This window comes from Lithobates pipiens, unplaced genomic scaffold, assembly GCF_037356315.1.
Source record: "Lithobates pipiens isolate NorthernLeopardFrog02 unplaced genomic scaffold, aLitPip1_a1.2 Scaffold_8, whole genome shotgun sequence".
Classification (NCBI taxonomy): domain Eukaryota; kingdom Metazoa; phylum Chordata; class Amphibia; order Anura; family Ranidae; genus Lithobates; species Lithobates pipiens.
The window spans coordinates 295,268,759-295,340,847 of NW_027507903.1; positions in this window are offsets into that span (position 1 = coordinate 295,268,759).

Consider the following 72,089-nt stretch of genomic DNA (forward strand, 5'->3'; position numbering starts at 1 on the left):
AACGGACTCGCCCACACACGCGGAGGAAAGTCCGCTCATTTCGAGCGCGTCTCCAGGTAGGCGGGGCCCGCGAAGGAGACGTCGCTGACCCCGCCGCCTGGTATGGACTTAAAGGGGAACCCCAACGCCGAAAAAAATTGGCGTGGGGGTCCCCCCCAAGTCCACAACAGACCCTTTTCCGAGCACGCTACCCGGCCGGCCAGGAAAGGGGGGCGAGCGAGCGCCCCCCCTCCTAAACCGTACCAGGCCGCGTGCCCTCAACATGGGGGGGTGCCTTGGGGAAGGGGGGGCCGCGCGCCCCCCCACCCCAAAGCACCTTGTCCCCATGTTGATGAGGACAAGGGCCTCTTCCCGACAACCCTGGCCGTTGGTTGTCGGGGTCTGCGGGCGGGGGGCTTATCGGAATCCGGGGGGCCCCTTTAATAAGGGGGCCTCCGGATACCGGCCCCCCACCCTATGTGAATGAGTATGGGGTACAATGTACCCCTACCCATTCACCTGTAAAATAAAAGTACCAAAAAAAACACAACACACGAGATAAAATACTTTATTGCACAGCTCCGGGGGTCTTCCGTCTTCGGGGGTCTTCTCGCCGGACTCCTCCGCTATCTTCTTGTAGCTCTTTTGCTAGCGGAGGAGTCCGGCTTTCTTCGAGGCAACATCTCCTGGAGAAGAAGAAGAAGAAGAAGAACGGAAGGCGGCGGCCGCCTGTAAAAGAGCTATAAGAAGGCGCGGTGGCCCGGCAGAAGAACCGAAGAGGGGGACAAGACCCCCGAAGTCGGGAGAAGAGGCCGGCGGCGAGGAAGGAAGCCGGACTCCTCCGCTAGCAAAAGAGCTACAAGAAGATAGCGGAGGAGTCCGGCGAGAAGACCCCCGAAGACGGAAGACCCCCGGAGCTGTGCAATAAAGTATTTTATCTCGTGTGTTGTGTTTTTTTTGGTACTTTTATTTTACAGGTGAATGGGTAGGGGTACATTGTACCCCATACTCATTTACATAGGGTGGGGGGCCGGTATCCGGGGGCCCCCTTATTATGGTACGGTTTAGGAGGGGGGGGCTCGCTCGCCCCCCTTTCCTGGCCGGCCGGGTAGCGTGCTCGGACAAGCGTCTGTTGTGGACTTGGGGGGGACCCCCACGCCGATTTTTTTCGGCGTTGGGGTTCCCCTTTAAGTCCATACCAGGCGGCGGGGCCAGCGACGTCTCCTTCGCGGGCCCCGCCTACCTGGATACCCGCTCGAAATGAGCGGACTTTTCTCCGGGTGGGAAAAGTCCGCTCATTTCAAAAGTACGGCGGACTGGCATACACACGGGCGGATTGTCCGCCGAAATGCGAGTACGACGGACAGTATTTCGAACATTCCGAAATACTTAGTCCGCCGTACTGCACGCTGAAAAAGTCAGCTGAAGCCCACACACGAGCGGACTGTCCGCTGAAATGTGTTTTGGCGGACTAAGTAGGCCATACAGTCCGCCCGTGTGTACGCGGCATAAGGGTGTACATTTTTGATTTTACTCCTCACTACCTATCGCAGTTTTGAAGGCCATAAAATGCCAAGATGGCACAAACCCCCCCCCCCCCCCCCGCCAAATGACCCCATTTTGGAAAGTAGACACCCCTAAATTTAGGGGTACACCATCTGTATGGCTGAACTCGAATCGCACAGAGATCGGATGTGATTTGCACTGCAGTGCGGTGCGAATCACATCCGTTCTCATAAACCGCTGCAATGTGAACCCAGCCTTAGTGACACTGGCGACGGGGGGTAATCACGGGGTTAAACCTTTATTGGGGGGGTTAGGGGGGTACCTTAGAACTAAAGGGGGCTAACCCTAACTGCCCTAACAGTTATTACAGTCACAAATGACACCAATGCAAAAAAAAAATGCAATTGGTGTCACTGTGACTGGGGGTGCAGGGGTGAATGGGGGGGTGATCGGGGGGGTGAAGGGGGGGTGAGAGTGTGCCTGGCATGTTCTACTGTGTAGTGTCGTGTTGGTGCAACTCACCGATCCTCTCTCCTCGGTGCCGGAACGAAAAATACTGACACGGAGGAGAGATCACATCACTTCCTCTGCCTGTGTTTACATTACAGGAGAGGAAGTGATGTCATGCTGCACTTCCATTTGTCAGGAGCGATCGTGAGGGGGTGGCCATGAATGAATGGCCGCCCCCTCATCCCAGGTCGCTCCTGAACGGATTCCGACCGCCGCTGGCACCGGGGGGGGGGCCCGATCGGGCCCCCCACCCGCGGGAAGGCAGGGACGTACAGGTACGCCCATATGCCTGCCCGTGCCATTCTGTCGACGTACATCGTCGTGCGGCGGTCGGCAACTGGTTAACAATGCCTATCGTAATATGAGAAATGGGTCTTATATAGACCCCACCGTAAGAGTAAATCAAAATATACAAAACAAATGATCCTTTGGTCCGTATTTTTGAGAATCATACCAAAACTAACGAGAGCCAATGCAAAGAATGTGAAGAACCTGACTATTAGGCCGCGTACACACGGGCGGACTGTTCGCCCAACCTTGTTCGGCAAACAGTTTCATCAAACAGTCCGCTCAAAATTTGCATGAGCGGACTTGCCCACACACGAGCGGACTGTTTGACGAACAAGGTTGGGCAAACAGTTCGCTCAACTTTTGAAATGAACGGACTCGCCCACGTAAGGCGGAGGCAAATCCGCCCATTTCGAGCGCGTGTACAGGTAGGCGGGGCCCGCGAAGGAGACGTCGCGGGCTCCGCCGCCTGGAATGGGCTTAAAGGGGAACCCCAACGCCGAAAAAAATCGGCGTGGGGGTTCCCCCCAAGTCCACACCAGACCCTTGTCCGAGCACGCTACCCGGCCGGCCAGGAAAGGGGGGCGAGCGAGCGCGCCCCCCCTCCTGAGCCGTACCAGGCCGCGTGCCCTCAACATGGGGGGTGCCTTGGGGAAGGGGGGGCCGCGCGGCCCCCCCACCCCAAAGCACCTTGTCCCCATGTTGATGAGGACAAGGGCCTCTTCCCGACAACCCTGGCCGTTGGTTGTCGGGGTCTGCGGGCGGGGGGCTTATCGGAATCCGGGAGCCCCCTTTAAGAAGGGGGCCCCCGGATACCGGCCCCCCACCCTATGTGAATGAGTATGGGGTACAATGTACCCCTACCCATTCACCTGTGAAATAAAGTACAATAAAAAACACAACACAGAGAAAAAATATTTTATTGCACAGCTCCGGGGGTCTTCCGTCTTCGGGGGTCTTCTCGCCGGACTCCTCCGCTATGTGTGTGTAGCTCTTTTGCTAGCGGAGGAGTCCGGCTTTCTTCCTCCCCGCCGCCGGCCTCTTCTCCCGACTTCGGGGGTCTTGTCCCCCTCTTCGGTTCTTCTGCCGGGCCACCGCGCCTGGTCCGGTGGCCCGGTCTTCTGTCGCCGTCTTCCGTTCTTCTGTCGCCGCCTTCGGTTCTTCTGCCGGGCCACCGCGCCTTCTTGTAGCTCTTTTACAGGCGGTGGCCCGGTCTTCTGTCGCCGCCGCCGCCTTCCGTTCTTGTTCTTCTTCTTGTTCTTCTTCTTCTCCTGGAGATGTTGACTCGACGAGCTCTCCGGCCGGAATGCCAGGGACACGCTCCGCTGCCACTTATATAGTGACAATGGGGCGGTGTCACATGGTATATGTCACATGGGTTGGTCACATGGGTTGATGTCACATGGGGACTATGACATCGTAAGGGGGCGGGGTCACCATGTGACCAACCCATGTGACATATACCATGTGACACCGCCCCATTGTCACTATATAAGTGACCGCACAGCGCGGCTCTGGCATTCCGGCCGGAGAGCTCGTCGAGTCAACATCTCCAGGAGAAGAAGAAGAACAAGAAGAAGAACAAGAACGGAAGGCGGCGGCGGCGACAGAAGACCGGGCCACCGCCTGTAAAAGAGCTACAAGAAGGCGCGGTGGCCCGACAGAAGAACCGAAGGCGGCGACAGAAGAACGGAAGACGGCGACAGAAGACCGGGCCACCGGACCAGGCGCGGTGGCCCGGCAGAAGAACCGAAGAGGGGGACAAGACCCCCGAAGTCGGGAGAAGAGGCCGGCGGCGGGGAGGAAGAAAGCCGGACTCCTCCGCTAGCAAAAGAGCTACACACACATAGCGGAGGAGTCCGGCGAGAAGACCCCCGAAGACGGAAGACCCCCGGAGCTGTGCAATAAAATATTTTTTCTCTGTGTTGTGTTTTTTATTGTACTTTATTTCACAGGTGAATGGGTAGGGGTACATTGTACCCCATACTCATTCACATAGGGTGGGGGGCCGGTATCCGGGGGCCCCCTTCTTAAAGGGGGCTCCCGGATTCCGATAAGCCCCCCGCCCGCAGACCCCGACAACCAACGGCCAGGGTTGTCGGGAAGAGGCCCTTGTCCTCATCAACATGGGGACAAGGTGCTTTGGGGTGGGGGGGCCGCGCGGCCCCCCCTTCCCCAAGGCACCCCCCATGTTGAGGGCACGCGGCCTGGTACGGCTCAGGAGGGGGGGCGCGCTCGCTCGCCCCCCTTTCCTGGCCGGCCGGGTAGCGTGCTCGGACAAGGGTCTGGTGTGGACTTGGGGGGAACCCCCACGCCGATTTTTTTCGGCGTTGGGGTTCCCCTTTAAGCCCATTCCAGGCGGCGGAGCCCGCGACGTCTCCTTCGCGGGCCCCGCCTACCTGTACACGCGCTCGAAATGGGCGGACTTTCCGAGCGGGAACAGTCCGCTCATTTCGAAAGTACAGCGGACAAGCCCACACACGGGCGGACTGTTCGCTCAAACACAGTTTCAGCGGACAGTTTTTCGGAATTTCCGAAAGACTTTGTCCGTCCAACTGTCCGCTGAAACTGTCCGCTGAAAGCCCACACACGAGCGGACTGTCCGCCCAAACACTGTTCAGCGGACAAGGTTGGGCGAACAGTCCGCCCGTGTGTACGCGGCCTTATGAATAGCCAGCTCAGGTCCTTCTCAGTTCTGCTATTTATCTATTGATTATATTTCTCGCACAATTCTCCCATCATTGATTAGAAATTCGTTAATTTAGTTCCAACATGCCCAATCACTCAAATTCTATGGCCGCACAAAAATTGACCGTTGTTGCAGCCCACTAATGGTGTGAAATTTAAAAGGAAAATTCTTGGTTATGACTTTCGAAAGAAGATTTGTATAGAATTCGACCCATGTATGGCTGGCTTTACTGGCCAGCCGAACTGCGTGAGCAATCAAGAACTGGCATCAGTTACACCTGCTCCACCTTCTTCTTCCTTTCCCTTCCTTTGCCAAAAAGATTGATTGACCCACTCAAATCCAAAATTTGGAAGAACGCTCTGTGTGCCTTCCGTTTCAACATTTGGCCCCTCCTTGCTTTGTGTTTAACTACATTTAAACCTGTAGTTGTTGTTTTAAAAATGTGGTGACAGTGGCCAATTTTGTCAAGACTTGAGATTAGGGTTGCCACCCGTCCGGGATTCACCCGGACAGTACGGGTTTTGAATCCTATGTCCGGGGATCAGTCCACCTGAGCCCCGGACACATTGCTGAGGAGTCTCCTATTATTACTCTATAATGGGATTCCCCTTGCAGGTGTCTCCCTCCCTGCCTGCACTGCCCGGCGCTCTGGCCGAGTCTCCGGCGCTGTGTTTGTGACACATTGCACGGAGTGGACACTGGCACGTCTCTCCCCCCTCACAGCCGCCCTGCAGACACACAGCCTCGGCTCTTCCCCTCTGACAGCCGATCATGTGACCTGTCCAGAAAACGAGAGGAACAGACACAGAGAGCCTGCCGAGCGAGATAAGGGGACACAGACAGAATGCTGGGTGAGTGCAGAGCTGAGGGTCTTCACTTTCCTGCAGTTCAGTCTGGTCTTTCCAGGGACATTCCAGGGCTGCTGGTTGAAGATTGCAGTCTAGTTCTTCCTGCAGTACCATCTCATCCTGGCATAAGTACTTAATTGTGCAGTGCCCACTCAGTAGCCATTGTCTAATATCTTTTCTTCTCTATTTGTGCATATGTTTGATTTTTTATTTTTTTTTGGTAAGTCCACTGCCCCACTGACACCGCACTCTGCCCCACTGACACCATCCACTGACACCGCACTCGGCCCCACTGACACCGCACTCTGCCCCACTGACACATCCATTGCCACCACACTCTGCCCCACTGACACCATCCAGTGACACCGCACTCTGCCCCACTGACACCATCCACTGACACCGCACTCTGCCCCACTGACACCGTCCACTGCCACCACACTCTGCCCCACTGACACCATCCAGTGACACCGCACTCTGCCCCACTGACACCGTCCACTGACACCACACTTTGCCCCACTGACACCGCACTCTGCCCCACTGACACCATCCACTGACACCGCACTTTGCCCCACTGACACCGCACTCTGCCCACTGACACTGCACTCGGCCCCACTCACACCGCACTCGGCCCCACTGACATGGCCCCACTGACACCGCACTCTACCCCACTGACACATCCACTCACACCGCACTCTGCCCCACTGACATCGCACTCGGCCCCACTGACACGGCCCCACTGACACCGCACTCTGCCCCACTGACACATCCACTGACACCGCACTCTGCCCCACTGACACATCCACTGACACCGCACTCTCCCCCACTGACACATCCACTGACACCGCACTCGGCCACACTGACAGGGCCCCACTGACACCACACTCGGCCCCATTGACATGGCCCCACTGACACCGCACTCTGCTCCACTGACACATCCACTGCCACCGCACTGTGCCCCACTGACACCGCACTTGGCCCCACTGACACCGCACTCGGCCCCACTGACACCGCACTCGGCCCCACTGACACTGCACTTGGCACCACTGACATGGCCCCACTGACACCGCACTCTGCCCCACTGACACATCCACTGCCACCACACTCTGCCCCACTGACACCGCACTCGGCCCCACTGATACTGCACTCGGCCCCACTGACACCGTCCACTGACACCACACTCGGCCCCACTGACACCTCACTCGGCCCCACTGACACGGCCCCACTGACACTGCACTCGGCCCCACTGACACTGCACTCGGCCCCACTGACACGGCCCCACTCACACTGCACTCTGCCCCACTGACACAACCACTGCCACCGCACTCTGCCCCACTGACACCATCCACTGACACCGCACTCTGCCCCACTGACACATCCACTGCCACGCACTCTGCCCCGCTGACACCATCCACTGAGACTGAACTCTGCCCCACTGACACATCCACTGCCACCACACTCTGCCCCACTGACACCATCCAGTGACATCGCACTCTGCCCCACTGACACCATCCAGTGACACCGCACTCTGCCCACTGACACCGTTCACTGACACCGCACTCTGCCCACTGACACCACACTCTGCCCACTGACACCGCAGTCTGCCCACTGACACCATCCTCTGCCCTACTGACTGACAGTGTCCACTTTTAAGGTAGGCTAGGTTCATATTTTAACTGTGACATCTCTTTTATTAATCTAATCATATTTTATAGTCACACAAATGAGTTTGTTTTATTTAACCATACCCCTTTAAGTCCACCCCCCTCCACTGTTAACACAATTTGGCCACAGCCACTGTTCGCAGCAGCTATGCGCGCCTCCTTACTACTCCTTACTACTCCTTACTACTCCTTACTACTCTCCTAGGGTAACTCAAAGGTATCCCAAGTCTACTACAATCCTATAGCATGTACTACAAAACAAATTGCAGTGCGCCGCTAAAGTGTTCGGGTTTGGCTTGGCGAAAAGGTGGCAACCCTACTTGAGATGCAGAGTCTAAGAAGCTGCCTGGTATTCACCAGTGCACCCTGAAAGGAGTGATGGACTTTGCTGTAGAATGGGTACAGGGTTGCGGCTCCCGTGAACACTCAGGATGGCATCTTTTCTACAAGTTTAAAAAAAAAAGAAATTGCTGACATAAAAAGCTGACTTGTGTTTCAAGCAGCTTGCGCACAGCCATACCTTTATATTTTTTTTACAAGTGTATTTGATATATTTTGTAGTGTTGCTTTTACGTTTAATGTAACAAAACACCTGCTTATGTCTAAGCTTTTTCCATCTTTAGTCTGCACACATAATTGCCATGCTGCTGGTAATTTTTTTTCTTAAAGTGAAATGTAACTGTATCTGAGTTTCATAAACAGAAAATGCTATTTAATTCATTTTCAATATTCATAGAAAATCCATCTATCCTTTCATCCATGTCTACATGCTTTATTTTGTTGCGAAATCACTTTGAAAAACACCCCCTAGCATTTCTAGCTGTGGCCATTTTGAGTAAGGGCAAATGATTCATGTAGCATTTACTTTCTGGAATCCATCTACCCTTAAGCCACTGGCTGAACAAAACAAGAAAAAATGTGCATGTATACTATGCTTTAGGTCAGGCATGCAGGCAGGGAAGGGCACGCTTACCTGAGAAAAGCCCTGCTCTTCTCCTTCATATGAGGGTGAAAAAATGCCCATTATGTATGGTATATATGACATCATTTTGGCCTAGGCCAAAAACCAGGAAGCAGCTGAAGAAATGTAAAAATTATATATATAAAACAAGTAAATGTAATTATACCTTTTATTTACCAAGGATAGCAGCATACAGATTAAAAATTGTTAATGTTGATCGAGAAAGTAAAGTTCCACTTTAAGCGTCTCTGAGATTATACTGTACACTTGTAACAAAACATCTGCCTGGTGGTTTAGACATTAATGGCTGTGTGTTGAGTAGGGATGAGCTTCGTGTTCGAGTCGAACATACGTTCGACTCGAACATTGGCTGTTCGCCCGTTCGGCGAATTCCGAACGTTAAGGGCCGTTCGCACCAAATTCGTGTGGCGCTCACGGCCCAAAATGCACTGCGATGGCGCAGTGCATTGCTGGCTCATGATTGGCCAAGCATGCACTGTGACCCCGCATGCTTGGCCAATCACAGCGCCGGCAGCGAGGAGAGCCATGATTGGCCACAGGCAGGATGCCTGTGGCCAATCATAGCTCAGGCTGTGTAGTACACGCCCCACACTATATAAGGCCGCCAGCGCGGCGGCCTTGTGTAGTGTGTTGGCATCTGTAGCAGTTAATGGGTGTTCTGTGTACCTTCAACACAGTATACACCGATCGTTATCGGCCGATTTTTCGTTCTTGCTCTTCTGTAGTGGTTGTTGTCTGCGTGCCCTGACCACAGTATACACCGCTATATTCACCTATATATCTAGTGATATATCTATCTTTTATAATAGAGCTGTCAGTCAGTGTTAGGAGATTGTGCGTGCTGTCTGCGCGCTCTGAACGCAGTATACACCGCTATATCCACCTATCTAGCTAAATATCTTGCTCGTTTTAACTAGAGCTCTCAGTCAGTGTTAGGAGATTGTGCATGCTGTCTGCGTGCTCTGAACGCAGTATACACCGCTATATCCACCTACCTAGCTAAATATCTTGCTCGTTTTAAATAGAGCTCTCAGTCAGTGTTAGGAGATTGTGCATGCTGTCTGCGTGCTCTGAACGCAGTATACACCGCTATATCCACCTATCTAGCTAAATATCTTGCTCGTTTTAAATAGAGCTCTCAGTCAGTGTTAGGAGATTGTGCATGCTGTCTGCGTGCTCTGAACGCAGTATACACCGCTATATCCACCTATCTAGCTAAATATCTTGCTCGTTTTAAATAGAGTCCTCAGTCAGTGTTAGGAGATTGTGCGTGCTGTCTGCGTGCTCTGAAAAAGACGGACGGCAAAACAAATTATACAGGGGTGATAACCCTTCCCTATGTTTTCCAAAAAGCTTAAAAATAGTTTTTTTGACTGGAGCTACACTTTAAAAATGTACCAGTTGAAAATTACAAACCGATTCAACTTAACACAACAAACCTACACAGTCCCTGTCTTGTTTGCACCACCTGTATACTGCTGTTCTGAGTATATAGGGCCTGGGGGCCACACGTATTTCCTTTTTTTAATATGGGTACGGGGTTCCCCTTAATATGTGTACAAGACCCAAAGGGGCTGGTAATGGGCAGGGAGGGCTACCCATGCCATTTTTCTCAATGATTTTCAACCATATTGCCGGAACCAGATATAACATTAAAACCGCAAGCAGCTTTAAATGACGTTATTTCCATTAAATGTCATTTTGTGCAGGGACTGTTCTAAACACCGGAAACACGTGGCACTTCACAGGCATACTACAGACACCCCCCAGGCACCATATTTAAAGGAATATTTCACTTTTTTTTTCATTTTAATCGTCATTAAAATCAGTGCTCCCGCCAAAACGGCCGTTTTTAAAAGTTTTTTTTGCAGTGACCCATGTCCCCTGGGGCAGGAGTCAGGTCCCCAAACCCTTTTTAGGACAGTATCTTGCATATTAGCCGTTAAAATTAACACTTTTAATTTTGAACGTTCGAATCCCATAGACTTCAATGGGGTTCTAACGTTCGTACGAATTTGGGGTCCGTTCGAAAGTTCTGGTGCGAACTGAACCGGGGGGTGTTCGGCTCATCCCTAGTGTTGAGTTATTTTGAGGGAACAGCAAATTTACACTGTTATACAAGCTGTACACTCACTACCTTACATTGTAGCAAAGTGTAATTTCTTCAGTTTTGTCACATGAACAGATATAATAAAATATTTACAAAAATGTGAGGGGTGTACTCACTTTTGTGAGATACTGTACATGTTAAGAGTAAAGACTGGGCATCCATCATGTAAATCCATTTTATTAAATTAAAAACAAATGACAAGTAGCTAGTCACGTATAAAATTATCATTCCTGAGTTACAAGCACTTCAATTCAAACAATATGATATGATACAGAACCACCAGGATGGAAGTGACATCAGCAAGCTCTGGCGTAATCAGGAGCAGTACCATGTTGACCATAGCATGTAGGAAGAGCCATGCGGCGGCTCTAATCTAGATGCAGGGAAGACCAAGAATGTAGCTCATCTTTTTGTAGCAAAAGCAGGAAACAAACTGTAGCCCCCAGTGGCGTAACTAGAACCTTCAGGGCCCCGATGCAAGAAACCATGAAGGGCCCCCCTGAACCCCAGCCAGGGCCCTTCCTTCCGAGTCCGGCGGTGGAACTCCAGGGTGTGGTCACAGGTATGACCTTTGTGAGCCCTGTAGTTCCACCACTGGTATCAGTAGTTTTTTTTTATTATTTTATTTTTTTTATTTTTAGGTGCCCCATTGGGGGACTGTCCCTAAGCAGGATGGGGTCCCCGTCCCCAGAAGAGATAAGGTCCTTTTCTCCAGGGCAGATGAAGTTACTGCCCCCAGGTAAGAAGGAGTCCCTGTCCCCAGGGGAGGTGGGGTCCCTGTCCCCACGTGAGAAGGGGTCCCTGTCCCCAGGGGGAGATGGAGGGGGTATGTAATGGTGTGTGGGGGATGGGGTCCTCTCACTCACCATGACAAAGCTGTAGGCCGCACACTCATCCATGTTGGCCTGGGCTCCATCCAGTGTGCTGGACGGGCGATCAGCATATCTCCCAGAAAGACCTTTCAACATCTGTGTATGACGGGGGAGGAGGAGGGCTGGCAGACAAGCCTGCAGTTTCCCCCCGGTGAGCCAGCTCTCATAGGGCTGCACTGCATCTGTGTGCTTAAAGTTTGTTTACCCGGGAGAAGTATGCAGTGCAGAGTGGGGTGGACTCGGGGGGGGGGGGGGACTATGGCTGGGGAGCCGGCTGAGGACACAGGTCATGCGGGGAATGCACAACTAAAGAGCAGCCAGTGCGATAGTCAAGCATGGAGCTCTGCTAGTCACCCTCCACCTCCAGCCACCCGTGTGCATGGTGCACTGGTACCCCTAGCTGCCTATGCTGCTGCCGGCCATATGTAGAGGGGGCTGCATGGGCCCCCTGCATCACAGGGCCCGGTTGCGGTCGCGACTGCTGCACCCCCTATAGTTACGCCCCTGGTAGCCCCCATGGAATATATGTTGTATCAATAAAGCTATATAATTTTTATTAGAAAACTGCATTTTGTGGTACCTTAAGTCCTGCCTCCAAAAAAATCTTTATCTATATTCAGTGTTAATCAAGATTACAAACATTCCAGACCTTTCCAGAGATTTCACTGATTTTGGTAATGACCTGCAACTGCATTAAATATCCAGCAATGCTGGGTCATTGCCGACAAGTTAACACAGCAATCCTCACATGCAGTGCACAGTTTTGCATATGCGTTTACATAAAGTGTAATTCATTTGTGACACATTTGCAGTGGGTATTTTTCTTTGTGCATTTGCAGGACGTTTTAGGCATTATTTATTTATTTATTTACTGCGCTGTCTTGCGTATGCGTTTGACTAGATCAAATACTTTTTTTTAGGTGAAAAGGCCAATGTATTGTCAGATAGAAATCTTTAAATATCCAGTTTACATAAATTTCTTATAATGCTGCAGTTACACTAAGGACTTTTGAAAGGCTTCTTGAATGTTGTCATTCAGGAAAACTGCTACAAATGGTGGTCATGGTGGTACAGGACACCAACATTTTTTTTTTAAATTGTAATTTTTATTGAGAGAATTTTTTACAGAGAATGAAAAGATACAGAACTGACAATATTCAAAGAAAATCTGGAGCATACCTTATTGGAGAGACTGATATAACCTCATGGTGACTACAGATATACAGTAGCAATGGAAGGATAAAAAATAAAAATAAAAAAAATAACTAAAAGAAAACAAAGCAAAATAAAATGCAGAAAGGAAATAAACAACAGAAAAGTATTACGTAAAACCTTATGAAAATAAAAAGGCTGAGAGACAACACATATCGTAAAGCAGAGGTTGGGGTCTTGAGCAGGTGCTTCAATAACGTGACTAATATCTGACAAAAGAGGGCTACATACCACTATAAATTTCCTCAGGAGGTAAGGTAAGCTTCAAATGGCCGTTGGGCCAGCAGAAACAGACTTGAAGTACCGACAAAATACAAAACATCAGGGAGCCAGAAGGTCAGGGAACACTAGGGGACGGGCACCAACCGGGTGGCTAGGGGTACCAAGGGCTCCCGTGGGAGCCCAAAAATCGAGGCATCCCATGGGGCCCAGATCACGCCAAACCGGTCAATCCCATCTTCCACCATAGCCGTCAAATGTTCCATCCTGCGTATGTCCCCGACGGTTTGTATCAGCTGAGTCTGGGTTGGGGGCTGAGTAGACAACCAATTAGAGGGGATAGCTCTTTTAGCAGCAAGCAGCACATAGGAAGCTAATTTATTAGCTGCCTTCCCCAACTCCGGGAAGGGAAGGCCTAGGAGAAGGTGGACAGGATCCAATGGAATGGGGGTGTCAAAAATTTGCTGGAGCATGTGAGATACCATGGACCAGAAAGGAGTAATTAAAGCGCATTGCCAAAAGATATGATAATGCGTACCCTTGGTCCTCCCACACCTCCAGCACATGGGAGAAAGAGAGGCGTCATACCGATGAATAACCTCGGGGGTCCTATACCAGAACAGTAGGACTTTATATGCTGTCTCTCTCTGTGCCACACATCTGGAAATTTTAGAGGTGGAGGACCAAATTCTGGACCATTGTGGGAGAGTGATTTGTTGATTAAGGAGCTGCGTCCATTTGCCCATGTAGGAGTGGGATAGGGCAGTGGGAGAGGACCTCTGCTGGAGTATATGGTAAATACTAGAGATAAGCTTTGCTTGGTAGGGGCCCTGGGAGCAGAGCAGCTCAAAAGGCGTCGGTGTGGAGAGGGAGAGAGAGGGGGAAAGAGTTGAAAAGTCAGGACACCAACATTACTGCACAAAATCTCCCAGACAAACTCCAACCTGTGTTGCGGCTGTGAAAAAAAAAGGAGGGATCTTTATTCCACATATGGTGCTCATTATCGGCAATTCAACCTTTCTAGGAAAAAGGTATATGACACAGTGGTGGTGGTCTCCACACTCTCAATGAAGTTCTCAAAATATCTCCTCCAATTCTCTATCATAAATCCCTAGCAAAGTATTTGGTCTATGAGGCTAGGGTGTGTATCCCAGTCCATTGGCAGTCTAAAAGTACTCCCACAATGAAAGAATGGTTAACAAGGGTCATCCACATTACAGGGATGGAAGAACTAATATGCATCTCACAGGACAGTGTCTAATTACTTAAAAGCATGGGCCTGTTGAAAGAACCGACTTATGACCCCTACATCAAAAAGCCTCCTATCAGATATTGAGTGACTAAAATACTGCAGACCCAAGATGGTAAGGGGTCTCAGATAGGCACATCCCGCAGGACTGTATGGCCCTTTGAGATAAGCTTAAGCAGAGGAAGAATTATTGAAACGCATCCTGTTGTGATCTGGATCCTTTGTTGGTTTCATCAGGGTGGTCAACCTTTTTGGCACTGGGGCATTAGGTGGCAGCTCAGTGCCTAGGAAGAGCTGGCACATTCTCTGCAATCTGGATGCTGGGTTATGAACTGATTCCCTGTGTGGCTCAGGACATTGCACAGGCAGCAATGCATAGTTTTACTCTTAATTGCTCCCGATGCATCTACCTTTCTGACTAGGATCTTTTTACATTGTTTTAATAAAGCCTTTCATTGACATACTACACCAGAGTAGTGGCATTGTCTGTCCCTTCTCCATCTTTTGAGGTGGAAATCTTCCTCCATGGTTGACAGCAACATGCTTTAATGTCAGTTTGTTAGGCCTCATGTACACTGCTGCTGCTAAACAGACATTTAGAAGCAATTGGGCATTTTTTTCAACTGCTCCTGAACTCTCCGCTGTGTTATCTTATCAGTACATATACACAGACTCATTTATAGTCATTTCTAGGTAGTTGAGTTTAGAGGCTTTTTTTGGAACCCAAAAAAATATGTTCAGAAGCTGAGTTTAGAGGCATTTCAAGCGCCAAGCTAAACGCGGTAACTCATGTTTTGGCCGCATTTCATTTACAGGAGTTTTTCATTTTTGACTATTTAAAAAAAAAAAAAAAAAACTATTTACAAAAATAAAAATAAAAATTCTAAACGCAAATGTGGCAAAACCCCACTAAACGCGGCATGTAAATGCAGAAAACGGACGTTTTAAATGCGGATTACTATCTGTCAAGTTAAGAGAGAAGAGGTTGTAAAAACATCCTGTTTACATGAAGCCTTAGACTCCATTCACACAGGGGCAACTTTGGATCCGACTTCAAGTCACCCCATGTCGCCCCTAGTCGCCTCAAGTCACGCTACATGTAAAAATCAATGTAAGTGAATGAGAGCCGTCTTAATGCACACTACTGAAGTCGCTCCGACTTCAGAAAAGGTTCCTGTACTACTTCAATCCGACTTCTAGGTGACTTGTACCCATTGATTTTAATAGAAGTCACCTCCAAGTCGGATCTCCATCTATATTGAAGCGGCAATGTCGCCTCTAACACAGAATAATCAGCTCAGAGGGGGAACTCCATGCCAAATTTTAAATAAAAAACCGGCATGAGTTCCCCCTCCAGGAGCATACCAGGCCTTTAGCTATGGTATGGATTTTAAGCGAATCCCTCACGCCAAAAAAACGGCGTGGGGGTCCTCCCAAAATCTACACCAGACCCTTATCCAAACACACACCCTGGCCGGTCAGGAAAGGGGGCGTGGGCGAGCGAGCGTCCCCCCTCCTGAACCGTACCAGGCCGCATGCCCTCAATATGGGGGAGTGGGTGCTTTGGGGAAGGGGGCACCCTGTGCCCCCCCCCCACCCTAAAGCACCTTGTCCCCATGTTGCTGAGGACAAGGGCCTCTTCCCAACAACCCTGGTCGTTGGTTGTCGGGGGCTGCGGGCGGAGGGCTTATCGGAATCCGGGAGCCCCCTTTAATAAGGGGTCCCCCAGATCCCGGCCCCCCACCCTATGTGAATGAGTATGGGGTACATCGTACCCCTACCCATTCACCTGGGGAAAAATTGTCAATAAAAAAAACACAACACAGGTTTTTAAAGTAATTTATTAATCAGCTTCTTCCAACTTCAGAGGTCTTCTTCTGACTTCTCCGCTCTGTTCGGCCTCTTCTCCCGGTGTCCGGCCTCTTCTCCCGCGTCGTCTCCCACTCTTCTGCCGGCTCCTCCGCTATCTTCTTGCAGCTCTTTTACTAGCGGAGGTCTCCTCTGTCCTTCTTCCTTCTTCTCTCTTCTGTCTTCTTCCGATGTTGACACAACGCTCTCTTCCTCTGTGATGGCTTGGGCGACGTGCGCGGCAACTTATATAGGTATGGGGCATGGTCACCGGGTGATGTCACACGGTGACCCCGCCCCTTATGACGTCACAGTCCCAGCATTTGTTTTGATTTTTTGGGATATTTTGTTTCTCTCTTTTTTCCTTTTCTAGTGAAACACATACATTGATCTTTTTCCCATTTCTTTTACTGTCTTTAGAGAAAGCATTGCTGAGAGTCGAGTGATGTGCACTGAACAAAAAAGCCCATTCCAGACGTTGAGGTCTATGATATGCAGACAGAAGGAACCCAAGAAAAACTGTGGAGCCTACCCAGTAAACTCCTCAAACCCATCAAGACCCACTGGGGTTTTTTTTTTCTGAAGAACTTGTCCGGGCTTGTCAGCTACAAATATCTCTGTCACCAGAGGTTTATTAGTGTTTGCCTCCTGATCTTTCACTATTATCCAAGACTCCCAGGAGAAGCCATGGCTCCTAACAAATCTACACAGCCCAATTTTCACCCAGCTCAGGTTCATGCTCCTGCTGCAGAGGCTCCTGAACAGCCATCCACCGATACGCTTAAAAACAAAGATGCCTTGCTTTTTACCCTGGTAGATGGACCCAAAAGGTGCTCACAGAGACTACTTTTCAGGATAAATTTGAATGGTCTGCAGGCTTGCCAGTGGAAGCGAGTTCAAGTGGGGTGGAGTGTAGTGGAGTGCCCGTTTACTCATCATGTCCAGATGCAGGTGCAGGCCTCTTTAACTCACTTAACCACAACTCGCTGGTCTTGGGGACACACCCAGAGAAGATAAGTTCCTCAGCTTTCTTCCTTCAGCAGCCCAGAATGACCACCTGATGAGGCAGATGTAGCTGAACAAGGGATCTTCGGCTAGATTAGCATACCTTCACTGTCATAACTGGCATGCAAGCAATTGGGTAAGGGTTTAATAGGATGCCACTTCTCCAGATACTCAGCCACCGTGGGAAACCCCTCCACATATGCTACCAGAGTGCTACAGATGCAGCTACATGTTAAACCAGTGGTTTCCAAACTGGGGCCTGATAGCTGGATGCAGCCCTCTGCTTGCCTTTATCTAGCCCTTGGGGCACTTTTTCCTTTCACTGATACTGCTTTAGTGGGGCACTATTTCTTTTCACTGACACCAACGATGGGGCACTATTTCTTTCCACTGACACCAATGATGGGACACTATGCCTCCCACTGAGACCATCGATGGGGCACTATTCCTCCCACTGACACAAACGATGGAGCACTATTCTTCCCACTGACACTAATGATGGGGCACTAGTCCTCCTCCTAATACCAATGATGGGGCACTATTACTCCCCCTAATACCGAAGATGCATTGTTTACTTCCACTGACACCAAATTTTCTACTCCCAATAACCACAGTCTGGCCTCACTAAGGTCTGAAGGACAGTAAACTGGTCCTTTGTTCAGAAAGTTTGGAGACCCCCCTGTGGTACATTAACTGAGCCACAGAGACATTGCTTTGTAGAAACCATGTTTGTGCAGTTTCATGATCTGTTTTGTATTAATCTTCAGTGTATGCATGCTCTTTGACATCCTGAATCTGTTTTTCATTATTGCTTCTAACTTTGCACATGTTTAGTAAACTGCAAGTTACAGTTACTCCCTGCCTGATCGTTTAGTTTATTACTTATTTTGTTAAAGTGGTTGTAAACTTCAGACATGAAATACGAACAATGTACAATCTTCTATACTGTGTACTTGCCTCTTTTTAAAGCACTGAGTGTGATTTCTCTCTGCTGCCTTGTTCCTCTATTATCTGCATGAGCCACTTTTGACAGCTTTTCCTGACTCCAAGAAATAATTGATGATGGGGGAGGAGAGCTCCAGCATACTGCCTGTGATTGGCAGCCACAGCTGTGCATGTTCCTGTAATGTGAGGCGAGGGTGTGCCCCTCTCTCCAGTCTGGGCTCTGAGCTCTCCTCACTGGACTCTGCAGTGTGAGACTTCAGATCTCTGCCCCCTGCTTTTCAAAGCTGAGAAATACTGTGTAAAATGCATGTTTTGGAAGGTTGTAGAGTAAAGAGGGCCGCAGATAAACAGTTACAGCATATGTAGGAGGATTTGTTTAATATCTGTGTATCATCTAAGGTCAGTCATTTCACTAGGTATATGTAAGAGTATTAAACTGCTTTAATCACTTGTGGACCACCCAACTGCAATGTACCGTGAATGGACGACCTACACAGGCAAAGCAACATACCCAAGAAAAACAGAAATGGAAGGCGCGCACACTTAGTTCATTACCAGAGATAATGATGATAAAAAAAAAAAATTTTTTTGGCTCGTGAAAATCATTTACATCCCAGGCAAGCTTCCTTCATTGTGCATTCCATCGAATACACCCTCACACACTTTGTGTTTCAGGATGTGTATTACAGACAAACCAAGGGCACAGCCATGGGGGCCAGGTTCGCTCCAAGTTATGCCAATCTCTTTATGGGGTATTGGGAGCAGTTTCACATCTGGTCTAATAATCCCTTTGGGCTTGGTATATTGAGGATATCCTGATCATGATCTTGGAATGGCGATGATAGCCAGTTGGAAGCATTTTTGGCCCATTGTCCAAATAATCTCTTTGGAATTGAGTACACCTATGTGCTGGATAGCCAGAAGTTGGTATTTTTTGACCTTGAACTGATGGTGGATGATGAATCATATATTTTTTCTCGTACCCATTTCAAACCATCAGAAGGTAATTCATACCTTCATGCCCGGCCACCATTGAAGATGCACACACCAAATCTAGGCTGAAATACCTTGAGTTCGCTGGGAAGGTTAATTCCCAGCATGAAGTGGGGTGTACCAAATATGATGGGAATGGCTCAGTCAAAGAAAATACTGGTACTTGCAGCCATTCTTATGTGACTTTTAACACTCGGTACACAAACAAGGCCTTCCCTATTAAGCGGATCATATAAAAATATTGGGGTATTCTCCACCGAGATCCTTGTTTGACCAATGTTATTCCAGAACGCCCGAATGTAATTTTCCGTAGACCCAAGAACTTAAGGAAAAATATTTCTCCAAGCAGAGTCCGTAAACCCAAAACTGTGGCCAACCAATGTTGGAGCAGTTTATTTGACCAAAAGGGTAGCTTTAAGTGTGGTATCCCCAACTGTGGAGCATGTCAATACATGTGGCATAGGAAGAAGCAGGTTACAGGGAGTGATGGCCAAACATATGCCATTCGACAATTAATCAATTGTGGTTCACAATTTGTAGTATATTGTATGATATGGCCCCTGTGGCCTTCTTTACGTGGGCCTTACCATCCAGGGGTTTACGCACACGGTTTGGGGAGCTTAAAAGGAATATACTCAAAAGTGTGGACAACCATTCACTACCATTGCAATTTTTGCATCAACATGATCATAATCCACCTTGTCTTCGGTTACTTGGTTTGGAAGTTATGGGTCAGGAGGATGCCGATACTGGCAGGCGCTTTAGGAGACTTTGTAGAAGAGAATTCTTTTGTATACATCACTTAGGAGCCTTATCGCCTAGGGGCCTGAATGTGGGGTTGAATGTTCAGACTTTTGTGTGACCCCCCCGGTCCCCTTCCCCCTTCTGTTTTTATTCTGTTTTTGCCTTCATGTGGGTGTCCTTCCAGGAGCTCATTATACCAACATGTCCTGTTTCTTTGGCTTCTTATTTCTCCCTTTTCATCCAAGTATTTGTGTACCTTTTTATCTTTAGCTTTATTTAAAATTTTCTTTATTTTCATATTTATATTTATATATTATTGTATTAACAAACTTAAATAACTTTAATATTTTTTTTGTAGGGTTGGCTTTCAAGTACTCCAGGGCCCAGCGCTTTTCATGAATTGTTAAACATTGGGAAAAAATAAATAAAATAAAATGTTAAAAAGTTTTTTTTTCTTTCCATCTATCTTTGTCCATTCATGTCCATGGGGACACAGTGGTACTGCTACCACCCCGGAAGTGATGTCACTTGTTGTCATAAGGCGTCTTTCTGAGTTTCCAGCAAGTGGGCAAGTGGATTCCCCCTGGCACTGAACTGGTTCTCTGGGGTCAGGTAAGGTGCCTGTGAGACATAGGGTGTTCCCCGATTGGCACACTAAAGCGGAGATGATCCTGCTGGTGTCTGTTGGGGTTTTCCTCCCGTTCCTGGCAATTCTGAAGCTTCCGGTCGGGTGATCCTAGTGTGTGTTTTTTGGACACCTCTAAGTGTCCAACCCCCCCCCACAGCTACTTTAGGCATGTAGAGGTGAGACATGGATTTACACATATATTAATCCGGCATCCTTTTTTTGCTCATGTGTTCCTACACCTGTATTCATATAATATAAATGAATGTGCAATATATAATGGATTTGAATGAATTATCATTATTTATTTGTTTATTTATGACTGACCTTTTTGTTTTGGATATAGGTTTTTGGTATGGATTCTGTCATTTTTACATCAGTGCAACTATTACATATATATATTTCTTCTTTTCTTTCTTCTTTTTTTTCTGCCCCTTTCAGGGCATGGCTCGTTTTGACACACAATTTTCAATTCCACCTTTCCCTATAAAAGCGATTGTCCATGGTGTACGAGAATAGCCTAGCTATGAGGAAGGGGGTGTGCCCTGTACGCACACTGTACCCGTGATCTGTGCATGTCAGTGCACTGTGTTTATGGCCTTTTGTCAGTTGCATTTTGTGATTACCCCCTTTTATACAAACATTTCTTATTAAATTATCTCTGGTAATGCACTAGGTGTACGTGCCTTCCATTTCTGTTTTTCTTGTAGTTCTTACCCCATCTGAGGAAGGCAGCATCCACCTAGTTTTGGGATATCATAGATACCTTTCACACCACCATTTTATCTGACATCTGTTACTCCACACTTTGAAAGACCTATTAGCGCTGGAAGTGACTGTGTTTTTTGTAAATCAACATACCCATACGCTGCTGCCTGCTTCCGGGTTTAGGCTGCAAGCAAGCACGTTCCCCTGCTGGCACCCACTGTGATTGTACACAGTGAGAGCCTTTCAGCATGTCCTGCCCAATTATTCATGGCCAAGACTTGCTGATCGACTGTGTACAATCACAGCCCAGAGCTCTATATCGACAATCAACACAAAGCTCTGGACAGAGAGAACGATCTCTCTGTTTCTCATCCCTGAAAAGTAGAATGAGAAATGTAGAGATATAGTAGTAAAATAACCACCCTTTACATGCATTACACATAGTTATGCACATACTTAACCCCTTAATTACCCTAGATGTTAAGACCTTCCCCGCCAGTGTCATTAGTACAGTGACATAGTATAATATTATTGCTGATCACTAGGGATGAACCAAATGCGAACGCGCAAACACTGTTAAAGTCTGTGGGACACAAACGTGAAAAATCAAAAGTGCTAATTTTGTAGGTTTATATGCAAGTTATTGCCATCAAAAGTGTTTGGGGACCGGGGTCCTGCCCCAGGGTACATGTATCAATGCTAAAAGAAGTTTTAAAAAGGGCCATTTTTTCAGGAGCAGTGATTTTAATAAAGTGAAACAATAAAAATTAAATATTCCTTTAACTATCGTGCCTGGGGGTGTCCTTGGTATGCCTGTAAAGTAGCGCATCTTTCCCATGTTTATAACAGTGCCACAGCAAAATTACATTTCTAAAGGAAAAAATTTCATCAAAAACTGCTTGCGGCTATTATGTATTATGGGATCCTGGCAATAAAAAATATAAAAATACCAAAAATACCCAAAAAATGGCAGGGATGCCCCCCAAAATCCATACCAGGCCCTTCAGGTCTGGTATGGATATTAAGGTGAACCCCGCACCCAAATGTTTTAAATGACGTGGGGTTCCCCGAGGCACTATATACCCTGAACAACAGTAAATATACTATACAGCCTACCCTATATAATCTGCAGAAAATTGGACCTGGTGGTACCAAAACATTGTAAGCCCTCACAGTTACTCTTGTTGGGTGCAGGAACAGGCCCTGCTGTGAAATATTATATCAATAATTGTAATTATATGCCCCTGTTAAAAATTGGGCCTTGGGTGGTGGTGGTAACCCCTCACAGATACTAGTGTTGGGCACTGGAAGGGGCCCTGCTGTGAAATATTATATCAAAAGTTGTAATTACACGCCCCTGTTAAACAGGGGCAGAAAAAATGGGCCTTGGGTGGTGATGCCACAACACTGTGACCCCTCACAGATACTCTTGTTGGGCACAGGAATGGGCCCTGCAATGAAACATGACTGCCAGTTTCTTGTCCTTCTGTGGCACCCCCTCTCTCTAGACTCACGTTACTCCCTTCCTCAACCTGGGATCCAACATCTGAGCCTTCAAATCACTGCGCATCTTCCAGCAGTATATAACCGACACTGTGGTAAATAATACTGGGGACTCCTCCGGGCATGATGGTGGGGTTACAGAAGGAGTGACTGTGGACAAGGAGTCGGTGAAATAGGCTGCTTTGGCAGCTGCGTTGGAAGGCAAAGTTATCCACTCCACCACCTCTTGTGCATGTTGTGGCTCAATAACACAGCCAGCAGCAGCAAAAAAGGACACGCGTGCCCCATGGCCACCTGCAGAGGGTGCACCATGTCCACGACTACCATTGTGCACTGTAGACACAGAGGCTGCTTGCCTTTTAGTGGCCTATGAGCATCTGCCTTTCCTTGATGGCCTTCTGGACATGATGTATGTTTTGTTTTGAACACCACACTACACTGTATTTGATACTGTGTACACCACCAGAAGTGTATTAGAAAGTGTACCATGGCTGCACTGTATTGTATACTGTGTACACTGCCTGAAATGTATTAGAAACAGTACACCCCAAAATGCACTGTAGATATAGGCTACACTGAATGCAGAGCATATGTATATATATCTATATAGATATATATCTATATAGATATATATATATATATATACACACCGTATATATATATATTATTTATAGATAGATAGATATATATTATTTTTTTAATACACCGCCTGAAGTGTATTAGGAACAGTACACCACAGAATACACTGTAGATACAGGCTCCACTGGATGCAGAGTATATATATATATATATATATATATATATATATACATACACACATATACACAAGACTGTATGTATGTATGTATATATATTTCTTTTTTAATACACTGCCTGCACTGACTGAATATCGAGTAAACACAGAAGAATATATAGTCTATGCTAAATGTAGAGTGTGTATATATATATATATATATATATATATATATATATATATATATATATCAAATACACTGCCACTAACTGAATAACCTGACTGCTTAATCTAACTCAAGCTATCTCTCTGTCCATGCCAACAACACTACACACAGCTGCTATGTAAGCAGCCTTATATAGTGTTGGGCGTGGACTTAGTCCTCCTGAGCCATGATTGGCCAAAGGCTTGACCCTGCCTTTGGCCAATTATGGCTTTCTCAGCAGAACGTGCTGTGATTGGCCAAATCATGCCGGTCAGATGCATGCTTTGGCCAATCATCGTACAGCAATGGACTGCGATCTCGCAGTGCATTATGGGGCGTTCCGCAGCGCTCAAATTCTCCACAAATGCCCCATATGTTCGGTTCATTTTAGAACAAATGAACACCTTATGTTTGACTCGAACTGTGGGTTCATCCCTACTGATCACTTACACTGTATTAATGTCGCTGGTGATGTCAGTGGCAGTAACTCAGTCAGTCTCCCCCCCCCTAGCGTTAGTGTCATATTGCCTGCTGCACTATCACAGTTTGTAAGTTCACCACCATTAGTAGTATAAAAAAAATTCCAGTACATATACCATAGTTTATAGGCACCATAACTTTAAAGCAAACCAATCAATTTTTTTTTTTTACCAAAGACATGTAGCAGAATAAACTTTGGCCAAAATTTATGAAGAAATTAATTATTTTTTTTGGATATGTGTTTTTTAGGAGAAAATAGAAAATCATTTTTGTTTTTCTTTTTCAAGATTTTCGCAGTTTTTTTATTTATATTGCAAAAAAAATGTAAAACCCAGTGGTTATCAAATACCACCAAAGAAAGCTCTTTTTGTGTGAAAAAAAATTATATTCATTTTGTTTGGGTAAAACGTTGCATGACCACACAATCACCAGTTAAAATAGTGCAGTGCCAAACTGCAAAAAAATGGCCTGGTCATGAAGGGGGTTAAATCTTTCAAAGCTCAAGTGGTTAACATAATAGAAGCAGCTGAAGCAACAGTATTAGTAACAGCATTGCAGTTGGCTCCGTTCACACCTAGGTGTTTTTGGACGATTTTCTGCTCTAAGCCCCTGTACACACGGTCGGACATTCTGCCAACCAAATCCGTTGGATTTTGTCCGACGGATTGTGTCCGAAACTGTTGCATACACACGGTCGGACCAAGTTGTTGGAAAATCCGATCATTCAGAACTTGATGACGTTATTTCGTTACGACGGGACTACGTTCAGGCTAGTAGCCAATAGCTTTGGTGTAGGAATTTGATCTGAGCATGCGTGGCACTTTGTCCGAATTCTCTACACATGATCGGAGTATGTCCGATCGGACCAGTTTGTCGGAAAATATTTCCAACAAGTTGGAAAATTGGGTCAGACGGATATTCCGACGGAATCAGTCCAATGCATACCACACACAGTCAGATTATCTAACAACACGGTCCGATAGGACACATTCCGACGGATTCTCAGACCGTGTGTACAAGGGCTAAGCCTCAGCTCTAACAACGCCCAGCAAGACAGTCCATTCATTTCAATGGCCTCTGTTCACATCTGAGCGTTCTGTAGCCTTAAGCAAAATGCCTGTCTCTCAAAAAAGTACATGAGCTTCTTGGCAGATTACAGGCGGTTTACTGTTTTTCATTGATCACTTGTCAACTCAAAACGCCCGCACAAAAATACTCCACAGACGCTGCAAAAACGCCAGAAAAAAGACCTAAAAACACCTGTAAAAATAGCAACGCCTAGATGTGAACGGCACCTAATGCGTTTTCTATTTTAGTTTAACTTTTGATCACGCTTTTGTTAGCAGCAAACAAAAGTTTTAGGCCTCTGCAGGAAACCTGTCACTGAAGCCAGCCATACACGATTCAAATCTCGACAGGTTCACCGGCTGAAATTAGAATCGTTAATGGGCAGGCTGAATGTACCAATGTACCAAGTTGATCGATCAATCAACTTGGGTACAACCAGTCTGCTGGATTCTCTTGCGATTATCGCTAGCAGCTCCTATAGCCACTAGCAATAATAACTATCTTCATTACCCGCTCCCAACCAGGAGAAGACAATTACTGATTCCCCTGTCAGCACTGTCTGTGTTGATGGGGGGGATCATGCAACTTTGTTTCCATGGTTGCAGGAAAGAAGTTCGCACCGTGTATGGCCCGTCTAAGACCCCTTTCACACTGGGGCGTTTTTCATGCGTTTTTCAGATGCTTTAGCGTTAAAAAAAGCGCATGTAAAGCGCTTGAAAGAAGCCTCATCTGCAGTCCCAATGTGAAAGCCCAAGTGCTTTAAGAACCCTTTCACAATGTCAGCGCCCGAAAAACGCTCGTAAAGCGCCGCTTAAACTAGCAGCGCTTTACCAGCGTTTTTCGAGCGTTATTGGGGCGCTTTTAACCCCTGCTAGTGGCCAAATAAAGGGTTAAAAGCGCCCACAAAACGCTGCTGCCAATAGCGTTTTTCAGGCGTTTTTCAGGCGCTTCCCATTGATTTCAATGGGAAGGGGCGCTTTATTCACCGCTCCAAAAGCGCTGCAAAGAAGCTGCTTGCAGGACTTTTTTTGACGCCCTGCCAGCGCAGCGCCTTGGTGTGAAAGCACTCGGGCGTTTACATTGGGATTGCAGTTGCAGCTTCTTTCAGGCGTATTTTTTTAACGCTGAAGCGCCTGAAAAACGCCTCAGTATGAAAGGGATCTCGGTGTGAAAGCACTCGGGCTTTTACATTGGGATTGCAGTTGCGGCTTCTTTCAGGCGTATTTTTTAACGCTAAAGCGCATGAAAAACGCCTGAAAAACGCCCCAGTGTGAAAGGGGTCTAAGAATGCAAGCATTCGAACGTGCAAACACACAAACCACCATAACTTGGACCATAAGGATGAGCTCAGGCTTGCCCGCGCCTGCCAGGAAGCTGACACTGCACATCGCTAATCACAGGTATTGAGACATTTCTTGATCTGCACAGATTGGAAAATGTCTCACTACCTGTGATTAGCGCTGCAGAGTGTCAGCTTCTTGGTGGATGTGGGCACATAGAGTTGCAAACATGCCTGAGCTCATCTTTAATGGACAGTGGGCTTGTGATTTGAGACTATACAAGCCATGGCTAGGGTTGCCACCTCATCCCTTTAAAACTGAACACATATGAATTACACAGGTTCTGAGGCCAATTTAATGCAGATAAGGCACCAAGTGAGTTTAATTATCACCTCAGTTACCCACAAAACCTGTGTAATTCATATGTGTTCGGTTTTAAAGGGATGCGGTGGCAACCCTAGTCATGGCACTGGAACTTTGCACAAAATATGACCACGGGGAAGTATGGTACACATCTACCCCCCATTAAAGCCTCATACACACAATCCAATTGTTGGCCAACAAAGAGTCAGTCTTTTGTCCAAAGGGCTTGTGCCAGGAACTTGTCTTGCATTCTAACGGTACACAATTGTCAGCCAACAAACGTAGTGACGTACTACGAGGAATATCAGCTCTTGAGCGCCACCCTTTGGGCGCCTTCTGCTAATGTCATGTTTGGTGAGCATTGATTCCGAGCATGCATGTTTGTACTTTAAACTTTTGTGTGACGGACTTCTGTACAGACAATAGGAAAATCTGACAACAAAATGTACTAGCCTGCCATCCAACATTTGTTGGCAGAAATTTGGACAACAATTCTGTGATGGACCGTATTAATGGTCAGATTTTAGGCCAGCAGTCTGTCATCACACAATTCACTGCCGAAAATCTGATCGTGTGTACGAGGCTTGAGTCATCAGTATGATTTCTTTTTTTCTTTGAGAGAAAACAAGAGTACACAGACATGAAAACACGCATGCACTGCGGCACAATATACCAGTGTGTCATGATTAGACTTAAACCCAATGCAAGACATGCTTATTTTGGGGCGGTTAGCACTTTGTTTATACTAACACAACAGGAGGAAGTACTGGAAGACAAGAGGGGGGAAAAGGCACATCTGCCAGTGAAAGTTTCAGTTCACCTGACTGAAGTAAATGAAGCATGATATTATCTCCCTTCCCAAACAACCCACCAGGTGCAGCTGTCTGTGAGAGATTTGGTGAGAGAGGCGGGGGAGGGACGGGGGTCCCCCCTGTGAACTGTCCACACAGAGCCTTTATTCTCGGCCGAGCAGTGATGCAGTGAGAAGTGCCCTTTTCCCATAAATACTGAAGCTGTTGTTATTGCAAATCCGATATTGCCAACAAAAATCAGCAGATGATCTGAAGATGTGAACACAAGACAAGGAGGGGCGAGAGAACTGAGAGCATATTTATATATTTATATACACATACACACATCTCCGCTGTTCTGTTGTTCAAAATAAGCATTAAAGTAGTTTCTAAACTCAAAAAAAAAAAAAAAAAAAAAAAAAAAAAGACAAAGGCATAATGAGTTAATATGCATTGCATACTAGCTCATTATGAAATACTTACCTTAGATCTAAGCTTTTGCAGTGGTCCCTGCACACCCCTGTGACCGATGACATGTCTCCTGGAGTTTTTTCTGGGTTCACGGGCTTCGGGGTGATTGGCCGAAGCGACGATGACGTCACTCCCGTGCAAGCGGAAGCCACCGGTCATGGCACGGCCACTGAAATGGCTTGAGCGGGGTGTTTCTTCTATCTGCCCAGAACTTACCCCATCGCGGTGGCCGGTTTGGCAGCAGGTTAGGCAGCGAGCTGTGGACCAGGTAGCATGGCGATGGCTCCTGTGTCTTCTGTGCGTGTCTTCTTTCTGTTCTGTTTGCCGGCCAATGGGATCGCCCCTGCAATCAGCCAATTAGGTGACATATTTTACATTTTGCAGTATTACATCTGCACCTCCTGATTGGCTGAGAGGCGGTTCTGTGTTAGCAAAGCAAATATTCATTGGTTCAATGATATGCGCTCGCAGTTCACCTTTTTTGAAGCCTATTACACCCTATAACTTACATTACACCTACCTTGCCTCGTAACCCACTCTACACAGAAGGATGTCAGCTGTCCCTAACTCTGGAGGTCACCATTAGGCCTGGAGAGGACCAGGACTTGACTACGTTTGGCACCCAACGTGGGGAAAAGGCGTTATCCTCACAGCAGTCGCCCATAGCAACCGGCAACAGCTCCATCGGAATTTCATCTGACTCCATGGGAAAGTGGAAAGTAACATCTCTACTTCTTATGGACTGTGCTATTATGCATCCTAACAACAGGGGGAAGAACCAAAAAATATCATTGCTCATGGGAGAGTACCAGCCTGGTCTTTTGACACTTCCCGCAAGTGCTGTTAGGGTTAAAACAGACTTTATTACAGATTTGGCATGCTGCAGAAGCAAAAGGGAGGTCGCCAAAGTTTCCAGAAAGTATCTGGACCAATTCATGGCAGGGGAAGGAGTCCCCGCTCTGCAGAGGAGGATAAGGAAGTGCTGCCACAGGTGCCTGGTTGTGGGTTGGAGAAGATGGAGCAGTTTGGAAGTGCAATGGCGGATTGGAAGATGTATGCTCCAGATATTGGCTTTGGTCTGAGCGAGTCAAAAAAGTGTTCCGGTCTGGCCATGCATCTGAGGCCTTGGATCATCTGTGGATGCTGCGGGGAACCCCTGCTTGAGGTAGTCTCACCAGCCCAACCTCTGTAGATACTACAAGCAGATTGGGACAAGAATGTAGCTATCCTGCCTGGGAGAGATATCAAGAGCCCACCTGCCATCACCTGAGTCATGCGTGAAGCTGCTTCTCCTGTCTTGGCGGCTGTCCCAGGACCCAGCGCTTCGGTCGCTCCTTGAGGCCACTGTCGGGCCTACCTGCTCGGTTTGATGTCGAAGGCACCGAGGAAAAGGGTACCATAGTCGGGTAAGCCTGCAATGGGTGAAAGCAGTGTGTCAGTGGGGAAGGTGATACTTGTGGCCATTAAGGGAGACAACACGGTTGTGCCGGTTAAAGCCAGTGTCAATTGCAACTATCTCCCAGCCGAAGAATGCTCCATGATAACCAATTCAGATATCCCTTCTGATGGATTATCTGAACTGTTTTCGGAAACACTTTGTCTTGGACTGGAAAGTGGAGTGACAGTGATGAGGAGCAAGTGCGTGACATGGAGGAGGATGAAGTTCCTCCTGCCACTGCCGCAGAAGTTGTCAGCTGCCACTTCACCCCTGCACAGAAGTTGTTGCTAGTGGAGAACATTCCTGTTGGCTGTACTGCTGAGATTGTGCTGGACTGAATGCTACTGGCAGATACAGGGGGTGCCCACTTGAGTCGAACTGGTCAGTACTGTGGAATTACCAGTGCGGTTTCCTCTGAAAAGTGACCTGTGATGTTCAGCAGGTTGTTCCTTCAATTAATGCAGGACCGTCTTTAATATTGATTGGACCCTGAGCAAACATTTTCTTGGGCTCCCTCTTCCATGCAATTTTGCTCTCCACCTGCTCTGAAATTTACAATAAATAGCAAAATCAGTTTACTGAATCAGATCAGGCAGTGATTGCGATTAGTTTCCAGAGGTTAATGTATATCATTACCACTTAATGACTGGTTGCTAGAGGTTACCACAACATTATGACTCACTGGTTAGTTGCTAAAGGTTACAGCACATGATTTCTGCTTGTTGATTGGTTGCTAGAGATTACTGCACATCATTACTGCTCACTGATTGGTTGATAGAGGTCACAGCACCTCATCTCCTCACTGCCTGCACACCATGGACTAAGGTGGTGAGGGGACAGAATAATAGACAGAAAACTCCTAGGGATTCTACAACTCCTGGGATCAGTGACAGTGCTGGGGGGAACGGAGGGTGTGATCAATGGCAATGCTGATTTTTTTACCGACTACCAATATAAAGAGGAGTTTCAACACTGGCCACCAACGTAATAGGAGTTTATATTGACCACCAATGTAACTGAGACATTTAGCCTGCGTTCACATGTATGTGTCGGGAATGCATGCAAAATTGCTTTCCTGACACCAGAGAAACGTGCTGCCCTTTAGCAAATACACAGCAGTGCCATTAATTGTTAATGACACCCCATGCATCTGCTGTGAAACCATGTGATTTTTAAAACGTGTTAGGGACTTTCTTCTGCATTTCTAGGGCATAGAGCAGCCCTACATGCAACCTACATCTTATAAGTGTGGTCCCTTGCACCATGACCTGGCTGCTTGTTGCCTAATCACAGCTGTGCCACCCATCCCCAGAGTTATCCCTAAGAAGAAGGGAAACTGCTGTGAAATGTGATTCAGCCAATTGACGATATTGATGTACTCTGGAAGATTCAAAGACACTGGGGTGTTAGTTAGCTAGATAGGATAGGCTATGGTAAGAAAGGGGGTAAAAGTTCTTACTGTCTTACCTCCACCTTACTACCAGGGGCCACTGTGAGTAGCTGAAGCAAGTACTAGAGCTGTATTCTCACCAACCATGGACGGTGAAGAATTGGAAACTTCAGCAGATGTCAAGCCAGGAACCCAGCCAGTGGAGGCGACACTTGCAGGGCAATATTGTGTGCCAAGCCAGTGATCAAACAGACTAGTGGGGTGATGCTTGTGGGGTATCTGTGAGTGCCAAGCTAGGGACCCAGCAGGGACGTGGGGGTGACACTTGAGGAAGATACTGAATGAGAAGATTGGAAGAGCTCAGGGGATCCAGTGGCAGTGGATCAGCAAGTCTAGTGAAAGACTGGGAGCAGTTAAGAGAAGATTGTAGAAGAAGTGAATAAGTTCATTATAACCTTTGTTAGAAACTGTTTCAAGATTGTTGCCATAGGAGACAGCTATCCTACCCAGGCAGATGTGGTATCTTGCTGGATGCTTTTCCCTGCATGGCTTTCACCTATAGAAGTCTCAGAGTCTGCTAAATTAACATTGCAACTACTAAAGGGTGTCCTGGCCCCAAAGCTCTCTCCCACGGTTCTGTTTAAGAGACAATAAATTTCTTTGATTTCAAAGAAGTATCTGGCGCCTATGAATCTATCTTACATTACACCCACCATGCCTTGTAACCCACTCTACACAGAAGGATGTCAGCTATCCCTAACTCTGGAGGTCACCATTAAGCCTGGAGAGGTCAGGGACTTGGCTACACTGGATAAAGCCAACTCAGTTATTTAATTATAAAAAGAACATAGATAGCAATTACAACATAACGGAAGACCTAAGAAGCATCTTCGGGCTCCTGTTATGTTGTGATTGCTGTCGATGTTCTTATGATGATAGAATAATGGAGTTGGCCTTGAGCAATCGGATGATTCTTGGTTGCGCTCTGACAGTACAGCATTACCACTGCAAGAAAAAAAAAAAGCACACATTTATAAAGTAAGGCGACCATTCATTACAATTAATAAGTAAAAAAAAAGCTTTGAAAATGACTGCCTAGTCAAATGACCTGTCAGACAAAGTCCATAGCCAATCATTGTAATCTGCACACAGGTCTTATAAGAATAAAATAACCCCTAAAAAAATGTGAAGCATGGTGGCAGAATAAAAATCTCCTACCAGTGATGCTTTAGGACCCTGTTTGGTCTTTCTCTAGCTGGGACTATAGGGTTGCCTGTCTATTGCCAACCACAGACATGAGAATGATTTTTCCTTCAAAACACTATCCCAGAAACAACAAAGTTTTATGTTTTTGCATGTACATGCTTGTGCCTTTGGAGAGGGGTGATTATCAGGCAACCCCATCCACAGCCTCTATCGGTGAAAATGATTGCATTCAGGTGGAAAAATTCAAAACCTGGCCAGTCATTGCTCTCCTTGAAAAAGCTCAGGTAGGGGGGGGGGGGGGGGGGTGGCTGCAGTGTTTAGAAGGGGCCTGTATACATATGAACACTTCCTGACCATAAATGCCTAGATCAGGTCGATGTTCTCTGAAATCTGTAGCCTAAATCTGCATATAATTCAATGAGACCAGAGACTGGTTGTCCAATATAAAAGACTAGACACGACAGATTTTTATCAAGGTGCCCAGACATTTGGCAGCCTTGGTTCCCAAGCTGTGATTTGTGACACCTTTTTTGCAAAGATTTTAACATTCATGCTAGCTAACTAAACTTCATGCTAGCTAACTAAACTCCTTTAAGAATAGTTGAGTGTTCCTTTCAGGGCCTAGTAGAAAGCAATAATTATTTTAAAAGTGTGCAGGATTCCAGGTTTGTATTACATGCTTACAGTATATGTCTAAAATAAGTTGAGCATAAGCACTACAGATTGGTTAGCTTGACCATCAATGTGCTGCCACATGCAGGCTAAATTAATGTTGCCCTTTGTATGTTTTGTGCCTTGGTACATTCTGCATTTTCCCTTGAGTGTAGCCCAGATGTCCCCAACCTTCTTGATATTTGTCCAACCACTCATAAAACCACACGTGGAATTGGAGTACAAATGGCCATAGCAGCCTTATATTAACAAAATTATTAAAATTTCACAACCTTTAACACATAAACATCTGTAAACGAAACTCAGTCACTCAGTACCCCAAAAACTTAACACATATTCCACCTCTACACTGCAGTACCTTTTTCCATGATAGGCCTCCAGCCATACCACACCAGCTCGGCGACAACCCACTATCCACAGTGCAACTAATACCGTATTCCAGATAATCGTTATAACTGGAATACACCAGGGGGGCACATACTACCGACCTTACCCTTAAGATCCCCTCCACACCCGCAGAGCACACTGAATCCCATCCTGTAACCCCAGGGCCCATAAATTGATACCCACCACAAACAAGTGTACACCATCCCCCCGAAGGTACAGTCTGGGTTCGGATTCAAATTTCAGATGGCGGATGACCATGCCCCCATTATGAATAATGAATCGGCCCACTACCTTATTCATCTTTATGCAGGCCTTATTGAGCCTCGCCACAGACCTCGCCAGGCGCCAAGTTGTCAGAGTCACAATGTCAGATCACAACACCTGCATGTCAGGAAAGGCGTGCGGAGCCGCAGGAAATCAGATTTGACATCCATAACGAGTTCCCTAATAGAACGAACCCCAAATCGTTCCCGCCAACATGGAGTACCAAAATATAAGGCAGCCAGTTGAGACGTGCAAAACGATGCACCTCTGGCGCGACCCTGCTCCACAACATCCCGGGTACCTCCAACCAGCGAGTACACGCCTCCCGCCTAGAAATACCCAGCCTTCCGACTGCACTTCAGGAGTTTGTTGGTCTGCCATCTGCAGCATCCCAGGCAAGGAGGGCCTGGATGGTGTGGATACTTGACGTTTTTGGCCCCAGCCACCAGCACTGGATCCGCCCACAGATGCTCCACTGCACTTGTCCCCTCGACTCAGCCCCCAATCGTCTGTCGCTTCTCTTCCCCCCCTTCCATCCCCATAGGAGGACCTGTCACCATAATGGAGCCGCCGGCCGTGGCTGCATTTCTCCTTTGCCGAGACTCCCCACGCGCAGGCCCTGCTAAGAGGGAGGAATCCTCTGGCTTCCGATATTTTCGGTAAGCGGGTGGGGGAGAGGAGCGTGCGCGTCCTGTAGCCCCACCCACGAGCTCCGCCGATTGTGAGTACTCTGTCCAGGCACACCAATTGCGGAACCTGGAAACTGCTTCCTAATCTTCTCTCCCTACCACTGCTGCCTGGGAGCCCACCTCCCCCTTAAATAAACATAACCCCTCCCAACTCTGATCTTTTACCAATCCTTTCCTCCCCTTCCTTGCAAAAACTTCCCTGCTTTTAAACCTATGTTGCCTCCCCTTTTAACATTTTAACATCTATTTGTCTCTTCTTTATTTCGCTTCCGGCCTCATTTTCCGGTTATGTTTTAGTTAGACCAGTCCTTAGCTGCCACTCCTTGCTTTGCCATGTTTTTACTTTTGTTTTCACCCTCATGTAGTAAAAAGTTCCTACCATAGAGTTAGAAGGCATATTGTTCTGTCATGCTCCTTGTCTTCAATCTTCAATATCTCTTTCTGAGATATCTGTATCTGTTCCTGTTGCAGTGCCCCAAAAAATTATGTTTAGCCCATAGAGATAGGTAATGAAGGCAAGCTGCAGAAATGATCATGGGGAAGACAATAATGACAGGGCAAGGTTTTTTTTTTTTTCCGTTTAATCCAGTGGTTGAAAACTCATAGTGTGTACCACGCTTTAGAGATTTATTAAAGAGTCACAGCAATAGGTTCCCCCATGCTAGTGGACAAAGCCACCCAAACAAATTTCTGTTGAACAGAAACAGCCACACATGGATCGAAATTTGGCCAATCTCTGCTGAATCTGGTCAAATTTTGATCTATGGCCAGCTTTAGTGTTCACTTTTTCGACTTGACATGGTATTTCTAAGTATCTTCTGTTTCAAGACGTCAGTGCTGTACTTCCCCTGCATTCACACAGGCTTCTGTTAGAGAATAGTGGACATTTCAGAACATACAAGCCTGGTATACTCTTCTCACTATCAGATAAACTGCCTTGAGAAATGCCATGCAACCATTGCTATAGCTTATGCATGTAGGAAGGAAGCAACTGCAAAGAGGCTGCAGAAGGTCAGCAGTACTGAGATCCAACTAATAATTAACAACAATTGTAATTGTTTATTATACATCATTAAAGTGTTTGTAAAGGGTGAATGTTATTTATCTTCTTGCATTATATGCATGAGGGTTAAAAAACCTTCAGTGTGCAGCTCCCCAAGCAACCCCCCTAATACTTACTCAGCCCCATCTCAGTCCAGCGATGTACACGCGAGCAGCGGCTCTCCCGGGTCTCTTCCTCGTCATTGGCTCCCGCTGCTGTCAATCACAGCCAGTAAGGAGGGAGCGGGTGGTGGGATTGAGAGAGGCTCCTTGTGTCCCATAGACACATAGAGGTGGCTTGGGAGTGAGCATGCACTTGGCAAAGGGGGAGGGGCCAGAAGTGTCGATGTAGGATCCAAGAAGAGGAGAATCGAGGCTGCTCTGTGCAAAAGCATTGTGCAGAGCAGGTATGGATTATGTGTTTTGTTTTTTTAAAAGAAAAAATATGTAACCTTTAGAACCACTTTAAAGGTAGACAGTAGGATTTATGACGGATAGAGATGACTTTATAACTTTTCTTATAGAAGTTTCTTCTTAAACCATTCAGATTTTGTAAAACCTTATGGAGATATGCAAAGAAGCTATATGGGCTGCAGACCTGGAGATTTCCAACTGCAATCAGTACCGAATTTATAAGGGGGCAAAAGGGCAAAGTGCCCTCTGGCAGAGGGCCCCAGACTTCCTTTATAAAAAATGTAACTTTTTTTCCCTCGAGACTTCAGTATTGTGCAGGGGCAGCCCATCCATTAAGGGCGCACGGGCACCGCCTCCCCTATCCTTGCCACCGCCACCCCCTATCCATGGGTCCAGCCCTTTTCAGGATGCCGGGCGCATTAATTACAGTGGTGGGGGTGTTTTTTCAAAGCACCGATTAGAACCAGAGGCTCTAATAGGCTTCAAAATAGGGTGGACTCTGGGTCCACTCAGGAGTGTTAGAATAGCGAATGAATATTCACTATTCTCACAATGCAAATCTGCCAATTAGGAAGCGGGTCTGAAACACGTTTCCCAATTGGCCGAAAGGAGAAGAATTCCAATTGGCCTAGGAGGAGGAGTAAGGAGACACATGGCGGAAGTCGCCGTGAAACCAAGAAGGAGAGCAGAGGAAGGGGAAGACACCACAGGTCACGAAGCATGCTTCTTGCCATAGAGGGTAAGGAGAGGCTGCAGTGATGCAGAGGAGGAGAGCAGGGGAAGGGAAACCCGCTGCCCATTGGGAAGTGCTGCCTGCCATAGATGGGGTAAGTGCCAGGCTCCTAACTGACCGGACCGGGGAGGGGGTGCGAGCTGCCCGATCGATGCTGCTGGTTTTCCAGCATGCGCGTCCGACAAAAGCCAATTTCTATTGGACAGGGTACTATACACACTGGCTGAGTGTCTGCGTTTTTTTTTAACCGGCTGATGTCTCCCGACATTTAGCCCATGTGTATGGGCCTTATGTGCTCTGTGCCTACTGGCTGTGAAGAATAGTGTCCTCAAGATGATACAGTATGATGAGTTAGTTAAAGATTTTCACAGATGCTAAGTGCAGGAAAAAATACTTTTTGTAAATATTGTAGTGTGAAGCATAAATGTCATGTATGTGTAGCACTAACCCCCGAAGGAGCTGCTAATTTGTGTGTAACTCTGTCCCCTTGGCACAGCCGTGGTGCAACAATAATACAGTACAATATAAACAGTATAAGGTACCTGTATCAATCCCTCAGGATCCTCTGGCTCCACCTGGTGGGGAAAGACAGTAGACCACACACTTGTACTCTTAACCAGAAATACTTTTACTGAAAGTATAACAAATAAGTGATTACAGGGATTGCACTGTCATCCCAACGTAGAACGTCAGTACAGCATGAATCAACAGTCAGATACAATAAACAATATTCAAGTATGTTATTATCTAGACCTGGGAGCTCCCCTTATTTAAAGTCTACATGAGGCCTCACTTAAAGTATTTCCTCCTTTTATCTTCTTTCTTCGCTAGCTTAAATGGTTCCTCGGGTAATTGTAATCCAAAGGGTTAAGTGGAGAAAGTTAACTCAGAATACTCCAGGTATAACTCAAAGAATTTGTAATCACACTTGGGTGCTAAAGTGAACCGGTCCTCAAGCCTACTAAATGTCAATTTCTCCTGTGGACCAATTTCTTCTGTGGAACAACAGGTTCCAGCAAGGCCTGTGAGTAAGTCTAACTGTGTGCAATAGTATTAAACGGTGGGCCGTAACCCGCTCACCAACTGGATCAGAGTTTGGGGTGATGGCTTTGGTCCGATAACTGCAGTTTGCTCCCGCTTAGGCTGGGCCAGATGCTCTGTGTTGCTCCGCTGACTGGATCTGGTCCTCCGCTACTCCGACAAGCATCTCCAAACCTCGTCAATCCAATCACCAGCTCTCAGGCTCCGTCAAGTCACCTCACACAACGGTCCGATTTTGCACTCCGCGGTGACTGTCTGCCAATGTGTCCGAGAACCTTCCACACAGTTCAGTACAGGCAGGCAGCGTGGTCCCAAGAGGCCAAATATGGTCGTTGCAGCTCCTTTTATCCCCTACCCAGCATGCACTGCATATCAGAGTGTTCATGGGTAGGTCACACAGACTCCTGGGTAACAAAGGTCAAACCTCTTATCAAAACAAACATCACTTCCTATGAAAGTCTCTTGTGTTTTAAAATCACCATATCTGTGCATTACCAGATTGTGTCAGTAGATGGCTCCAAACACTGAGCCATCGCAATGTCCACAGATTTAACACTGATATAAACATAACTACATTAATACACAATTATGTCCCCGCTACATATGATTTGCCAAAGTTTAAATTACATGTGTAGTGTGCATTCTTAAAGTCAAACAAGTGTCTTCAGAACCTAACTTATATGTGGTTTATCATTAATTTCAGTTCACCTTTTTATTTGTCATATAATTCATTTTCTATGTTGAGGGGCCCTCAAGGGCTAAATCCGGCACTGACTGCCATTCAAGAAGAGTGTCCGGTCTACATGGCAAAACCCTATAGTCACGTCCCAATAACTGGTATATTACATATTTTCCCCAAAATGTACAGCACACTGTGACTCAGCACTGTGGGACCACATTCAGAGACGTGACTGTAGGTATTGGTTCTCCCTTTCCAGCCTTCTGTGCCCACAAAGATTAATTGCCATCTCCAATTTCTCTGTGATGGTTCATGAGCCTGGGAAAGTTCTTTGATGGTTTTTAATGAGACAAGCAAGCCAAGGTGGATTTTATGAAATGGAAAACTGTTAACCAACATGGAAAGAAAGCTGTTCTACAAAATCTATGGAACCAAACTGACCAATGTATTCCTAATTATGTGTTACATGCAAATGAAAAGATATATTAAATCAGGGAGAATGGAACTTTTGGAATAATGGTCTAATGTGTTCATTTAACTAGATGCAATACAGAAGTGCATTTTGACAAATCCACATTATTACTTACCTTAGGAACATTCCTGTTTTCTAGAGAAGACAAATAATTCACAGTATCTTAAAGTACACTTATACTATAGCGGTTAGTAAATACTTTTATTACTGGAGGCACCATTACAAAGAAACAAAAATGTATTATATTCAAGCGTGCAAGCCCTTGCATACTTTTTTTCGTATAGCCTTAAAGAAAGATTGTTGTTGAAATGAATGGTCTGGTGACAGGGACTCTTTAGATAGGTATGTCATTTTAGTATCCTATGTTCACTACACAGAGATTTGTAGTAATATTTTACAAATGTAACTTTTTTTTTTTGCTGGAGAAAAAAAAAAATCACATTTATGACTATCCTGCAGGAGGAGGCTCAAACACACCGCTTGCCTCTGTATTCTTTCCCATAATCAGTCTTGAAGTGTGTCTAGTCTTGTGGCTAAGCTAATGTGAATAAGCACAACTGAAAGTTCTTTATTATCATCTATAATCCTCTGGTATCATATAGTGTATTTGGAACTGGCGCTGCTTTAGTATGGACCACAGAACTCTGCACCCTGGGCAATAAGCAGCCAGGCTTTCCACTCTTGGCAATGCCACACTATAACATAATTCTGTGAACTTGTGAATACTGTGTTCAGGTGTTTCCATTAGTAACTGGTTCTAAATTGCCATAGCTACTAAAGGTAACGGTGCATGTGGAATATTTAGAGGTCATGGTGCCCCTTGGATCTTACATTGTTCTATTTACAAGGCATTCTGGATGGCACAATATGTCTGCAGATACAAGGCCTTTAAAGGTGTTTTGATGAAAGAAGACAATGGCACATCAGACAGTGAGGTTTCTCTTGGCTGTCATTTGCTGCTCCCTGCATGCAGGGCCCCAGATGCACACATTACCTCTTGTCTTGATATTGTGTGTGAAGATCTGGGGGAAGGGGAGCAGTAATCCATGACTAATGGGCTTCCCTTTACATTGAAAAGCACAGAGGAGCTGAAGGTCACCCTGTGCCCCCCAGAAACAAAGATGGGAATAGGAAGAAAAGGGCAGCTCTCATTGAGATGTCAAGGCAGAAAACCCATCCAGCAGGCCTTGGCCTGCTCTCACGCAGGGACGGGGCACAGTGCAACTTCATTTAGTCTTTGGGAAAGGCTGAGAGAAGAGAAGACATTCACTGTAATATAAAAGGGGCTTAGCGGACGTGGTCACACCGCTCTAAGGCTTGTATTTACCTCTGTTGCACTCCACGTTCTTCTGTTTTGGTCTCTCATTACATTTTTTACACTCTTCATCTTTTGTCATCTCAATGCATAATTCAAGACATCTCTGCTCAGCCTCCCATTAGTTTTAGTATACAGTCATGTTTTTGCACAATCTTTACTTCAAAGCTACCACAAGTTTTTGTAAGCCTAAAACATGCATAGCTTTATTTAATTAATAAAATATGTATTAGAACATGTGACATTAATTAGGAACTCTTGCATAGTCAGTCCGGAGAAAGTAAATCATTAATCTTAATGTAACCGTGGGTATGTCTTTAGCTACCCAATGTGTGTAAGAAAACAAACAAAAAAAACATGAAAGGGAATATAAACCAAGTGGGGATATAAACTGATTGAATAATGTGGCCTTGCACAAAGGTTTGAATGTGTGCATTCTCACAGGTTTTTCTACATTCATTAGGTTTGGCTTTGACAATGACATTCACTTTTGTACTGAAACTACAGCCCAATTCAGTAAAGTGTTTTAATTCAAGTGTAGAAATCCACATGAGCTAATAAGAATTGTTTCACTGACTTCAGCAAAATATATTCTGCTTGGTTGCTGTGGGTTACTGCACTAAGGCATAACTCCTCTCTATTGAATAGCTACCCGTGATGAGCAACAGTGGTGAAGAAATATGCAAGTAATATACATTATGAAATGTTTAAGTGCTATCTACGTTGATGTGTGTATACAGATGAGGCACAATTTTGCAACAGAGCAATTGAGTAATTTGAGTGTTCTTACATCAGTCCGTTTGCATTTTATCTTTTTGCTAAAGTGTCAGTCCACCCACAGTTATAATTAAGTTGAGCCCCAACCACTGTCTTCATATATTTGTTAGGGCTTTTATCAATAGCATCGTTTGGCTTCCTTTAAAGGCGCAGCTAACATAATTCAGAACTCATTGACATGTGCATTTAACCTGTAGTTGACCTGCTTCAAGTGGGTTTTGCATTTCCAAAGATTTTTTTGGGAATGCAAAGCCCATTTGAAGTAGTGGTACATTGAAATTTCGCCCACCGAAACATGTTTTCGACATTGGGCAGAAAGAGAAATGGTGCAGATAATGGAGCCGAAAAGGGGTGTGCTCCTCCCCGGTGCTGCCCATTGCGGGGGTGTCATCCTGGCGGCTCAGAGTCCTCTCCTTCCTCCTCCTCCCCTCCCGCCTCTCTCTCACAGAGCCTTAATCTCCGTGTGTCACGGAGCTGAATTGCCCGGGCAGCAGTAACAATGTCCTGCCTCCTGTGATAGACAGCACACTGATCCAATGCTGGGACACTGAATCAGTAAGATGTGATCACAGGAGGCGGGACATTGTTACTGCAGCCCGGGCAATTCAAATCCAGCAAGAGATCCCCGTTCTGATCCAGACACTGGCGAGGCTGCATCTGACAGGCACTGGCAAGCCTGCATCCCACAGGCACTGGCTAGGCTGCATCAACAGGCACTGGTGAGGCTGCATCAACAGGCACTGGTGAGGCTGCATCCACATGCACTGGGGAGGCTGCATCCACAGGCACTGGTGAGGCTGCATCCAAAGGCACTGGGGAGGCTGCATCTTACAGGCACTGGTAGACTGTATCTGACAGGCACTGGCAGGCTGCATTTGACATGCACTGGCAGGCTGCATCCCACAGGCCCTGGGAATTCTGCATCCCACAGGCACTGGCAAGGCTGCATCCCACAGGCACTGGCAAGGCTGCATCCCACAGGCACTGGCAAGGCTGCATCCACAGGCACTGGCAAGGCTGTATCTGACAGTCATCTGACAGGCACTGGCAGGCTGCATCTGACAGGCACTGGCAGACTGCATTTGACAGGCACTTGCAGGCTGCATTTGACAGGCACTGGCAGGCTGCATAAGCAGAAGAGGAGTCATGATTGAGCCAGCATGGGTGCCTCCATGAAAAGCGGCTTTCCATGGAGGCACCCGATGAAGAGAAGGAGTCTGGAGCGCTGGTGGAGGACCCCAGAAGAATAGGATCGAGGCTGCTCTGTGCAAAAGCATTGCACAGAGTGGGTAAGTATAGGCATGTTTGTTATTTTTATTTTAAAAAAAAAGGATTTACAACCTCTTCTGAATACTGTTGACAGTACTTATATGGCAATTGATGAGTATCATGGGTATAAGCTACTTGGCGTGGAGATTTCTGTGCTAAAATAAAAAAAAGGCTTCCTTTGTCCCTAACCCCAACATAAATATATCTGTAAAATCAAGACTTAAACTACTAAAATATAACCTTAACCTTTTTAACCTTACTATAATACCTTCAATTTAGCCCTTAATCCCTGTCAGTGTGACTGAATTCTTATAAAGAAGAGTACTATGTGTGCCTGGTGAATACAGTGCCTTATAAATATTATTGTCTGCAGGGGCCTTTAGTGCTGAGGGGAAATATACGGGGGTTCCAGCTTATATTTACGTTTATCACAAAGGCAATACAAAGTGTAAACATGATGTTCAAAGTGCCAAATCAATCAGATTTCAGTTTGTTGAAGTTAATTGAATCTAAATAAAGTTTACCTGTGGTCTAACTTAAAGAAAAATTCTAGTTATGGCATTTTTACATAGTTATGTTGGTCCAGTTTGGACCAAGGTAACTATGCAATGTAAATATCTAAAACAAATATGACATACCTGGAATTCTTCTTTAAAGTCCCCATTTACAAATGTGTGTAAAGAAAAAAAAGAAACAAACTTACCTATCCTGCCAAGTAACCTAGCCACTCCATTGAACTGGATTCGCTTGGTGAAATTTCTTCTTAAATTGACACTTCTGGGAGTACTGATCCCAATGTTTCATGTAGCCATAAGGTGTCTGGACTTTGCTGCAGCTCATGGTGCCAATACATTTTTGATAAATGCTTCTAAATACAATATGTGTTATTCAGGTCTGGCTACCTCCCATGTTACCTGCTGCCAGGAAAACCTAAACATAGCTTTCAAATTCATAACTGTCACCTGAAACATTTTAACTGCAGTACCAACAAGACAGTGTTTCCCTGCTAACTCTTCACTAACACTGCAGGGAAAGGACTGAAAGCCAACTGTCATTGACTGGCTGACGCTCACTATTACTCTATTTTGGGTCCAACACTTATTTTTTTGGGATGACCCAGGTTGACAGTGGATTAAACTTTCCAATACCCATACTGATAGCAAAGGAGGCATATAGGGGACTACAGAAACCCAAGTCTAAAGGGAAAAAAAGCACTGTTGAGCTGATAAATATTGGTCTATTAAAGAAGGTGAGCACGGTATTACACTGGTGGTGGACATATATGCAGTGTATGCACAAGTACTATTCAAAAGCATTGGAAGGTGATTATCCACTGGTGGAGAGGACTACTTAAACTTCAGAGAAAAGGAAAGAGCTATAACAGAGCATATGTGTATTGAATAGACACTTACCACAAGAGTTATATACTGTATATATGTGTAGCAGGTGCTCTGCATATCCCGTGGCCTGGCCAAGCTGGCTGAGATTCTTCTGTAAGGGAAAAAGTGCCTGGCAGCAGCTGTGTTGAAATTTCCCCCCTCCTCTCTCTGTTGGGAGACACACACACACAGGCACACAGAGCAGGAGGAGGAGAGCCAATGACCGGAGCAATAACAGGAGCAAATCAGAAGGACTTTAACAAGCAGCAGCTACAAAAGATTCTGGGATATGTAGTTACCCATCCAAAATGGCCCATAGCTTTCTATGGAGACAGAACTACAAGAGCCAGCCTGCTCTGGGGAAAAAGGAACTAGAGACTCCATCTTGCTGTTCTTAGGAGATCTCCCAGACACCACAAGGCAAGAGAAAAGACTGTACCTAGGGGAGAGGTACAGACATCATTGCTCTTAGTCACCTTGCTGACACGTGTAATGCCACAGGACACAAGGCCATTCAGATGCATGGACACTGTATACAGACACCATTGTCCTTTCACCTTGCTGAGGAATATCCTGCATTCTTTACTTGATAATCTGGACCAGTTGTGTTGTTTGACCCTGCTATGAAGATACAAAGCCTCACCATTCTTCAAATGGACTAAAGTTAATAATGCCATATGGGCCCCCACACATGCTCAGGGTTCTGTATATGCAGTGGGCATGCGGGACAGTTTATCTGGGAGGCTAAGCTATTAAATATTGATTTGAATGCAGTGTTGTCGTTGGGCTTGTGGTGTCAGCAGTCAGAAGGGATAGGTCTGACATAGAGGGTCAGTCTTCTGCTCTCCCCCTGTCTAAACTCATAGAGTCAAATTTGAGTAGAGGTAACACAAAGGCAACACAGTGGTGTAGTGGTTAGCACTCTCACCTAGCAGCAATGGGGTTGCCGGTTCAAATCCTGACCATGACACCACCTGCCTGGAGTTTACATGTTCTCCCTGTGCCATGGGTTTCCTCTGGGTACTCCAGTTTCCTCCCACACTCCAAAGAGTTAATCAGATCCTGTGTATAAATTGGCCCCAGTATCTGTGTATGTGTTTGTAAGCACGTGGGGACCCTTTGGGGTAAGACCGCCCTATAGCAAGATTCAACTCAAACATATTTAAAGTGTCATATTGTGGTTCATTTGCCATTTAAGTGTGCCTCCGCTCTTTAGGACATTCTCAGGTTTGGAATCCCCTGAAAGAAGCCTGAATATAGTATTGAACTATATTGCTCTTAATCTCAGTTAGTGCTCTCTAGTTGATTACTTGGATATATATACCGTTTCTGTCTGTTACTTTTCCACAGAACTATTGCAGTAAAGACAATTTCTGTGTTTTATCATACCGTGTGTATTTCTTATTGGTCCTTGCACTATTGCTAGGTGTGCCAGAGGGGGCTGAGACTGTTACTGGGGTTGAGATGCAGAGTACGGAATCAATTATACTTGGATCCACCAGGAGTAGCACTACATATATATATACACTGAGAAAAATTATAAAAGCAACACTTTTGTGTTTGCCCCTATTTATCATGAGCTGAATTTAGAGATTTATGACTTTTTCTATGTACACAAAAGGCCTACTTCTCTCAAATATTGTTCACAAATCTGTCTAAATCTTTGTTAGAGAGCACTTCTCCTCTGCTGAGATAATCCATCCACCTCACAGGTGTTGCATATCAACAGGCATGAACTGGCCATCAGGACTACTGGGAGTTTCCCGGTGGGCCAAATGGCTCAGTGGGCCAGTCAGGTGCAGTCCTGGAGCTGCTCCTCTCTGACAGAGAGTGATCGCGATTTAAATCCTGTCAGGAGGAGCTGCTTCCGTCACTTGCTGGAGAGAGCATTAGGCGTTATGCTCCCTCCAGTCTACAGAGGGAGATAGACAGCCATCAGACTTTCCTTCCTCTCTCCCCTTATCCCTTGCTATCACATGACTGGAGAAAGGAACGAAAAGCTGCCTTCAAAACTGTGAGTACATGTGGGAGGGGGAGGAGAGGGGGGACACACTGATGTGAAGAAGGGTGCTGGTGGGGACTCTGATGTGAAGGGGCTGCTGTTGGGGACTCTGATGTGAAGGGACTGCTGATGGGGACTCTGATGTGAAGGGGCTGCTGATGGGGACTCTGATGTGAAGGGGCTGCTGATGGGGACTCTGATGTGAAGGGGCTTCTGATGGGGACTCTGATGTGAAGGGGCTTCTGGTGGGGACTCTGATGTGAAGGAGCTTTGGGTGGGGACTCTGATGTGAAGGGGACTGCTGGTAGGGACTCCGATGTGAAGGGGCTGATGATGGGGACTCCGATGTGAAGGGGCTGATGATGGGGACTCCGATGTGAAGGAGCTGATGATGGGGACTCTGATGTGAAAAGGCTTCTGGTGGAAACTCTGATGTGAAGGGGGATGCTGATGGGGACTCTCTGATGTGAAGGGGGCTGCTGATGTAGACTCTCTCATGTGAAGGTGGCTGCTGATGGGGACTCTAATGGGAAGGGGGCAGAAGGGGGCTGCTGGTGGGGACTCTGATCTGAAGGGGCTGCTGATGGGAACTCTCTGATGTGAAGGGAATGCTGATGGGGACTCTTTGATGTGAAGAGCGCTGCTGATTGGGACTTTCTGATGTAAGGGGGACGCTGTTGGGGACACTCAAAATTAAAGTGGGTGGGTCATGATGAAGTCCAGGGCCAAATTTTTGTCCCAGTCCAGCCCTGCATATCAAGATGCTGATTAGACAGCTGCACATGTGGGATTTAGGCTGGCCACAATAAAAGGCTACTCTAAAATGTGCAGTTTTATCACACAGGACAATGGCACAGATGTCGCAAGTTTTGAGGGAGCGTGCAATTGCCATGCTGACTGCAGGAATGTCCACCAGAGCTGTTGCCCTTGAATTGAATGTTTATTTCTATACCATAAGCCGTCTCCAAAGGCATTTCAGAGAATTTGGCAGTATATCCAGCCGGCCTCACAGCCATAGACCACGTGTAACCCTACCAGCCCAGGACCTCCACATCCAGCATCTTCACCTCCAAGATCGTTTTAGACCAGCCACCCGGATAGCTGCTGCAACAATCGGTTTGCATAACCAAATAATTTCTGCACAAACTGTCAGAAACCATGACAGGGAAGCTCATTTGCATGCTCATCGTCCTCATCGGGGTCTCGACCTGACTGCAGTTCGTCATCGTAACCGACTTGAGTGGGCAAATGCTCACTTTCGATGGCCCTTTGGAGAGGTGTGCAGGGCAGATGGCAGACAGAGGGTATGGCGTTGTGTAGGTAGATAGATAATATCATATATGTTTGACTACTTCATTCAATACAGGGCACTTTTACCTCCTTCTTGTCAAGTTAATTTCTTAGCTTTCAGCGATGTCGCACTTTGAAAGATAATTGTGCAACACTGTAGCCAAATTCATTTTTTAATAATTTTCTTTACACACGTAGAGCTTTCTTTTGGTGGTATTTAATCACCACTGGGTTTGTTTTATTTTTTGGTAAAAAAAACTAAAAAATAGCAAATATTTTGAAAAATAAAAAAGTTTTTCTTAGCTTCTGTCAGAAAATTTTGTAAATAAGTAATTTTTCTCCTTCACTGATATGCGCTGATGAGGCTGCACATGATGGGGTGGCACTGATGAGGAGGCACTAAAATGCAGCACTGAATTGGCCTCACTGATGGGCACAGAGTGGCATCTGTAATGGGCACTGCTGGGGCTGCATTGTAATTGGCACACTGATCAGTGCCCCAATTACCTTTAGAAATCTTCCCTGTGAGGAGGTGCCACTGATCTGCTCTCCTCACCTCACACTCTGTGTGAGGTGAGAAGAGTGGGTAAATGGCACTTTCTTGTTTTCATGTGATCAGCTGTGATTGGATGGGCAAATCACGGCGCATGCCTGCGATCCCAGCTAAACTGGGTGCCGTCATATGACGGTGTCCCAGAGCTGCACTGCTTCGCCGTCATTTGACGGTGGGCGGGCAGCAAGGGGTTAAATATTGGTTTGCACGGAATGCATTTTATTGATGGTATGATATTTTTACACACGCTAAAATGAACAGTTGGTATATTGAATTGATGCACGATTTTTACTGTTCATGTCATTTATGTTAGAGTGAACAGTAGTAATTGGTAATCTTTTTTATATTTATTTATTGCTCTGCACTGTTTCTTTATATAACTCCAAAGAAACTGCCCTGCTAAAGCTCATTAATGATTTACTAACTGCCAAAACCAATGGCTCTTATGCTATACTTTTACTACTCTCTACTCTTACTACTAGACCTTTCTGTGATCTTTAATACTGTTGACTACCCGGGACTCCTGAATAAACTCTTCTCCCTTGGCCTCTAAGACTCTGCTCTTTCCTAGTACTTTTATTCTCTATCACAGCATTCCTCCAGTGTTACCTACAACGCTGCCTCCTCTTCTCCACTTAGTCTTTCTGCAGGCTCGGTCCTTGGACTCCTTCTCTTTTCTGTCTACACCCCCTCTCTTGGTCACCTAATAACCTTCCATGGCTTCCAATGTCATCGAATTACTAACTGACATATCAGCATGGATGCCACACCATTTCCTCAAACTAAATCTTTCTAAAACTGACCTCATAATATTACACAACCCCCACCCCCCACCCCTACACACACACACACACACACACACACACACACACACACACACACACACACACACACACACACACACACACACACACACACACACACACACGTGCCCTCCTTCCTGACTTTTCCATCAAGATCAATACTATGACTATCAGTCCCTCCCCTCATGCCAGGGTACTCGGTGTGATCCCAGAATCTGACCTGTCCTTTCAGCCTCAAATCCGATCGCTGTCAACAGCAGTGCTGCTATGGGGGTGCATCCTGCACCCGGATGACACTTGTAGAGGGGTGACACCATTTGGAGGGTGGCATCTAGGCAAGGGTCCTGGGCTTTTTTCAGCCAGAACATGCTGAGACTGTGCTAGTCTTGAGTGAGACTCCTCAGTCTCACTCTCACTGCTGCTACAGCTGCCTCCTGTCACTAATACAGAAGCCTGCTGCCCAGAGAGTGACAGTCTGAGCAAGCAACTCTCTGGGCGGTGTGGCTGCACAATAAATCCTCCCCTGCCCATCCCCCAGGTACATAAGGAGGGAGGGGCCTGGGGAGGGTGCCCTATGACATAATCACTCATTGAGTGCTGGTGTCTATTGGGGCCTCGGACCCGGGTTTATACTGATGGAGGAGTTTGTACTGAGGGGGGTCTTTACTGATGGAGGGGGGTCTATACTGAGGAAGAGGGGTCTGTACTCAAGGGGGATCTATACTGAGGGAGAGGGGGTCTTTACTGAGGGAGGGGGTCTATACTGATGGACAGGATTTGTACTGAGGGGGGTCTATACTGAGGGAGGGGGTCTATACCTAGTAGAGGGAGGTCTGTACTGAGGGAGGGGGGTCTGTAGTCAGGGAGGACAAAATTTGGTTGAGGGGGGTCTGTACTGACCGAGGGGAGTTTGTACTGAGGGAGGGGGTCTGTACTGGGGGAGCACTATAATTTGTAGATGGGTCTGTACTTAGTGATGAAGGGGGTCTGTACTGAGGAAGGGGGTTTTATACTTAGTGGTGAGGGGGGTCTGTACCAAGGGAGTGGGTTCTGTAATGAGGGTGGACTATGCTTGGTGAAGGGGGGCCTTACTGAGGGAGGGGGGTCTATACTTAGTGTAGAGGGGGGATCTGTACTGAGGTAGGGGGCCTGTACTGACGGAGGGGATCAATACTTAGTGGAGAGTGGGTTCTGTACTGAGGGAGGGGGTCCTGTACTGAGAGGAGACAATAGTTGTTGGAAGGGGAGGTGACACCGTGTTTTACCGCATCGGATGACACCAACCCTAGTTACGCCACTAGCTGTCAAAAGCTTGTAGACTTAATCTCCATAACATCTCTAAAATGAAACTACTCAGCTACTCATTTACTCCCTTCTTTTCTCTCGCCTTGACTATTGCAATTCTTTTCTCATGGGCTACCTCTCCACAGGCTATCCCCCCTTTCAGTCTACCATGAATGCTTCTGCCACACTCATCTACCTTACTAATCACTCGTTGCTTGCCACTCCTCTATTTCTACTGTCTACTGATTTCACAACAAATTAAACTCAAAATAAAAAACATACATACCCATTCACAACTCTGCACAAGCTACATCACTAATATTGTCTCAAAATATCACCAAAACCGTCCTCTCTGCTCCTCCCAAGACCTCCTCCTCTCAAGCCCCCTAGTCTTCTCCTCACATGCTCAACGTCAGGACTTCTCCAGATCCTCTCTTATCTTTTTGGAACTCACCTCAATCTGGCTGCCTATGTCCTACTCTTTAGGACCTTAAGACGATCCCTGAAAGCTCATCTCTTCAGGGAAGCCCTTCCCATCTCCACCTAACAATTTTAACTTAAAGTGGAGTTCCACCCAAAAATGGAACTTCCACTCAGCTGGTCCCCCCCCCCTCCAGTGTCACATTTGGCACCTTTCAGGGGTAACAGATATCAGGTATTAACTCCCACTTCTGGCGAAAAATATCGGCACAGAATCCATGGCAATCTACACCATGTCAGGCTCCTCCTCCGCCCCCCCCCCCCCCCCCCACTGTCTTCTGGGAGACACACAGGTCCCAGAAGACAGCAGGGACCAGTCAGAACACGCAGCGCAACTCGCGCATGAGCAGTAGGAAAACGGGCGTAAAATGCCGGCGCCTCCACCCGGAGCCGAGGGATGGGTTGGCTTCAGGCGTCCTGGACAGGTAAGTGTCCTTATTTTAAAAATCAGCAGCTGCAGTATTTGTAGCTGCTGATTTATTTTTTTTTTGCAGGTGGAACTCCACTTTAATTCTTCTATCAGCTCATCCCTCACAGTTACTAGCTTAGTACCACTTGCCTCACCCTCTTAGATTGTAAGCTCTTATGAGCAAGGCCCTCCTAACCCTCCTGTATTGTATTATGTAAAATGTAGCTCCGTAACTGTAATGTCTCCCTTTAGTGTTTTCAGGGCACACCAAGAAGAGGAAGAGACAGGGAGGCTCTGTGCAGTTCCATTGCACAGTGTAGCGAAGTATAAATCTATTTGTTAAAAAAAAAGTGCTTATAGTCATCAAGATAATTAATCTGTGTTGGTTGAATACCATATGCCTAAAAACTATGATCATTGACTATTCAGTCCTCTAAACAAATTAATGGTACTTTTTTGCACTTTGTACAGAGCGAACTAAACAAAGTGTGCTCCTTTTGTCCTGTTGCTCAAGTGTAGCTATGTCATACACACTGATAAGAGATAAGACTGTTAAACATGCAAACATTTCCTATCAGCTCTGGACAGTGATATCACTGTGTTCTGGATGCTGATATCATGGCATTGTGAGAGCTGCATCCTGAAAAGACAGTCCTGCTAGACAGACAATCACAGACCAGAGGGGGTGATTTATAGGGTCCTGTTTTCTTTAACCCACCTTTGATCTTTTAACTGTGTAGGGAGGTCTGGGACATAAATCATTTAAGAATGATGCAGCTGGATCCCAGCATTTGCAGAGATATGGGGCTTTGGGATTGTGCATGGTAAATACTTGAGGTGATTGTAGCTGTATTAGTGCAATTGTGACAGAGAAAATTGAGTACTGTCCATTGCACCGTTATTCGTTGCACGGTGAATAAAATTCTTAAAATTCCAATAAGAGATGATTATGAAGACTAATTATTGCCTGTAGCAGTAAATGAGATGATAGCTTGCATATTACAAACCAAGAATGTTATAGGAGCAATTTCTTTAGCCAGCAGCAAAATGATGCAGCATTGGGGTACTGACTGCAGTCCTTACCAGAAACCCATAGGATTGTTCTACTTTATCAGGCTGTCCACAAGCCATTGTCTGCAAACACCACTTGGCTTGAGAAAGGCGGTTTCAAAAATCGATTAAGCCAGGTGGAAAGCTATCGCCCTATCGCCCTCACGCTCAGATTTTCCATAGACAAAACCTCCGATGCCCTGTACACAGGACCAGTTTTCCCGTCTGAATAAACTCTGAAGGTTTTTCCGACAGAATTCCACTGAAGCTGTCTTGCGTACACACAATCACACCAAATTCCGACCGTCGAGAACGAGGTGACGTACAACACGTACGACGGGACTAGAAAAAGGAAGTTCAATAGCCAGTAGCCAATAGCTTCCATCTCATACTTGCTTCAGAGCACGTGTCGTTTTTGGTACGTCGGAACAGCATACAGACAAGCAGTTTTCCCAATAGGAATTTGTTCTGTTGGAAAAATTTAGAACATGTTCTCTTTCTAGGTCCCTCAGAATTTGACGTAGAAAGGGCCACACATGGATACACACAGATGGAATATACGATGAAAAGCTCCCGTCTGACTTTTTCTGTCGGAAATTCCGACCGTGTGTATGGGGCATGACTTTTATACGAAGGGCATTAGCTCCAAACTTGTCTTGGCACACAATTGTTGGCCAACAAACAAGAACAAACAAGAACTACATGGTTTTTCAGTTCTTTAGTGCCACCCTTTGGGCTCCTTCTGCTAATTTTGAGTTAGTAGAAGTTTGGTGAGTGTTGATTCGCGCTTTTCATTTTGCACTTTTCAGTTATTTTCTGAATGGCTGTTCGTCAACCAGCCATGTTGCGAAATCTGAGAAGATAATGTGTTATTTATTATTGGCCTTGGAGTTATTGCTTTGACCCAAGTCCAGTCCAGGAACAGGAGATGGATTTCTTGGACCAAAAATTGGTTGCTTTATTAATCGTGGCCAATTATGTCATATGCCTTTGCTGCCGGAGCTCCAGGAGAATAATCCAGATGATTTTCGGAATTATCTTCGGATGACGGACCCCTGTCTTCACCAACTCTTGGCATTGTTGACCCCCTATATTAAGAAGCAGGACACATGCATGAGGATGTTATTTTATTTTTTGTTTGAATAATGATTTTATTTGGTATATTTTCTATAATTTTTGGATGCATAGAATGTACTTTTTGATTAAGTTCTTTTGGCAGATAGCATGTCTAATTTTATTTGTTTTCTTTTTTTAATGCGCAATAAAAAAAATTGTGGAGAATAATACTTGGCTATGTGTTTTACTTCAAATTACAGTTTGGGAGTAGGCAGTTACATTTTAAAAAATGCAATGTAAAATTAACAAGGGGCACCAACATAGTTGTATCTTTGATCTTAAAAACTACAGGATAATGGTGTTGTGGTAACTTGCACCAAAAAAATAAATAACAAGCATAATAATATTATTCTTGCTATCACTAGAAAAAAAATGCCTTTGAAAATTTGTTTTCCATAACTCCATCAGTATCACCAGCAAAGCAGCTTCATTATTATCCCATTAAAGAAGAAGAGAATGTGCGCTGCATTACGAGATTACATAATTCGCCACGTCGCAAATGTGAATTCTCCGTTACGAAGTTTACAAGACGGACTGCTTCCAGCTCATCCTTGCTTCTGAGCATGCATGTTTGTAGTTTGGACTTTTGTCTGACAGACTTGTGTACACACGCTCGGAAAATCCGACAACAGACCTATGTCTGCAGAATTTTTTTAAAGCCTACCATCCAGAATTTGTCTGCGTAAAATCCGACAAAAGTTGTCTGATGGGGCATACACACGGTCGGAATTTCCGCCAACAGCCTGTCATCACACATTTCCCATCAGAAAATCCGATCGTGTGTACGAGGCTTTACAGTGAGTGCATCCCATCCAGGGCCGCTGATAGGGCAGTACAACCAGCCCTGTTGTACCGGGCCCGGCCAGCAGGGGGGGCCCGAGCAGCTTTTAACTTCTAGCTAAAAAAAAAAAAAAAAAAAAAAAAAACGAAATAACTATATTAATCTGCACCCACTTGATTACTAACATATATAAGGAATATATATTCATTTCCTGGGCCCCATCAGGTTACCAGAGGGGCCCAGGAGGTGAAAGCAGAAGAGGGACTTTTTTTCCATTTTCGGGTGCAGGGATACAATTCCATGCCGCATGCTGCTCTCAGTATACCTGCACAAACTAAAGTTCTTCCTGCTCACTGTATGCCTCTCCGGCAGATGGATATTACTGTTATACGGCTCCCTTCATCCAGTAAGTGCTGCAGCTTGAGGGACTTATCACTGGGACGGCTGAGACAGACAGAGCAGCAGGAGTAATCTGGACAACACACACACACACACACACACACACACACACACACACACACACACACACACACACACACACACACTGACAGGTCACACTATTGTAGCATGTGCAGTCCCTAGACTCCGTGTGCTCATGGTTATTATCATTATGATGATCAGGGCACAGTAGGTGCTGTATGGCTCTGTCAGTGTAACATGGCTGTGTGGTGCTGACTTTCCTGATATATGACTGTACTGTGTGTTACAGACTATAACTCAGCACAGCCATAACAAAGTCAGCATCACACAGTCATGTTACACTGACAGAGCCACACAGCACCTGCTGTGCACTGATCATCATAATGATAATGACCATGAGCACATAGTGAGATGCTACTTTTACACATGTGATGGGGGAAGGGACAGTAAAAATACATAGCCAAGCTGCATTTTTACCACCCCCAAACCAATCTCCTTTCATAACCTTTCACCCAAGCTTTGCAATTAGGTCCTTTTTCATGCAGACCTGATTGAAAGCTCCGTATGAAGACACAAACTGAATGGGCACAGATGTCAAAACACTGACATCTCTCCCATTCAGATGCAGTTATGATTGGTGGGGCGCTGTAAATGTTAAATGTTCCAGCTCCTGCCTCCTGCCCTGACAGCGTGGAGGCAGGGGTGGGGTTATGGGCGGAGCCAGGATGGGTTGTGGGCAGGGTCAATGGGGCCCCGTCAGGTAGGCTGTATGGGGCCCCATGATTTCTATCAGCGGCCCTGATCCCATCAGTCACCACTGCTGAATATAATAGATAGCAGTGAAGATTGCTCCATCCATGCTGTTTAGTGTGGCTGGGGGAATCAAATGATTTTCTCTTGTTCAGCCTGCAGGCTGAAAAGAGAAAACCAAGTCGCACGTGGCTAGCTTCTGTGTGTTCCAAGCTCTTTCGTTTTTATTGAAAATTTTAAAAATATAGCTGTAGGTTAGCTAGTCAACACTGGACTCCTACTTGCATGTATGTGTTTTTATGATTGTGTTAGGAGCATTGAATTTTAACCCCCTTTAAGATGTAATATGGTTCTAAGTAAAAATGTCTGCTGTGATTATTGGAACGTGACATTTTTTAATTAATTGACTGAAGAATGTTGGGTTGTATGACAGATGCGTACAATAAAGAAACAGTGCAAGGCCTCAGTAGGACAGAATGGTAACATCATTAAATAAGGCAGTATAATTTCATAATGTAATTCTGGCTGAAGTTAATTATTGTGGATGATCTTCTTTTTCCACAGCATTTCCTCTAAGTTAATTTGCTATCCTGACACTGTACAGCTTTTCAGTGAATCTCAGTTTCAGATGAATACTTTTTTTTTATGTATGGCCAACTTAGCAGGCCATCTGTCCATGTGTGGTCATACTGGAGAGCAACTACATTTCTTACTATCTGTGTTGGTATTTATTATTTATTACAGATACTTATATAGAACCATCAATTTACACAGCCCTTAAACAGTATATTGTACATTCACGTCAGTCCCTGCCCTCAAGAAGCTTACAATCGTAAGCCAGCCATAGATGGTTTGAATCTTGTCTGGTTCAGCAGGAATCATCCGAGATTCAATCCATGCATATGCAGGCTGTTGGTAGCCAAGTTGATCGACTTAGGTACAACCAGCATGCCTAGCATGCAAATATTGCCAGTGGCTTTAGCCGTCAGCAATAATCATTGTGTTCTCCTGGAAGGGACAGCTCCCGTGGTTGCAGGAAAGAAAATCACATCATCTATGGCCTGCCTAAGGTCTCTAACTTACATTCATATATACACAAACTAGTTGTAAATATTAAAGTAAATATACATTGCACAGGATGCTTTCGTAACTATATCAGATAATTAAACAAGAACAATCCTGAGAACAGATGCCAAGAACATTGTTGTCAATCAGTAACAAATTTGTACTGAGTTAATCTCAGATCAGTTTTGAGAGCAAACATCTCCCCTGCAGACACATATACTGCTCCTATAGGTATACAATACCAGTGCTTTAACATGTTCTCAGAAACATCCATAACAATCGGTCTACAGAAAAATCAGTGATTGTCATTAGTTGCACAAAAGCCTAAAAGCCTTGATTGTAATTGTGTATATATATATATATATATATATATATATATATATATATATTTATTTATATGTATTTCTTATTTGTTTAACAGGCAATGCTGGTGACACACACAGAAGAATTCTCTGAATAGTTCAAGCAGCAGAAATCATCTGTGAGTTCTTACTGTAATACCATGTACACACGAGCGGAATGTCCGACAGAAAAAGTCCGTAAGCTTTTCATCGTATATTCTGATTGTGTGTATGCCTCATTGGAATTTTATTTACGAAAATTCTGACCGATCTAGAAATAGAACATGTTTTAAATATTTCCGACTGAACCAATTCCTAACGGGAAATCCGCTCGTCTGTATGCTGTACGGACCAAAAACGACGCATGCTCTGAAGCAAGTACGAGACGGAGGCTATTGGCTACTGGCTATTGAACTTCCCTTTTCTAGTCCCACCGTATGTGTTGTACGTCACCACGTTCTTGACGATCAGACTTTGGTGTGATCGTGTGAACGCAAGATAGTTTCAGCAGAACTCGGTCGGAAAAACCTTCAGAGTTTATTCCAACAGCAAAACCGGTCATGTGTACGCGTCATTAAGCTAGCCAAATATCAATAAAATGTCATTTGAAAATGTTAGTATTCACAATGTTCATTTGATTTTCTAATGGTTATTGGTGAAGGATAGAATTTTTTTTTCTAATTTTCTGTCTGAATGAACAAAATTCTAACTGCTAATGTGGTCCTCAGTGAAGAAAAATCATACCTAATGTGATGAGCTTATGTAAGGAATAGTTTCATCCTGAATTAGAACTTTCATGGTCATGAACATTCCTTCTTTTAAACGATTATGTATGGTATAGAGATGAAAAAGAACAATATTAACAAAGGTTTCTTTATAGCGTATGCAAAGTTGGTTTTATAAAATGTTATGATATTTATTACAGCTTCATGGACGGATTAACATATAATGCATATTAAAAAATACTTCTAAATTTGCAATTAACTTATAAATTGAAATACATTTTACTTTACATTATTATTTCCTAGATTTCATAACTAATAAATAAAATCTGTTTCATATGTCTGGAATCCATTTAAGTAGCAGGTCTGGAAGAAACTTTTAGGGCTTTTGAAAAAAATTAGTTGACCCAATAATTAAATCAAATGCTCTGATGAAGGGTTTTCAGAATTTCATGCAGACGTTCAAATGAAAAATTAACCGTGTATGTGCTAATTCTTAAGTGCAGGAAAACAGCGCAACCAAACAGAATCTATTTTGTGCTAGTCTGACTTCAGTAGAAGGAATTTCATTTGTTAGTACCAGCTGTGTCTGGATTTGAGAAATTCTTTCCCAATCTTGTGACCATTGTCGCTGAGACAAAAAGTGAAGGGAAACCTAAAATGTTACAATCCCTGGAACAGGAGTAGAGAGGAATTCTCCCAATGAAGACTTGTGCTCTGGTGATGACTGTCAAATGTGGGAGTATCCTTCAGTAATGCTCCCGTATGCTTTGCATCTGACCATCCTTATATTCTTGAAAAAAATTGGAAGAAAGAAAAATTTTTATTTTTATTTTTTTTTGACCAAGACTATAACAATCAACCACTGCTGTTGACAATAACATACCACTGTGCCAGTGCGTAATTCTCATAAGTATAATTGAAAGTTTCACAATGCAAAGATAATGGTAAATTCGAAATGCTTCTATGGTGGCAACCATACCTTTGTTATTTCAAGCCCCGGATTTAGTTCAGCTTTTTTTTTTTTTCTGTTTATGTATCTTTGAGTAAAGAAGCAATAAAAAAATAAACACTGAAGATTGTCAATGTGGTAACCAGTGCAAACATCACGCTCTCCCAGTTAACTGACCATCTGTACTTTCTCCTTTTAGCTCCACAGGATAATTACCAAAGTAAACAAGCCACAGATTGGACAAAAAGATATTTTTCATTTAGGAAAAAAGCCATTTATTATTCCAGTCTGAAACAAAATGAAAGCTTTTAGCTTAGGCAGTAGTTATTTAAAGTGGCTCTACTGCATAATTAGAATATGCAAACATTGGACCCTTCTTGTATCATACCTGATATTTGCGGAGGATTGCATAAGTGACCAAGCTGTTGAATAAACGACCAAGCTAACCTCAGTAAGTATCAAATAGGCCAGCATAGCATTTTTGCAAGAGTGGAACTTTGGCCAATTACTCTTTTTCAATTATCGTTTCAAACCATTCTATTCTGAGTAATGCAGCTGCCTGCAATAGAACATTCATATGTGCCCACAAACACCAGATGGCAGTCAAGAGATCCTGCTATTGCCTCCCTATTTCTAATTCTGGTTGTATTAGCTAAGAACATGTGTTTATGCAAGCAATGATCTTGAACAAATGAGAACATGCACAAAAAAAAACATTTATGGCCAATGGAATCTTCCACCAAATCTTACTGGTAAAAAGGTGTATGCAGAGATTGCAGAGTTTCTAAATACAGTATATGTGGTTTTTTGTAATCTTATCTCTTGCCTTGACTACAACAATTTACTTCTGGTTGACCTACCTGTAGATGAACTATCCACTTTTCAGTTATCATGAATGCTGCTACAGACTTATTTACCAGACCAAACACTAGGTGGCGGCCTTCCACTCTACCAATCCCTTCACTGGCTTTCGCTAGCCCAAAGTATAAAATTCTGATACTGACAACACCAACATACACAGCCATCCACAAATTTGCCCTGAGTTACATCACCAACTCCATTTCAGAATATCACCCAACCATCCTCTTCAGACTTCCCAAGACCTCCTGCCCTCTAACTTCATCATTACCTCCTTTCATGCTCAAGTCCAGGATTCCTTCAGAGCCTCTCCCCTTTACTGGAAGTCCCTACCCAAGCTGCTTCTTGTGGGGGCACTCGGCAGGAGGGAGGGGCCAGAAACTCCAGCGAGGGACCCGAAAAGAGGAGGATCTGGGCTGTTCTGTGCCAAACCACTGCACAGAGCAAGTAAGTATGACACGTTTGTTATTTTTAAACAAAACTCTCATGAGCAGGGTCCTCCTAGCCCTCTTGTCTTGAATTGTATTGTATTGTATCTATACCTTCTCTCTTTATATTGTGAAGCGCTACACAATCTGTTGGTGCTATATAAATGCTGTAAGATAATAATCTGACTGTAATTGAGGTGCTGATCATCTCATACAAATATAGGCAGTTTTTTGGGGTTTATGAATTTTTAGTTTATCAAAACCCTTTTGTTTCGGAGCCCCAGACATTTGAATAGGCTTCAGTGACTAAACTTTCTCATCGTGACAGTCTAAATAGGTACCAAATCCAGTTACTGTGTGATACACAAGCCATACTGCTGCAACTTCTTACTGCACTGTAGTACAAAAGGCACAGCCTACATGAGCGTGAAAACACTGCTCTACACTCAGGAGCAGTGCAGCAGAGTGGTCCCCTATCACAGGAAACTGAACAAGGTGGACTTCCCTGGCAGGTTACTAAAGTGACGAAAATTGTTGTACGACAGAATAAAAAATATAATAATAATAAAAAAAAATAGAAGTGATGTGTTGTAGTGTATTTCTATTGTATTTTTGGACGACAATTGTACTGATTAAAACAAAAATCGTACAATCTGTTATCGTTCGAGAAAATTTTTCGTGTTTGCCCCATCAGATAATATCCAATGAACTGTCGTGATCTGCTCTCGAAAGCTCTGTACTAACGTTCCGATTATCAAATCATCACTTCAAAATCTGTATTTTTTATCATATTTTTGGATCGTGTGTACGGGTCATAAGTGCAGTTGCACTTACAATTATTTTTAGCGGCACATTTTTTATTTATTTATTTGGAGTCCATAGATCTACTTAACAGTACACGTTTCATGAGATACATACAGTAGATAGGCTACGATTCTACTATTGGTGTCTTCTTTCATAAAATGAAAGTCAAAGAAAGACAGAATTTATTTTCACTTGAACTCTTTATGGGTGTACTTCATGGGGTTCCAAATCAAACTACAGTGTCCAAATTTTACAATTCGCTAAATCTCTGATCAGTTCTGCAGGTCCTTTCCTGTTCTCACTAAGGAAGGAACTAGAGACCGGCATTGGTTTCGTTTGTTGGGTGACATGTATGAGTGCAATCATGGGTCCAATCAGGGATAGGAGGTTATTGCCTCAGTTGTTGCTTACAGGCAGATATCTACCTGATCTTAACCCTCGTACACACGGCCAGTATGAAAACTGACAGCTCAGGTTGGAGCCACTTACTAACAATCCCTTGTTAGTAGAGCAATTTCCTACTGCTGTGCTTTTGTGTACTGACAGGGGGGCAGCCCCCCTGCCAGAACACTCCAGTCAGTGCTCGCAGCCATTGGCTGAGAGTGCTGATCAGGTGCCAGTTGGCAGACCTTTTTACAATCATGACCCTGCAACAGAAGCTGGCCAAACGGAATGTTGGCCATTTTCTATTGAACTGGTCGATGCCGTTCAATATTCGGCCCGTGTGTACTTGGCTTTACTTTCTCAGACCTGACAATTCAGTTTAAACTGGATTTGAAGTTTTATTATGACTGATACATTGGAAACAAAGAGAAAGTTATATAGCAAAATGTTTCAAGACCCATTCATTGCATGTGTGATGAGGTTTATGAAAGCTGCCACTGTAAGTGCATATTAGGGTAAAACTGATGTTTGTAGAATTGGCATTATGAAGAACTACCTGAATCTGCTGCATGTTTTGGTAAAAGTACTTAAACTGGTGGCAGGGCTTTTTGAATCTGGAGCAGGACCATTTAAAGGGTCATACTACCAAGGTCTTACTACCAGAAAAGTGTCGCTAATGCTGTATTGAATTCCCCTGTTTTGATTATGAACAATTGCCATTATCTTTTTTATTACCTATTATTTTTCCCCTTTTAAAAAGAAAACTTTTTTTATTGAATTTTCATAATGAAAAATGTAATTATGCACATTGAAACCTAACTGCTCCTCAACACAGTAATAGACCAGTGTTAGTCACAAGACAAAAGTTTGCTTATAAATCTGGTAATAGTGTAGGTGTCAATGGTACTTTCCCCAGACAAGGAGATACCCAATAAGCATTAGTCATACATAAATTATGCCAATCAATTTAAGCCACTGAATACAACCGAATCGGTGCAGCATTTTATAATGGTAACTATAGTAGAGATAGCCTTATCCATTGGTGGAAGGCATGGATGGCCACATTTTGTCAAATTTATTAGGACAGCCCCTTTTGAGATATGTGGCTTTATAGAAACATGGAATCATGGTATGGACCACGGCCTTCCAAGAGGCTAAGGAAGGTGCAGTAGAGTCTTCCAATGTAAAATGATCACCTAGCAGGTGTAGAATAAGAGAATAGTAATTATAGTAGGGACCACTCCCTCCACCATTCCCAACAAACATGCAGAAATTGGTAAAGGTGGGACCAGAAAATCATTAAATTATTATTATTATTATTATTATCCACTTCCTGACCGCCGCACGAACATTTACGTCGGCAGAATGGCACAGACAGGCAAATGGGCATACAGGTACGTTCTTTTAAAATTTGCTGCTATGGCGGCACAAGCCTGACCCTGCCGCAAGCTCCACGAGTGTGATCGTTGGTCCCGCGGACACGATGTCCACGAGGATACCCGCGATCATCTCACGGAGAGGAAGATGTTGCTGATGCAAACAAGCATTTCCCCATTCTGCCTAGTGACACTGATCACAGCTCCCTGTCATGTCACATATAGCCTCCCCGCCACAGAGATAGAATCACTCCCTTGAACACACTTAACCCCTGCAGCGCCCCCTCCTGGCTAACCCCTTCAATGCCAGTCACATTTACATAGTAATCAATGCATTTTTAATCACACTGATTGCTGTATAAATGTGAATGGTCCCAAAATAGCGCCATAATGTCTCAGTCAAAATAAAAAAACGCTGCTCACCGCCATTACTAGTAAAACAAAATTAATAAAAATGCCATAAAGCTATCCCCTATTTTGTAGAAGCTATAAATTTTGCGCAAACCAATCAATAAACTTTTTTTTTTTACCAAAAATATGTAGAAGAATACATATCGGCCTAAGCTAAGGAAAAATATTTTTTTTCAATATCTTTAGTAAAAATATTGCGTTTTTTAAAAATTGTTGCTCTTTTTTTTGTTTATAGCACAAAAAATAAATACCGCAGAGGTGATCAACTACCACCAAAAGAAAGCTCTATTTCTGGGGGGGGGGAAAGAATGTTTTGTTTGGCAGCCATGTTGCACAGCTGCGCAGTTGTCAGTTAAATTGACAGTGCCGAATGGTTTTTGGCCAGCCAAATGGTCCGGGGCTTAAAGGGGTTGTAAAGGTTATTTTTTATTTTCTAAATAGGTTCCTTTAAGCTAGTGCATTGTTGGTTCACTTACCTTTTCCTTCTATTTCCTTTCTAAATGTTTTTTTTCTTTTATTTATTTGTCTGAATTTCTCACTCCCTGTTCCTCCTCAGTAAGCTGTTCAGTAAGCTGTTCTGGCTGACTAAAGACCGCTAGGATAATGGTGTGAAGTTTACTGAGGAGAAACAGGAAGTGAGAAATTCAGACAAAGAAAAAAAAACATTTAGAAGGGAAATCAAAGGAAAAGGTAAGTGACCCAACAATGCACTAGCTTAACCACTTCAGCCCCAGACCATTTTGCTGGTCAAAGACCAGACCACTTTTTGCGATTCGGCACTGCGTCGCTTTAACTGACAATTGCGCGGTCATGCGACGTGGCTCCCAAACAAAATTGATGTCCTTTTTTTCCCACAAATAGAGCTTTCTTCTGGTGGTATTTGATCACTTCTGCGGTTTTTATTTTTTTCGCTATAAACAAAAATAGAGCGACAATTTTGAAAAAAACGCATTATTTTTTACTTTTTGTTATAATAAATATCCCCCAAAAATATATAAAAAAACTTTTTTTTCCCTCAGTTTAGGCCGATACGTATTCTTCTACATATTTTTGGTTAAAAAAAAAATCACAATAAGCGGTTATTGATTGGTTTGCGCAAAAGTTATAGCATTTACAAAATAGGGCATAGTTTTATGGCATTTTTAGAAAAAAATTGTTTTTACTAGTAATGGCGGCGATTAGCGATTTTTATTGTGACTGCGACATTATGGCAGACACATCGGACATTTTTGACACATTTTGGAGGATTTGGACCAATTTATAGTGAATACAGAGTAGCTAGTGAATTCATCTAAGGTGTGGAAAACAGCTTGCAGGGAGGGGCCTGGATCTTTAAAGAGGAAGTAAACCCTTCCAAACAACTTGGACCTATAGGTAAGCCTAGATTAAGGCTTACCTGTAGGTCCAAGCAATATCTCCTAAACCTATATGGTTTAGGAGATATTTGCCCGAAAATGGGCACCGCTGTCTACGGCGCATGCGCCGTAGACAGCGGCGCGCAGGCGCACTAAATGCGGCAAATCCAAGAATGGATTTGCCTAATTTGTCGACTCCCGTGCGCATGCGCGGGAGTGACGTCATCGCGGCTTCGCCGTATGGCAGCGGCGGAGCTGCGAGACGTGACTCCCGTGCGCATGCGCGGGAGTGACATCATCGCGGCTGCGCCGCTGTGATTCGTCGGAGCTGCGAGACGCCACCAGCAACATGGATGCGGCGGACTACAGGGGACAGCGGCGACTTCGCTGGCTCCTGTGTCAGGTAAGTGACACATAATGAGCTACTATGCGATGCATAGTAGTCCATTATGCTTTACCTTTGCAGGGAAAAAAAGAGGAAGTAAACCCATCAGGGTTTACTTCCTCTTTAAAGGAACAACAGTAGGTAGTCTGTGTAAAGTGCCAGACATTCTCTGATGCCCCCCACCTCCTAGGCTCCAACCAGAAGAGGATCAGAGGGCTATTGCTAGAGGCTCAATGACAAGCGAAAATAAAAATGGGGATAAATGGCTTTTTTTAGGGTGGGTGTCTTGGAGAAAGGGTGTGTCTACATTATGTCTACTATTAATCACACTCCATTGACTACACATTATTGCTCTGGACTGGCTTTCAGATAGTAACAATGATGCACCATGCACCATGTGTTGGCATTGCCACTAGTACTTTCCATCAAGGTTGCATGTGACAGGGTGACAATGCAGGGGCATAGTTGGGAGACAGTTGTCACCCCTTTACAAGAAGCTTGTAATTATGGCAGGATCACCAGGGTTTAAGTAAATTAAATCTGAAAATGTAAAAATATTGAAAATGACTTTTAGAAGTAATATATTAAAGCTCATATAAGATTTTAGTAATTAGGTTTACATGTACTCTTCCGAAATGTGTTATATTCCTTGGCTTATAAACTAGGCTTGCAAACATATTAATAATAATAATAAAAATTAATAGCAATTTCCCTTTAACAAAATCAAATAATTCTCAGCATGTTTTATACACTTTCCAGGAAGGCAATCTTTACTGAAGGTTTTCTTTGAGTCAATATTAGAATATGCAAATGGTGTCTCATCTTGAGTTTACTTGTTTCGCACAGTTTGGCTGGTATCTATGGTGTTGGTTGGACCCCTGTCAACACCGAGAATACTGATGCAACACGATCTTTTTTTTATAGCCCCAGTATCTATAATATAGTCTTTTTCTATGAGTCCAAAGTATCTGTGGCTTCTGGCTAGCAGTGTGTGCGGGAACATGTAGATGGTGTATGGTTAGAAGGCACAAGGTTGTCCAAGATTGATATAGACAGATAAAATATTTGCATGGGAATTAACTCTTTCACCTTCTACCAATCTATTATCAGTGACATGGTGTGACTGTGCACACACAATTAATTCAGATACAATAATAGAGTTGAAAAATTCTCAGATTTCACTTAGCTGACAATTTTGTTAGTTGGTGCGTCTTGCCCAGCCACATTGCTTTTTTTCGCTGTCTTATTGAATGAACTCTTTTGATTCGTAACACTAAAATCATTTAATATAATGCATGCATGTAAAATGATGAGAGCAGGAAATGTTTCATAAATACAAAACTAGTTTGGATGGAACTGAGCTGTCAGCAGCTGGAAGCGACCAAGGACAGACTACTTTTTTATTTTAGCTGCTGAATTGGATCACTTAAAAGTATGTCTGTTTACGCTTCAAAAACCAACAACAATATTGGGCTAAAAACACCAGATAATCTAATAATGAATTTGTTTGTATGAAGTAAGTGGTAGGGGAGGCAAGGAGAGATCATGAAAACAGGAGGCCAGTCATAACGTGGAAGGAAAGGGAGAGGGGAGATATGACTTGTATAGGGGCTGGGGTGGGCATGGGTTAGGAGGGACAAGGCATGCAGTGTTCCCTACTCCCGGCCAGCTTCCAAAAGAAACATAGTTGACTCCGGCCAGGCTCCAGGCTGCTGTGCTGTACACATGGCACCTTCTTCCCGCCAGGAACACATTCCCACTGTGCCTTTTAATAGGCTTTTAATTCCCATAAGCTTGGAAGGGGGAGGGCTGAAGGATCATTACATTAATATGTGCTCAGTTTAAACACAGACCACAGCATTCTCCTGCTGCTGAGTGTTCTGCTGCACATGAGAAGCTGCGTGCTGGTGACCTGTCCTCGTATAGTCTCCGGGTGACAGTGGGCAGTAAATGAAATGCTTGTTACATTTATAAAGAGCATATGACATTTATTTGTCCATATTTACAGGCCTGCATGAAAAAAAAAAAAGGAGATTTATTAAAAATAATGGGGGTTGATCTATCAGAGTCAAATAAACTGTTCACGTTGCAATGAAATTTACATTTTTCAAGAGAATTTTCTCTTAGCTTAGTGAACAAGTTGAAGCTCGGCCGACTTCCATCATCTAATCATGTGCATGCAAAACTACTTTTTTTTTCTCGTTGCTTGTGATTGGATATAGTTTGCAAAGTGATTTCTTTTTTTACTACATTCAATAAGCTAAGGGAAATTTCCCTTGCAAAATAAACAAGCTCTTTACCTTTAGTAAATCAACCACAGTTTGTCCAGTCTGTGTATAATTTGAAATGACTGCAGTAGTAATGATGGTTTGCACCTGCATGATAGTGAGAAAATACTTAAAATGCATTTACTGCACTTGCGACACATTTTAATGTCATCCAAGTTTGGTGGGAAAGTCCCAGCAGATCTAGAAGGTGTCTATGGGAAAAACAAACAAGGAACACTGCTCAAGAGGGTGAATCCACATAAATGAATAAGTGGAGTGAACTGAAGGACTCGTCTTAGAAGTTGCATCATCCCAGTGCGACTCCATACACTCCACCAGCTGACGTCCGTGACGCTGTGCTGACCCGAGCCCAAGACGCTGGAAACCACCGGCGACATCGGATGAGATTGTGTAGCGCAAGAGGATCACCTCTCCCTTGGAATCCTGTGTCGCTTACCCATCGGAACAATTTTAAATATGATGTGCCTGCTTACTTACTATAAAAAGTGAGTGTATTACTTTTGAAATAAACAAATGTGGATTATATTGCTGCACTTAGGTTGGCGCTGTTTTGTTTCTGCTTGTGTCTTAGAAGGGGTGCTGTCCTAAGGTGGACACCCGTGTCGACGCACTCCCGAGTCCTGCTTCTGTGTACATTCACACAGAATGCAGGACTCGGCCCCCTGCTCCCCGGCGCCCATGAAATTTGGATTTGATTGACAGCAGCGGGAGCCAATGGCTGCGCTGCTATCAATTTATCCGATCAAGAGTCGAGACAACGGGCAAAGAGGTAGAGCACATCTCTGCCAAGGGAACGAACGGGCTCAGAGGAGTAAAACAGAGGGCAGGGGGGCCGGTCAGTGAGAGAAGTTTTTTCACCCTAATGCATAGGATGCATTAAGGTGAAAAAACATGAGGGTTTACAACCCCTTTAAGGGTGCTTCCCGCTGGTCGCCCATCGTACAAACTGCAAAAAAGAAGAAATGGCTGCACATTGTCGGCATGATTAAGCACATAATACTGTGTGAAACGTGTTTGCCTTAATGCCTTGATTGTTGTTTTTTCCTGTGGTGTGTCACTTGGATGGATTAATAAAGGACTAATATTCATCATCTTGGCATGCAGCTGTTTCTTCCTTTTTCTAAACGGTGACTACCTAGCTGTAATAGGGAGATCTCTAACCAGTGGCGGACTGACAACTCATGGGGCCTCCGGGCAATAGAAGATTATGGGACCCCCAGGCAATCAGAGATTATGGGGCCACACAGTATACAATCACACAGTATACACATACATGTACACACAGTATACACAGACATGTTTTTATTGGCTGAGAAGGTACTGGAGAGGTGGGGCAGCTATAATCTCAGAATTTTTAGACCAAAAGTATGTCGGTAAGGGACATTTTTTTGGGCGCAGAGCACTGCTACAGCAGTTGTACAGGGGGTCTACGACTGTCCAAACACCAGACACCAGAGATTGACTTTTCCCCCTTTTTTCTGGAATACGAGTTTGTATGAGGATAATTATGCTGAGGGGTGTAGCTATTACTCAGCTATACCAACACAAACTACTGCAATCAGAGGGCAGAAATACACATTTTACAGGTTCCAGCTAGCTGCAGACACCACAAGGCAGCTGAAGATGGCAGGAGCTGCAGTATTACACCTTGAACCTGCTCAAAATGACTTTGTGTACTGCAGCTGCGGAGAACCCAGATTGCCGGAGAGGGCTAGGGATCATTTCCCAAAGGCGGAAAGGTGTTATGGCCTAGCGACCCCTCCATGAAGATAAAGGACATATGTGGCAAAGAGGATGCTGCTGCTACCTGTGGTCTGGCCAATGGCCTAAAGAATTACCCAGGTTCTCTTGCTTCCAGAGGGAGATACAGAGAAGGGTTGCTCTGAAATGGGGTCTGGACTACTCATATGTCCTCTCCCAGATAATCACATCATGGAGACCTCTCGGGGAGAGTGGAAGGATGACTTCGTCTGGGATTTTCTGCACGTCCCAAAGCCTTTGCGGGTGCCAGAGAGTGATGCTTTGGCCCGGTTTGTGGACATTCGGAAAGGAATGGAAGCTGGGACGTGCCATTTACAGAGATCAAGTCCTGGTTGTAAAGGCGGGTCAGCCTACCAGGAGCCATTCGGTCTCTGTCAGAGAGGAAGGGGATAGCAGGAGGAGATTGCTGGATCCCCGCTTCTATGTGTGAGAAGGACTGTTGTCCTGTACAGCCAGCATAGAAGCAGCCGCAAGGACTGCAGGAAAGTGGCAGAGTTGTGTGTAGTTTTTCCTTTCTGACATTTTCTTGCAGAAACAGCCTATGCCTGCCACCCAGTGTGCCTGATAGAGGGGCTGTCTAATCATGAACACTTTGGGTGTACTGTTCCTGCCTACCTCTTTTGGGGCCTGTTGTCAGAGCAGGGGCCCCTCCTATCAGGAACAAAAGAAGGACTGTTCACAAGTTTGTACATATATCTTTTGTTGTTGTTCTATTTTAGTAGTTCCCTTCTGACAGAACAAAACAAGCAGGAAATATATGTGGTAGTGTTGATTTGATTTTCCCTGATGGAGGACTCATAACCACCTTTCAGTGGTGATGTACAGTGTACAGATAGCATGTAAGTGTAGGATGATTTGAGTTACTGTATGTCAGCTGTCCATCTCCATCGTTCCAGAGGACAAGAATTCTGTGAACAGAGTATTTTTCCTTCGGGAGAAATGTTCTGGCTCAAAAGTGTTTCATGTGTCTAGCTGCAGGGACTTGTAGCTAGGGTTGTATATTGGTAAAGTACAGAGTATATTCTTGACATATTTATTTTTGTAACTTATTTGTACCATAGCCCTGTCCATGTTGTTTCCCTTCCCCCATCCAACTAATTCATGGGATGCCCTTGCTCCTGGGCCCAGGAGCAATTTGTCAATTTTTTTTCTCAGCTGGGGATGAGTTGTATTTTGGTGGAGGGTGAGTGTAGCACCCTCTACCTTAGTAGTGTTTGTTTTTTTACTGCCAGTACAGGTAAATTTAGGCAGGCTTAACTGTGAACTAGGCCTGTTTGTTTTTGATCTGGGGTCAGGGGTTTAGTCTAGCAATAGGTCACTGACATGTGCTTCAGCTCTCTGGCGCCTCCTCTGTTTCCAGTGAGAAGGTTCTGGAAAAGAGGGCAGGGGGTTGGAGTGACATGGGGTGTATTTGAGAGCCCTGACCAATCCCCAACTAGGACTGGCAGGGGGCTATATATACCCATGGTCAGCCTGTTGTGGGAGGAGTTGTCGGGTGGAAGAACTGAATGGCTGTGGTGGCCCTTGAGGGACCCCCTTTCTGGAGAAGTGACCTCAGGCCTGGAGCTCGGGAGCTGGGAGGGAGCCTCTCTTTACACGGTCATTGAGAGGTGTCCTGGAACAGGAGCAGAAACAAGACAGCAGGGAGGATGGCCAGGAAAGTAATTCAGGAGGGAACCATGCCAGGGTCGGTGAGTGAGAAGCACAGTGAGAATCTCCGGGGGAGACATGCCAGGATTTGGATATGAAGCCAGAGGGAGAGACTGTGGTGGTGTTGAAGCCAAGTTTCTGCAGTCAGGAGGGTTGGCAGGATTTGCACTGGACTTTCTGGGATCAGTAGTTCACCAAGTATCAGTTAGCACAACTATCCTTTTCATCTAAAATGGTTTCTACCACAGAGGGGACTGCAGACCTCTGCCTTCAAATGGCTACTAGGAAAATGTTAGGACTTATTCAGCGTGAGGCCTAGTCATGTGCTAATGGTGACAGGAATCTAGAATTGGACAGTAGAGTGTGTGGACGTAGTGTGCTGGAGGAGATGTGAAGTAGCAGAGACTGTCAATTTGGATTCAACTACCTTTGGATTCATCATTTGGGCATCCCATGTCCCTTTTCTCCATCCAAGTTGAATTCCCTAACAAAAAAAACCCGAAAACAAGCAAGAAACTGTTCATTGACTGGAGAAAGTGTGCCTAAAATGACCAAGCAGGGTGATGTATGGATGCTGAAACACGCAGTGACCCCACGGGGGGCACCGCTACGCCTTAGACTAGCAGTAAAATATATGGGTGTCTGCAAATAGGGGCAAGGGGGGGGGGGCAATTGACCCCCCCGGAATCATTAGTGCTGTTGCACTGTGTCTGTGTGTTGTGTTGAGATGTCCGCCGCGGCCAAAATTGCGGCCACCGCAGACTTTTTTTCCTAGGTCTGCTACTCTGCTGGTTGCTCTCTCTGCTCTATCCTGACACTGACACTATCCAGTGTCCTCCGCTCCGCAGCTCAGCCTTTCTATGCTCCTCCTCAGTGATTGGCTGCCTGTGTAGTGTGTAGGCTTGTCTCATGTTGTGTAGATGGATCGCCCACTCAAGTGCGAGCCGCCGAGTGATATGCTGGCAGTTTGCCACTATGTAGATCTGGGCCAACACTGCCACCGCCCACTCAAGTGCAAGCTGCCCATTGATATGTTACCCACCTGTGCCTAGGCAACATAAGAACCACGAGGAACCACAGATAACAGCAGTTAGGAGCAGCCAGGACTCCCAGGAGGAAGAGCATTTTGATTTAATAATTGCTAATTTGCTGGAAAGATATATCTCTTTACTTTAGTGTATTATGTTAATGAGATAATTCATGTCTTCTTCACTTTGTATTAGAGGTTACTACTCAGGCCAGGTGAACCAGACCAGTCCATGCCCATATAATTTATATAGTCTAGAGAATTCAATGTACATCTTTTTTTATTGCAATACATCTGTTGTGGCCATATTTTGATCTTGATGAAAACAGCTATACAGACTGTATAGCTGTTTTCATCAAGCTCAAAATATGACCAGAACACAATGGCGGCCCGTGAATTAAGGGTGCACGGGAGCGTCGCCTCCTCTCTCCTGCCACCCCTCTATCACCTATAGATAGATTCATGCATTGCGCTATTCAGGTGTCGGGACCCTTTTCAGGCGCAGGCCGTCTGAATTATAGCAGCGGGGAGTTGTTTTTTAAGCACCTGATTAGAGCCATAGGCATGGGGGTTCATAAAATGATGCCCCCCCACGAAAAAAGTTCTGCGGACGTCCATGATAAAATATGTATAGAACACCGATCTTGTATACATACATATCTAATAATATGAAAACACACTATGCAACACCTTTTAAGACTCTTAAACACCAAAAGAAAAGTAATAGATGGAAACTAAAAAAATTGTTGAAGTATAATTATAATATTCGGACAACTCCAAGGTAACTCCTAATGTATCGCAATCTTCATTGAACTAACCACATTTTCCCAATAAATGTAAACTTTCTCCACCGTATATTATTTTAGATATTACAACAACTACGTTTATGTCTGCAATCTACAGCTGAAGATCAGTCCTTTCATATAGGATATAAACAGATGTAATATACATCCCTTCTCTTTGTGGGATTTGGCCATACAAGCTGATTACCAAATGTGGTTGATGCAAGTTTTGCATGCTTGAGAAAAATCCTCAGACTTTGTACACAATAAGAAGTTACACAATCACATGTATGAACAGATGACCACATATACCATTATACTGGTTCACTATCAGCTAAGGGTGTCTCCTTTCATTTTTGACTCTGTACATGAAGGGATTAGGTGAAAGTATTGTGCAAAAAGGTCAAACTGGCTAATTTAATTGCCCTAAGTGAGGACATCTCAATTGGACAGCTGCTTTAGGTATTGCTTACGCAGAATTAAAAAAAATGAAATAATCCATAGAGAGATTGCCTGGTGAAGCACACCAAATTTTTGGCCAGTACAAGTTAAAGTCATGTATTTATAAAAATGAATGTACATTGTCGGCAGATGATTCAATGTCACTCAGCTATGATAAAAAAACAAAAAACATAAAAAAAACATTGCCCCATCACTGTTCTTTCTTGTGGTTTCCTAGCTAAAATATCTGGCACCGCAGTGTCTACATGTATCTCCACCACCCCTATTCATAGGTATAAACACAAACACTCAGCCAAACCCAGCATGCATATTTATGGCAGAGCCACAAGACACAGGTGCCCAAGGGGGAGACGGATCATTCTTGCACATTCAAGTACCCTCATGGGTCTATGGGCACCTTCAGAGGGAGAACGACACTGATTTTAATCCTTTGGATTGAAGGATTCATACTTTATCTTCTTATCAAAACAGAGTCCTGCTGCTTCTGAGATGGCATTTTTTTTTGAGTTCAGAAGAAAGCCTGTGATGAACTCTTTAATTAGCACCAGCGATCTTTTGTTGGTTAATGAGTGAGCAGAGCCCCTTTGATAGAGTCCATGCACAGAGAGAGATAAGAGAGCATTGGGGTCTTTGTATCCATTGTGTGCCTGTTGTGCTATCACTTATCAGAAACTCTAGCTCTTTGTAGCTCAGCAGCATGAATAACACTACTTTTGTCTTAACAGGATTGAAAAGCATAACCTGCAGGCAAAAATCAGCAAACCTCAATTAGCCTCATAGCTGGTGGGGAGATTTGTGGCCACCTGGATAGAGATTACTAAAACAAAATCAACATGCCTCAGTTCTCTTGCAAACTAACTAGTGGTTCCTTCAAAATGGCCCTCTTATTTTGATACCATGATAGTTCCATATCAGTTTGATAGCTCCAGTGTACATATGACCTTTTATGACCCATGTTATCTACAACCTTTTCCTCTGTGCCTGTTACTGCACTTATGTCTTCATTCCAGTAATTGTGAAGCTGGTACTACGGTAGGAGAAATATGT